The 72,089-nt window shown below is 42.5% G+C and overlaps 1 protein-coding gene across 3 annotated transcripts; it reads right to left on the bottom strand.

Annotated features, from left to right (window-relative positions):
* Positions 1-15,162: 15,162 nt before the first annotated feature.
* Positions 15,163-56,256, bottom strand: Slc35f5 (solute carrier family 35 member F5). Of its 3 annotated transcripts, none has more exons than XR_012912030.1 (16): positions 56,072-56,256; positions 54,974-55,064; positions 54,704-54,845; positions 49,865-50,008; positions 48,672-48,734; positions 46,223-46,304; positions 44,795-44,985; positions 42,819-42,900; positions 41,538-41,625; positions 38,719-38,783; positions 35,499-35,603; positions 34,759-34,918; positions 32,185-32,275; positions 28,567-28,693; positions 27,289-27,385; positions 15,163-16,082 (listed from the first exon to the last, which is right to left on the bottom strand). XR_012912030.1 is itself a non-coding variant. In XM_075987764.1 (16 exons), the coding sequence occupies exons 1-15, from the start codon at positions 56,109-56,111 to the stop codon at positions 27,310-27,312; spliced, it is 1,575 nt and encodes a 524-aa protein (XP_075843879.1). In that variant the 5' UTR covers positions 56,112-56,256; the 3' UTR covers positions 15,163-16,082; positions 27,289-27,309. The 3 variants fall into 3 exon arrangements, 2 of the variants coding, with proteins under 2 accessions (XP_075843879.1, XP_075843880.1); XM_075987764.1 differs by having other exon boundaries at positions 28,567-28,721; XM_075987765.1 differs by having other exon boundaries at positions 15,944-16,082; positions 28,567-28,721; positions 44,969-44,985.
* Between the last annotated feature and the right edge of the window lie 15,833 nt (positions 56,257-72,089).

The following is a 72,089-nucleotide window of genomic DNA, read 5'->3' as shown; positions in this document are numbered from 1 at the left end:
TTCAGGTAAGTGGGAAACCCTGTGTCAAAAACCAGAAGGAAGCCAGGTGACGGTAGTGCAGGCCTTAATCCCAGCACTCAGGAGGCAGAGGCAGGCAGATGTCTGTGAGTTCAGTTCAAGGCATGGCTGGTCTACAAGTTCCAGGGCAGGCTCCAAAGCTACAGAAAAACCCTGTCAAAAAAAAAAATCCAGTAGGGTGGATGGATTAGTTCTTTCTCTGTCCCTGTGATGACGCCATGAGCAAGGCAGCTTGAAGCCAGAAGGGGTCATTTGGTTTCATGGTTCCAGAGGGAAGGGAACAGGGACAGGGAAGTTTGACAGGGAAGCTTGGCAGCAGGCATGATATGATGTGATGTGACAAGTAGAAGGACAGAGAGCCACTGAGAGCTCAGGTCTCGAACTCCAAGCAGGAAGGAGAGAGAGAGAGAAAAGGAAGTGCAGAGGCTTTTTAAACTGCAAAGCCCATTCCCAGTGATGCCCCATCATCTAATCCTCCCCAGGCATCACCACTGATTGGGAACCAAGTGCTCAAATCCCTGACTCTATTGGAGAAACTTGTTATTCAAACCACATGGCAATTAAGAATGACGCCTCTGGCATCAACACATATCTCTACACACATGAACACATAAACGGATCTATAGTAAATCTGAGATGTTTCCTCCATTAAGACAAACCTTCACAGAAACCATCATGAGGAGGGCCTGGAAAGACTGTTCAGTAATTAAGAGCTTGATATTCAGTCATGAGATCCAGATTTGGTTCCCAGCACCCACACTGGGGGACTCATAACTGCCTGTAACTCTAATTCCAGGGGATGTGATACCTGCTTCTGGCCTCCACAGACATGTGGCATGCACACATACACAGAAATAAAAATAATCTGAACATACAACATCCCATACAAGAACTGGCTAACCTCCAATGCTAATTTAAACATAGAGGTCTGCTTTAGATTGTGATAGGTAAACTATTACCCTAAATTCTATTCTGGCATTTATTTAACTCACTTTTTGCTTTTACCAGATATTTTAAGTTATGCAAATAAAATGAATTAACATTTTAATGTCCTATTTGCATTTGGTATAGCCTCTTTGCTCAGGTTTTAAAAGGGGGATTTTTAAAAGTATTCCTCTCTGTCTCTGTCTCTCTCTCTCTCTCTCTCTCTGAGTGTGTGTGTGTGTGTGTGTGTGTGTGTGTGTGTGTGTGTGAATTACACCTATGCATGCACACAGCGGTCAGAAAGGACACCATGTGCCCACTTCCATCACCTTGCTACCTCCTTGAGCCTGGGCTTGCATCTTGGCTAGGTTGACACCAGCAAGTCCTAGTGATCTTCCTGTCTCTACCCTCCTTGAAGTTGAGATAACAGACATTGACCAAACTCCCAGTTTATTTGTGGCTGATGGGATCTGAACTCTGATCCTCATGATTTACAAAAGCAAGTATTCTTAATAGCTAAGCCATCTTTCCAGCTCAAAAGGAACCATTTCAAGTGCTAGTACAGAAATATTCTCTCACTGTCTTCACTGGTGATCTTTCTGCAGGTACCCAGCACTGGTTAAGGATATAGCTCAGTGGCAGAGTGCTTGCCTAGCATGCACAAGACCCTGGGTTCAATTCCCAGCATCCTCGGTATCCCTAGAAGTCAGTAGATAAGGACACTCTTCTGGATAGACACAAATTCTTAAATCTTGTATGTCTCCAAACTCAATTAATGATTTGCCCACAGTTTCTGTCTTAGGGTGTCTGTTGCTATAATAAACACTATGAGCAGAAATAACTTTGGGAGTAAAGGTTTAGTTTAGCTTTAAGCTCTGCATCACAGTCTCTCAGGAACTCAAGCAGGGCAGAAAGCTGGAGGCTGGAACTGAAGCAGACTCTATGGAGGAGTGCTGCTTACCGGCTTGCTCACCATGGCTTGCTCAGTCTGCTTTCTTAAACACTCAAGGACCACCTGCCCAGGGGTGGCACCACTCGTAGTAGTTTGGACTCTCCCACATCAATCATTGATCAAGAAAATGCCCCACAGGCTTGCCCACAAGTCAGTCTGTTAGGGCATTTTTCAATTGAGAAAGAATGATCCAGGACATGTTCCATCACAGATGCTCTCACCCGTGTTAACAATGTTGTGGGTCTAGCGCAGGGCAAAAGGAGCCAATTGTGATTCCTTTTCCCTTTTAGCAAATTAAAAAACGAGAACATCTGACAGCGTTTTAGCCTGATTTTTTGTTTATTTTATTTTGTTTTGTTTTGAGCAGCTATTATTTTTCAGGCTATAAATTCAAAATCGTGACAGTTAAAATAATAGCAGGATCTGGACATGACAGGCTGGTTTCTCTCAACAACTGCAGCACTTTGTCTACCTGCACAGATCTAGCCAATCAGTGTTCTAGCACCAACTGAGGAGGCCTCCTTGGCCCTCCCCTCTAGCTGCTGGCAATTGATGGGGAAGAGGTGTCACTTCCTTCATTGGTGTAGCCACTGGTAAGTTGCCCCTGCTCAGGTAAAGAACCCCCCCCCCCCCACGCTCATGCAAGCAGCTCTAATTAAACTCAGTGGGTTAGTTAAAAAAGAAAAAAAGGAAGTAAAAGAACTAAAAATAAAAAAGAATCCATACAAAAAAAATAAATAAATAAAAACAAAAAAAAAGAAGGAAGGAAAGGAAGGAAGAGAGAGAAAGAAAGAAAACATGAAAATAGGACAAAGATGTGTTGGGAAGAGAATGTTCTAGAAGGAGGTAATGGGGAATGGGGGGTGAATAAAATAAATTAATGTATGAATAAAATTATCAAAGGAAAGTAAAAATTATTTTAAAAGACAACCAATATCCCCCTCTACTCTCAATAAATATACATATATATACATACAAGGCACCCACTCACATATACATCACATACATACCTCCTCTCTCTCTTTCACATACATGCACACACACAATTCATTGGGACACAAATTTTCTGCCTGCCTTGTAAGGACCAACCAAAATCACTGAATCTACTCAAAACTAACTATTGTTACTTCTCATTACTAAAACTAGTTAAGAGGAGCCAGGCAACGGTGGAGCACACCTTTAGTCCCAGCACTCAAGAGGCAGTCAGATAATCTGAGTTCAAGGCCAGCCTGATCTACAGAAGTCCAGGACAGCCAGGGCTACCCAGAGAAACCCTGTTCTGGGTGTGTGTGGGGGGGGGCACTAGTTCCAAGAAAAACCAGTAGAGAAATATCAAACAGCATTCAGGATACAAGGATCTAAGCACAAGTTCATAAAAGTAGCTGACTGTCAGAAAGAAACCACATATGAAATGAAATTAAAAAGTAAAGCTCACAATTTAAAAACTGGTGAAGAATTCAGTGTTTTACTTTTCTAAGCATAAAAGCTTGTGCAGGAGGCTGGCGCTAAAAGTGCTTGTCCCCAAGACTGGCAACCAGAATTTTGGGGTCCAACGTCGACAGGTTTGTATGTTCCAGTGTAGGGGTGTGTGGATTAGAAATGTCAGGTAGACCAAACAAAGATACAAAAGAAATATACAGAGATACAGAATAGTGTCAGGCGGGCAACCCAGTGGATACTGAATTCGCCCGTAGTTATCTTCCATATGCTTATAGACCCCAACCCAAAGGGGAGGGTGAAGAAGGCAAAAGACTGCTTTACCGAGATACAAAAAACAAACAGAGCAATTGCCTCTTCAATATCAAAAACATCAAGTAACTATAATCCAACCTCCGCAAGTTGTCCCCTACCCGCCTCGTGCATGCTCATTGTGTGCTCTAGCATGTGTGTGCTCCCACCCCCAATTAATATGTAAATAAATAAATGTGATTTTTGAAAAAGCATGAAGGAAATGCCTTCTCCGCACTAAATTTTTGTCTCAAAACTCCAATCACATTTAGGTCATAAATTAAATGCTCTCGTTGCCATTTCGCTGACATTATGTTAAATATGTCCACCCAGAGAGTACTCGTTAATGTTCACATCTAGTCTTTCCTTCTGAGATATACCCCAAGGGATCTGGGAACATGTCTCATTGGATAGAAGTGCTAGCTGTGCAAGCCTGGTGGCCTGAGCTCAGTCCCTTGAATCCACATTCAGATCTGGACGTGGTGGCAACATCTATAATCTCCACACTCCCATGGCAAGATGGGAGCAAAGATAGAATAGCCTAGAAGCTTCTGGGCTAGTTAGTCTGGAATATGCAGCACAGCAGGGCTTTCCACCACTGGAAGGCAAGAACAGACTCTGGAAAGTTGTCCTGCGCACTTGTGTCCTTGTGTCCTTGCATTTGCATACCTGCATGCTCAAGTACGCACACATACACACGCACATGCAAACGCATGCACGCATGCAGTGTTTTCAGCTCTTGGTAGTCTGATAACAAATGTCTACTGATCATAGGAACATTTTAAGCATTACTTTTTAATGTGGTAGTGTTAAAATGGTGTTTAACTTTGAAGGTATATAAACCACAAGTTTTTAGATGATAAAAAAAATCAGAATAAAAACAAGGTAAGCAACTATGAATTTTGGTAAAATTACTCTAATCATTAGGCAATCTTTGTCTCCACCAGTGAAACAGAAGCTTCCAATTAAAATAACAGAAAGTTCCTAGGGTCATTGTTTGCTTCAAATTTATAATGAGCCCTTAAATATACTTGAGATTTAAAGGACATTTTCCCGTGTCTGTACAGTAGTCTCGTGGAGCATGATACTATTAATTCTTACTCAGGGAAATAGAGCTGATGCTCTTAAAGAGAAATATGGAATCAAAAGCTTTCGGAAATGGACCTTTGACCTGGGGGGCTAGGGTCAGCCTTTGTGATAATATACAGTGAGCAATGGAGACTCTATCTCAAAGAAGGTTTAAGGGACGGACGGACACCCAAAATTGTCTCTTGTTTCCACATACACACTATGGCATGTGCAAACCTACACTCATATACACAACACAACACAAATGAGAGAGAGAGAGAGAGAGAGAGAGAGAGAGAGAGAGAGAGAGAGAGAGAGAATATGGGCTGTAACTACCTAGATGGAATTCTGAGGATACCAAGACATCTATTACTACTATAGAATATATAAGCTCTAACTTTAAATCCTATAAACTGCCCCATCACTATTAAAAACACAGCATACAATATTGTACAATATTTCACGGCATAAGTTAAGTCCACAAACATCAGAAAATATTGATCTCTTATGTCTGCAAATTCTGGAAACATTACCTGCTATCAAAGCCTACTTCAAAGGGATAATAGGAAGAAATGACAGTGACCAATAGCGCTTAGAATGATGATGGCCTTCAATTAATTTGCTAATAAGATTATAGAGAATATTGTTTCCTAATTGGCTTCTGTGTCCTTTAGGGAGGCTTTATTTATTTGGCAGGTATGTTAAAGATGGGTGCTATAGATCTGATGAGAAAAGTGGCTTCTAGAAAGTTCCAACCCCAAATTGGCCCTGCATGATTGATATCAAAGTGGACATTAGCATTCTTCCTGAGACAAGGCCGGACACCTCTGAGAACATTTTCACTTAACCTTGTGAGCTCACTTCTACTAAGACAAGGAGTCCTATCCATCAGCTGCCAAACAAAAACCAGTTTAATGTGAAGAATTAATTATACCAGGCTGACAGAAGCCAGTATCTTAATAAACACTTTTAAATTTACTTAAAGAAGAAGCATAGATGCCCAACACATACTGAAGGACCCCCCCCCCCACACACACACACAAGCTCCTAGACACATCCACCCAAGCTCTCCTTGTATCTGTTTTGTTGTCCTTGGAGTTTATCATTAACCAGGCACTTTTCTAGACAACACTTGAGTGTGGTGATACTTGTTTAAGTTTTAACAAATAAAGTTTGCCTCAAGGTCAGAGTGCAGAGCTAAGCCGTGAGGCCAGGCAGCAGTAAGTACACACCTTTATTCCCAGGACTCCGGAGACAGAGGCAAGTGGATCTGTTAGTTCAAGGCCACCCTGAGCTACCTGAAATTGATCCAGTCTCAAAGAGAAACAGAGCTCACACAAAGGTGATCCCAGCACTTGGGACCACACGCCTTTACTCCCAGCACTAGGGAGACAGGGACAGGAGTGATATGGCTGGGCAGAGAGAGGAATAGAAGACAGGAAGAGAGAGGAGTTCACTGTAGTCTGAGGCAGCAGTCTGAAGCAGTCAGTCTGAGGACAGGATCGCCCCTTTGGTCTGAGCATTGGTAGAGGTGAGCACTCTAGAGGCTGGCTGCTCTGCTTCTCTGATCCTTCAGCTTTCACCTCCTGATAGCTGACTCTGAGGTTTTATTATTACAAACAATTAGAATTCGTACTATACTTGAGTATAATTTCTGGGATCTGTGATAGAAAAGCAGAGACTCCCACAGCTTAACCTCTGACCTCCACAGGAGTGCTATGGCAAGCACATACACAGAAAGATAAATGAATAGGTAAAAATTTCAAAACCTAAGGTAGATAGTGACATCTACTGTGAATTCAGGCTTCCATGTGCACACATGTGCAGCTGCCATATGCCAAAAAAAAAGCCCAAACCAAAACACAAACACACTGTCTCCATTGGGACCGTAATTTGAGATACTGTAATAACAGGATTTAAATTCTGTGGGAGAATAAAAGAAGAAGACTGAAAACAGAGTTCAGAGATTCTGTTAAGACTTGGAAAACTAACTACAGGCCAATGCTGGAAAGGTCATTAGCTGCTGTTTGAATGGGACTTGTCCCCAACTTTTTCTAGCACTTTTCTTGGCATTTACTTATTTGTGCGTGCCGTGGTGAACTACGGAGCTCGGAAGACAACTTTAAGAGTCAGTTCTCTTCCTTCACTGCCTGGCAGCAAGTGTCTTTACCTACAACGCCAGTTTGTTGGTCTCCCTGCTGTTTCTAAAGGTCTACAATGCGATCTCTAAGATCACAGGGCCAGCCAGTCTGTCTGCCTTCCTCACTCTCCCCCTCCTTCCCTTATTTATTTATTGTGATAGCTAATCTTACTTGTGAACTTGACACACTTGGGAAGAGGGACCCTCAGCTGAAGAATTGCGTCCATCACTGGTCTGTGGGGCATTTTCTTGACTGCCAATTGATGTTGGGGGGTCCAGCCCACTGAGTGGTACCATCCTTCTATAGGTGCATCTGCACTGTACTAGTCTAGGAACAAACCAGTAAAAGGGACTCTTCTGTGGCGGTTGCCTCCAGGTTCCTGCCTTGAGCTCTTGCCCTAACTTCCCTCCACGATGGACTGTATCTGTACGTAAACTGAAATAAATTCCCTGCCCCCACTCCAAATTGTTTTTGTTAAGAATGCTTTATCAACAAGGAGGGTTCAAAGGGGGACTCTTTCCCTGGGAGGTGGAGATAGAAGCCGACTCCTGGGGAAACTCAGGAATGAGATAGGGGTGGAGGCAGGATGGGAACATGAGAGATCTGGTTGGGCCGACTGGGTGAGGGAGGCAGGTTGAGAGCAGGACAAAGCAGGACAGTAATGAAAAAGACTGCTTGACTGGTGGGTGTGGAGGGGGGAATTTTGGGGTTAGGGAGAAACTGGGTGCCAGGAAAACTCCCAGGAATTCTCATGGATGACCCCAGCTAAGATTCCTAGCAATAGTGGAAAGGGTCCCTGAACTGGGCCATCTACTGAATTCAGATTGATGACTACCCTAATTGTCATCATGGAGCCTTTATCCAGTAACTGGTGGAAGCAGAAGCAGAGCTCCACAGTCAAGCACTGGTCCTGCTGAGGAAAGGGAGGAGGGATTATATGAGCAGGAAGAGGCGGCGGGGGGGGGGGGGGGGGGGGAGTCAATCATGACGGGGGTGGGGGGTAGAGTGGGGAGGGACGGGACCCACAGAGACAGCTGACCTGAGTTCCTGGGAGCTCAGGGACTCTGGACTTAGGGAGCTTGCATGGGACTCACCTAGACCCTGCATGTGTATGATAGTTGTGTAGCTTGATCTGACTGTGAAGTTCCTACCAATGAAAGCAGGACCTGTCCCTGGCACTTAGCTGTTTGGGAACCTGTTCTCCATGCTGGATTACCTTGCACAGCTTTGATACAGGGGGAGGAGCTTGGGTCTGCCTCAACTTGATGCGCCTAGTTTTGTTCACACCGTGGGAGGCCTGCCCCTTTCTGAATGGAGAGGGAGGAGTGGATAGGGAGTGGGTAGATGGGAGCAGGAGAGAGGGAACTGTGGTTGGTGTGTAAAATAAATTTTAAAAATAAAAAAAGAGAATGCTTTATTAAAGTAAATTAGGATATTTGTTTATTTATAATTAACTTTTGAGGTAGAGTCTTGCTACATTAGACTAGCTTCACACTCTAGGCTTCAAAGGCTCCTCCTACTTCTGTGTCTTTAGTAGGTAGTACAGACTATGGTACCCAACTTTCAGCACTCTACTTTTTGAGACAAACCCTAAAATAGAAACCACAGAGGTCAGGCATACATCTGTAGTGCCAGCACTTCAGAGGTTGATGCAGAAAGATTAGGAGTTCTAAGGACAATTAACTAGATGATGAGTCTGGGGCTATCCTGAGAGTATAACCATCTCAAAACAACAAAAAGAACAAGAAGGAGATGAAGGAGGAGGGGAAAGAGGAGACAAAAGAGGAAGGAGGCTCTGAAGAAGGGGGTAGGGAGAAGAGGAAGAGGATCAGAGGATGCTGCAGCATAGACAGTTGCTTAGCCAATGGCTACAGCATTTACACATAAGAATTACCCAGCTAGGGGTTGGAGAGATGATGACTTAGTGTATAAGAGCATAAACTGCTCCTATAGAGAACCCAAGTTCATTTCTCAGCACCCACAATGGCTGACTCACAACTACCCGTAACTCTAGTTCCAGGGGATTCAACACTCTCTTTTTGACCAAAGGTACCACACTCATGTGCATATATCAACACACAGATATACATATAGTGACATAATAAAAAAATGGGCTTCCAGTTGGTGCAGCAGGCAGGAAAAAGCAGGATCTTTAGACCTCTGTTGAGCCTGCAGATGGTGCATATTAGTCCAGAGGTTATGGGCCACCAGGGCTGGAGCAATGAACCCTTCTTGTCAACTTCTGGGCAGGCCACAGCAGGACTGGAACCTAGGAAGGTGTGGGTTCTGTCATATGTCAGCTGACCGCCCTACAGACTGCCCCACATTGGGCGCCATTTGTCAGGGGTCAGCCTTGACAAAAATACACAAGGGCATGAGGATTTAGAAATATAGTAAACAATATGAAGACATGAATGAAAATAATAAAACAGAGAAACATATAGGATAGTATCGGGAGTGAATTCTAGTGAGTACTAAAAATTTACCCGCATTTAATTTCCAATTGCTTAAAATACCCTAGACCCCAAAAGGTAGGAGTGAGACAAAAGACTGTATTAACATGATACAAGGAAATTAACATTCATAGTTAAACATTCTGTTGATAGAACCAAACAAGTCACTAAGTCATGCTCGCACCCTAAACCAAAACATTCCGTAGGCAAACTACTCCCTGGAGGGAATCCCAAGTTATCTCCATAAAGGGAAGTGAAACTTAGTTGGATCCTTAGACTTTTGTTTGAGGTAGGAACAGATCTACTTCTCTATTCCTGGAGCACAAGGTCTGGCTATTAGCCACACCTGTTGACAATACCCTTGAGAGAGCAGAACTCTCTGAACACTAGCTAGGTGGGGCCTTTGATTGAGGTAGAAGCACAACAACCTTGTAAGTTCCAACTCTCTGACCTTTTGTCAACATGGAAATAGGCCTCCACATTCATACACTATTGACCTAACACCCCAGAGTACCTGGAACCTATAGAAATGACCTACCTGAATGTGAGGTCTTTACAGGACACCAGAGTGCAAAGAGTCATTGCTACCAATGTATGTAGGAGCCAGAATAAGTGGCTGGTAGGTAACCCTTGTAGGGTGAGGCTGAGCCAGGGAGGTTTCTTTGTTCACTGTCTAATGTTAGAGGTCAGCAGGTACACTGAATGTACACTGAAAAGTTCATCATGGTCAATGTGCTTACACCCAAAGTAGATGTGAAGATCCTGCCGCTGAAAACTTGATATGCTTTGAGAGAAATCCTGTTGGAACCGAGGTAAAAGTTTCCTCCCTGCTGGCTACCTTCCATAGTACTCCATGTGCTATGCAAGCTCAGAGGGAGAAAAGTCATCAACTGGCTTACTGAACTGTGGACCCTATGTGCTACAAACAGACCTGAAAAGCAATATGCCCACTCAAGTAATAATGGTATGGCCACTAAGGGGGAAACCAGCTACTCTAGTTGCATTTGAGGCTGTCTCCACCAGAGGGAATCTGCTTGTGTGTAAAGCTGTTTAGCCTTGGCTGGAGACCTAGGTGTTATGGTTTTGGTCCCTTTAAGAGACAAGCCACACCTATTCCCCTCCCCATCCGCTGAGGCAGGCTGATCTTCAGCTTCAGGCCTGAACTCACTCTCTTTTCCATCTTCCTCTCAGAGAAGTAGCTTCGCTTCTGCCTCTCTCCCCACTTCTCTGCTTCCCCCCTTCTCTTTCTGCTTTTCCTCTCACACGGGGCTTTTGCCTCTCTCCTCTCTCTCTCTCTCTCTCTCTCTCTCTCTCTCTCTCTCTCTCTCTTTCCCTTTATTTCTTTCTCTCCTTGTTAATAAATTCTTATATGGCTATTTCCTGTGTTTATATGTCTGACCCGCCGCCACCACCGCCGACTGTAGACTGCTGGGACCCGCCGGAGTCCCTCTCCCGTCGGAGGCTCGAGTCGGTTCAGCCAGGTTATAGCACCCCCCCTATGAAATCGGACACTTTTTCATAGGGCCTGGGTGTTCGTGCCATCTGCATCTCACCTTTACGGGGAGCCGGTCTCATTGTAGGCTTGAGGTGCCACGGTTTTTGCGGGTGTTCTCACGGCCTTGACCATGAGAGCCAAGCCATCCAGACCTATCACTCCTGCCTCATGTTTTAATGCCTTACACTTATCAGTCTCTGTCCAAAATGGCCCCAACTACCTTAAAAAAATTTAAATGGCCGGTTTTTTTGGTTCCAGCCTTTTGCCCCTCCCCTCTGCAGCTTTTTGTTATGGCATGGCAGCTCACCAACAGAGCAGACAACATGTGGCAGTCGCCATCTTGGCTGAGGGCCAGATGGGTCAGGTGACTTTTTCCGCCATCTTGGCTGAGAGCCAGATCACATGACCACACTCTCCTGGTTTTACCCTTGCCTCTTCACTCGGTTTTCACTAAACTCCTCATGCTAACTCTGTTAAATGTGTTTTGAGCAATGGCATGTCTCTGATAGGGCCCATCAGAGTCGTCCACATTGCCCAATTCCTGTTCACTCTTTCTGTACATAATAATACATATATTTTAAACTGGTGAGAGGTTTTGCAAGGTGACCTCACCAAACAAATTTCAAACCAAATTTTTCTCTTATGCTACAGTCATTATATGTCTAAAACTTCTGTTTTCACAAAGCCAAGGAGTTCTCATGAGTTCCAGGGAGCCGAATTAAAGAATCCACCTTAAACAGGTCAGATAAATCCCCCTCAATTCCCTGGTCCCTCACAAAACAAATTTCAAACCAAATTTTTCTCTTATGCTACAGTCATTATATGTCTAAAACTTCTGTTTTCACAAAGCCAAGGAGTTCTCGTGAGTTCCAGGGAGCCGAATTAAAGAATCCACCTTAAACAGGTCAGATACATCCCCCTCAATTCCCTGGTCCTAAAAAATTTTTTTTACCTTAATTTAACTTTGTTCTTTGTTCTGCCAATACCTTAAACAGGATAAGAGATACCAGACATTTCCATGCCACAGACATCGGTCAGAAACAAAGAGACCAGCTATGCCAGGATGTGACCAGCACCCAGCCTTCTCTCGCGCCCCCCCCAAGACGACGCCCATAATCAGCCGGAAGCAGTCTTGAGAGTTCGCCGCCCCAGTTCCTTTGGGCTGTGGTGCCTGGTCTCCTGCTTTTTATTATAAGGAAGACCTGGGAATGTTGTGCTTTCCTGTCGCTTTAAGGGACAAGCCACGCCCACTCCCATTACCTATGACCTGCCCGCCGCCATCTTGGGCCCTTCCTTTTCTGCTTCCTTGACATGCATGCTTTTTATTATAAGGAAGACCTGGGAATGTTATGGTTTTGGTCCCTTTAAGAGACAAGCCACACCCATTCCCCTCCCCATCTGCTGAGGCAGGCTGATCTTCAGCTTCTGGCCTGAGCTCACTCTCTTTTCCATCTTCCTCTCTGAGAGGCAGCTTTGCTTCTGCCTCTCTCCCCACTTCTCAGCTTCCCCCCTTCTCTGTCTCTTTCTCCTCCTCCTCCTCCTCCTCCTCCTCCTCCTCCTCCTCCTCCTCCTCCTCCTCCCTCTCCTCCTCCTTCCTCTCTCTCTCTCTCTCTCTCTCTCTCTCTCTCTCTCTCTCTCTCTTGTCCCCCCCTTCACCCTTCCTCCTCCATAACCCCCTGAATAAACATTCAACCTCACCCTGCATGTCCTGTCTATCCATGTTTCTGTCTTCTGCCCGCCCGCCATGTGTCTCCCTGCCTGGAACCAGCCATTGCTTGGGGACCAGCAGCCGTCTCTGCCTGGGGCCCACTGCCTGCTGCCACATGGCCCGCCACCACTGCTCTGAGACCAGCAGCCATCTCCGCCTGGGACTGACTGCTCCCAGGGCCCGCTGTCTGCCGCCACATGGCCCACCGCCACCATTTGGGACCTACAGCATTTCTGCTGCCTACTGCTGCAGGGATCTTGCAGCATTTTTTAAAAAAGAATAACAACCAGTAAGTGACTAGTGAATCCGTAGACAGTGTCACAGTGGCTAGAGAAGCAAAAACAAACAAAACATGATAGAAATGTGGGGACTTGTTGGAAGGATGGGGTAGGAAGGTGGGTTTGTGGGGAAAGGAGGATAAAAGAGGGTGGAGGATGAGGGCGCCAGAATATATTATATACATATATGAAATGATCAACAACTCAATTCATTTAAAAAGTAATAAATCACCCAGAAAAATAAAACTTGAGGGCAAAGTGTGCAGGTAGGAGAGGAAAGTGGTGGTAATTCACCCAATGTTCACTTGTTCAATGGCTCTTCCCCCCAGGATCTGCCACAGATTCATCTCCCAGGTAAACTGAGGCTCACTCATCAGTCCCTACATCCCAAGTGGCAATGACCATTTGTGAGACATGAATGCAGAGCAACCAAAGTACAATAAAACCACCCGCTATGCCCATTGTGTTCAGGCAACCATGAGAAACTTGAGTTGTACTTCCATGGTCTCAATTATTTCACCCTGGAAATTGCTGAAGACTTTTGTAAACTGTGATAGCAAATCCAGAAAACTACAGATACAGATAATAAGCAACCAGAATTAGTCTGAGTAATTGACATGTGTGGTAGTTTGAATGTAATTGGCCGCCACAATGTCACAGGCAGTGGCACTATTAGGAGGTATGGCTTTGTTGGAGTGGGTACGGCCTTATTAGAGCAAGTATGTCACTGTGGGGGTGGGCTTCGAAGTTTCCCATACTCAGGATACCACCCAGTGTGACAGTCGACTTCCTATTGCCTGCAAGGTGTAGGACTCACAGCTATTTCTCCGAATCTAAGTAAGACAACATGCCGCTTTAGTAAGTTATTTCAGAAATCCACATTGTACGTGTGTACACGTGCACATGTATTCATGTCTGCAGGGTGTGTAGGGATATGATGTGGAGAATGTGTGTAGGTCATTTTCAGTTGCCATTTCTCTGGTACTGCCCCCCTTGATTTTTAAAAGTGTTATTGTGTGTTCGTGTATACGGTCACACACAAGCGAGAGTGTGTTGGTGACCAGGAACAACCCTCAGAAGTTCTTTCCCACCTTAACATAGTTTCCCTTGTTTCTAATGCTGCACTGCATACTTTACTCTAGTGGGCCAGCCAGCTTCCCGGCAAGTCTGTCTTCACCTCCCATATCACCAGAGGAGAGCAGGGATTAGAGAGGCAAATCACCACAACCAGCTCTTTTACAGAGATTCTTGGTCCAAGTCAGTTCACCAGGCTTGTGCAGCAAGCTGAATCACCTCCCTGGCCCCATGACTTGTTTTTTGAGGTAGGGTCTTCTACTGACCTGGACCTTACCAAGTGGGCCAGCAGTCCCCAAGGGTTCTCCTTTCTCCATCACCACCATGCCTGCTATTTTTACATCAATTCTGGAGTCTCACCCAGACCCACATGCTAGGCAAGGCACACACTTCCCTGACTAAGACATCTTCCCATCTTTGTACATCTTTTATCCTGCCAACCAGTATTGGTTTTGGCATAAGAATTACTTGTGCCCCCAAATGAAACACACGATTGTCTGCTATTTAAATTAATATAATACAGTGGACTCAGGACTAAGCAGAAAGACAGCTAACCTTCATTTTAGATTCAGGTTAACACCTGATCAATTTAAAGTATGTGAACAGTATAAAGTGGAACTCTATAAAGGGAATTTTTAAAAATGAGATTCATTAAATGATTTGGAGAATGGTTTTTTATATAAATTTATTTATTTATTAAAGCTTTCTGTCTCTTCCCTTCCACCGCCTCCCATCCCCCCTCCCCCAATCAAGTCCCCCTCCCTAGTCAGCCCAAAGAGCAATCAGGGCTCCCTGCCCTGTGGGAAGTCCAAGGAACCCCCACCTCCATCCAGGTCCAGTAAGGTCAGCATCCAAACTGCCTAGGCTCCCACAAAGCCAGTACGTGCAGTAGGATCAAACAAAGCCCAGTGCCATTGTTCTTGTTGTCCACTATGTTCAGCAAGTCCGGTTTTATCCCAGGCTTTTTCAGACCCAGGCCAGCTGGCCTTGGTGAGTTCCCGATAGAACATCCCCATTGTCTCAGTGTGGGTGCACCCCCCGCGGTCCTGAGTTTCCAGGAATATTTTATATGATTTTGAGATAGGCCTCACTATCCAAGGCTGGCCTTAAATTCACTATGTAGCCATGCATGACTCTGAAATCATGATCCTCCTGCCTCCACCCTGCGTGCTAGGATTACAGGTGTGCACCACTTCGCTTGGTTTATGCAGGCTGGGGATGGAACCCAGGGTTTCATGTGTGCTAGGCAAGCACTCTGCCCTGAGGTTAACTCTCAGCCCCGTGATTTAATAATGACAGACAAAAGAATCAAATGTCATCTTTTCATCAGAGTATCTCCTTGTCTTTTTTTTTTTATTTTAACCATTTACATTTACTTAGGAAAGTAAGATTATTTAAGGAAGCAGCACCCAGTTTTAGAGTAATTTATATGTGGAAAAAATACAAAATTACTTGATACATCTTTAATACACAAATACATATACAAACATTTTATTCTAATAATATTCTTTATCACTTCAATTTAAACCATTCCATTATGAAAATTTCTTAATTGAAGAGAGAATATTTCTTTAAAACTCTAAATTAAACAGAGCTTTCTCAACTAATTTATAGCCACACAGCCTTTAGAAATATGTGATTTTCCAGTCTGCAGTTTTTCCCCTTTAAAACCGTTAGGGCTTGTCACATTTTTTAAGATACAAGGCACCAAACACCAGGGAGGGAATCACACAGTGAGTGCACTCGGACCAGATCTCTGCTCAAACATCTGTGCTCTAAAGCACCACCAGCTTTGTATGAACATACATGTGACATTAACTAGCATTTCTTCTGTGTGGTTATTCTGCAATCTACGAAACTCAAACTATAATCTGCACCTCTGCAGGTGATGCCGGTTAGCGTCTGCCTGTGAGGATGCTCACCTACTCGGGTGATTTCTCAGAAAGAGTACTACGCAGTTTGAATGAGGAGTTTAAGTCCCCAGAAAGATTGTGTTCCTTGATTTGCTCCAGTGATTTCATGAACTGAACTGATGATACGTAAGGCAGGTTGGTCCTTTAGAGCAACTGGACTGCACACAACCTACATGGAACATCCTTCATTTTGAAAAAGAAGAAAGCAACATGAGGAAAATGTATTTAGAGTTTCAAAGAACTGAAACTGGTATTGTTCAGACTAGGCACTGAAACACTTCTACAAAGAACTTGCCAGATTGTCTCTTCGCTGTAGAATGTTCCATTACACTAAAAACAAAAGGATACAAAAAATGGTTATTTATCATTTACGGCATCCCACTTTTCTGTAGCACAGAGTCTGAGAAGCAAATTATCTTAATGCTGAAACACCCATTATACACAATGCTTATATTTAGTAACTAGATACTTGATCTTGAGTTAAGAATTCAGGACAGGGCTGGTAAGATAGTTTAGGGTGAAAATGTGCTTGCCACTGAGTCTGATGACCGGAGTTCAGTTTTTGGAACTCACATATAGAAGGAAATCCAAGTCCCTCAAGTTAGACTCTGAGCATCAAGTAAATAAACATTGAGCTAAAAACAAGTTTCATAGCAACAGCAGGTCTGACACCAACACTAGTTGGGTACTGCGTACTAGCATTCACGTTTTATTTCTGGCATATTCTACCGTTACCCCTGTAGCAACAAAGCCCCCATTCAGCCTGTTCTAATCTTTGCTACTTGATGGTTCTTCACCTTTTCTAGTCTTCATTATCTCAGCTTTCTCTGGCTTTTCCAGCACTGAACACATTCTGGTGGGGCGGCAGCTGAATGTGACTCTGAGAGTGATGAGGAGCACTCCACAGAAAGATAACCCATGAACAATCTGATGACATAGGACACTCTAAATAACCACCTTCACAGTTATTTATAAGCTAAAGATTTTATTTCTATTTGTGTTTGTGTGTCTGTGTACACAAGAATGCAGTGCCCGAGGAGGCCAAAAAGGTCATGGGATCTCCTGCAGTTGTGAGCTGTTAGGGAATATTACTTTCAGGTGTGTGACTTTTGTTTACACTACATTTGTTTAACTCTGTGAAGCTGTGCTACTGTGTCAGTCTAAAATACCTGATGGTCTAATAAAGAGATGAATGGCCAATAGCAAGGCAGGAGCAAGGATGGACGGGGCCAGAAGGCAGAGAGGATAAATAGAAGGAGAAAACGAGGAAGAGGAGGAGCAAGAGAATGAGAAGAGGAGGACACTGGGGGCCAGCCACCCAGATACACAGCAAGCCATGGAGAAAGCAGCAAAGAAAAGTATACAGAAATAGAGAAAGATAACTGTTACGGGAGGTCCTCCCACTCCTCCAGCCTATTGCCGCTGAGATACCAGCCCCTTGGGGCGTGGTCTCTCTCCCTTTAAAAAAGCGGCCACTTCCCTCTCCTCTCTCTCTTCACTTCCTGCTCCGCCGGTGACTTGACTTCCTTCCTGGTTACGCAGAGGGCTGACAGTGATCTGTAAGTTTTTTCCCCTTTAAATAAATACCACCCTATTAATCATAATTCCAAACTGGTGTGGCATTGTTTGTGACTTACGCCTTCATTTGGCGCCCAACGTTTGGTTTTAGAACCTCTCCCGGCTCGCAGCCGCGAGTTCGGCTTGGCGGCCGGAAGTTCGGCTTGGCGGCCGCAAGTTCGGCTTGGCGGGCGCTTGTTCAGCTTGGCGGGAGCCCTTGCTTCCTCAGCCGCTGCCTGTGGATTTAAACTCCACAGGCCCGCGTAGTCTCTGCCCGCCTGGTTTGCTCTTTTCTGAGTCGTTTTTAAATCTCCCTTGCAAGCACAGCTCTTAAGTGACGCGAACCAGAGCACGCGGTTGCTGAAAGCTGCAACCCCTCAGGGTGACTCTGTCACGTGGAGGCATAAGCGGCTTCCAGGTTGCTCTTCTCTACCCCTGGATTCTGGTTTCTGGTTCCATCTCTGGAATTGATTTAATTACATTTACTTTGTTGAGCAACTTACATTTTCCAGTTTTTAACAAATACTAGGCGGACTCTGAAACAGGACTGTGTTTTCGTCGAGACTTGGCAACAGCGCCACCTGCTGGATAATAGGTAATATGGCAGTTCCCGTTTCCAACGCGAATTTTACTGTTCTGGTTACCAATACAATGGGTTATATCATGCAAGGTTTATATGACTATGGGGATAACTTAATTTACTGGTTACTAGGTTTTAGTATTCTTTTGCATATTCTATCATTTAGGAAGATCATGGCACTCCTAAGAACCATACAATCTTTACTAGAAACTCATGCAGGTCAGGAGATTAAGGATTCAAAAGAGACAATAATAAAAAGACTTGAAATGATAGAAGAAATGATTGGAGCTGGTGAACAGAGTAATAAGGCACAAGGACAGGATACAATGCCAACACCAGCTATTAGAACTGGCTTACCAAAGGTTTTAGCAGCATACCCTATACTTAATTCTGACAAAGCGTCAACTTCTAAAGGCTCAAAGGGAGTCAGAGAAGCTAGATGGACGCCAATAGCAATGAATGATCTAAAAGAAATTAAGCAAGCTATTGTTAATTTTGGCTTGCACTCTGCATACGTAAAGGAAATGATAAGGACTTGGGCTTCTAATGCTAGAGCTACCCCCCATGATTTCCATCAGTTAGTGTCTGCAGTTTTAGATAATGGACCTTCCTTGATGTTTGGAATTTATTTCAGAGAAGAATCCAAACATATGGAACAGCAAGGAAGAGCAAAAGGTATTGAGGTTTCCCAAGACCAAATTCTTGGTGCAGGAGAATATGCTGATCCACAGGTCCAAGCTCTTTATGATGATGAAGTACTGTGTCTATGTCACCAAGCAGCTTTAAATGCTTGGAATAGGATACAAGATCCAGCAAAAAGGGTTGAATCATATACCAGAATTAGGCAGGGACAGAGAGAACCCTTTATTGACTTTTTGCAAAGATTAATTAAGGCTCTGGACATAGGGGTAACAGACCCAGAAGCTAGACGAATACTTCTTGAATCTCTAGCTTTTGAGAATGCAAACATAGAATGCAAAAAGATAATTGGGCCTTTAAAGTCTAGATCAGCACCTATGGATGAATGGATTCAGCATACGATGAATGTTGAGACGTTTAGCTATAACGATGAATCTTGGGTAGGAGAAGCGATTTCCACAGCAATGAGGAGACATCAAACTGCCAGGTGTTTTAATTGTGGTAAATTAGGACATCTGAAAAGGGATTGCAGGCACAGAATTTCTAGGAATATTATCTCCTCTGGGAATGACAAAGATAGGAGACCTAGGCCTTCAGGTATATGTAGGAGATGCGGTAAAGGCCGACATTGGTCCAATGAATGCAGGTCAACAACAGACAAACAAGGCAACCCGATACCGTCGGGAAACTCCTTGAGGGGCCTCTCGCAGGCCCCCAAGCCAACAGTGGCCCAGTCATTCCCAGTCACAGTGGAGAACGTGCCTCACCAAGAAAATTAAAAGCTCCAATTTCTGCTGTAAAAAGTAATACTGGTCTAAATGATGAAATCCATGTGGAGGATGAGTCAAAAAACCCAGTTGGACAGAGTAAACGTATATTTTGGCAGACTTCTATTAATGATCAAAGACCAAAGCTAAGAGTCTGTATAAATGGCACTTTTATTGAAGGCTTATTAGACACAGGTGCGGATGTAAGTATCATTACCCCAGAATCTTGGCATCCGAATTGGCCTCTTAAAGAGGTAGATGTTCAGTTCCTGGGAATTGGAACCCTATCTCGTGTAAAACAAAGCACAAGATGGGTTGAATGCATAGGGCCCGAAGGGCAAATAGGAAGACTAAGGCCATATATAGCCAATATTGCCATAAATTTATGGGGCCGTGACCTGCTACAGCAATGGAATACCCAGATTAACATTCCTGTAGTTCCAGGAACTCATAATTCTGGGAAGTATATGATGAGGTATTATGGAAAAAGGTCACTAGCCATTCAGGCTGTACAAGAACATACAGCAAATACCAAACCTTTAGAGGTACCAACAGCCCTACCTTTAAAATGGCTAACTGAGAAGCCAATATGGATCAAACAGTGGCCTCTAGCTGAAGATAAACTACAGGCATTGGAACAGCTGGTGCAGGAGCAACTAGATGCTCACCACATTGAAGAATCAACCAGCCCTTGGAATTCTCCTGTGTTTGTTGTAAAAAAGAAATCTGGTAAATGGAGAATGGTGACAGATCTAAGAGCTGTCAACAAAGTAATTCAACCTATGGGCTCACTACAATCTGGAATTCCTTTGCCTTCTCTGTTACCAAAAGGATGGCCTCTTATAGTTATTGATTTGAAAGATTGTTTTTTCACTATACCGTTACAAGAAAAGGATAGAGAAAAATTTGCCTTCACAGTGCCTACTTATAATAATTCTCAGCCCAATAGGAGATATCAATGGACTGTCCTCCCACAGGGTATGCTCAATAGTCCTACACTGTGCCAATATTTTGTAAGTAAGCCATTGGAAATAATTCGTAAACAATTCCCCAAGTCCATTATTTATCATTACATGGATGACATCTTGTTATCTGATTCAAATAAAGATACTTTAGAAAGGATGTTTGAAGAAGTAAAGAAAGTCTTGCCTAGGTGGGGATTACAAATTGCCCCTGAAAAGATTCAAAGAGGAAATTCTATTAATTACCTAGGTTACAGAATAGGGTTAGAGAAAATTAAAACGCAAAAGGCACAAATTAGGAGAGACCGGTTAAAGACTCTTAATGACTTCCAAAGATTGTTAGGAGACATTTCCAGTCTACGACCAGCTGTTGGGATAACACCTGATCTAATAGTTCATTTAAACAAAACCTTAGATGGTGATAAAGATTTGAATAGTCCAAGAAAACTGACAGCTGAAGCAGAAAAGGAACTGACAATGATTGAGGAAAAATTACAGGAGGCACATGTGGATAGGGTGAACCCAAATCTTAGCTGCATCCTAGTCATATTGCCTTCCAGAATTTCTCCTACAGGGATTCTAATGCAGAGGGAAGATATTATTTTAGAGTGGATATTTATACCTAATAAACCAAGTAAAAAATTAAAAACTTATGTGGAAAAAGTCTCTGAATTAATTATAAAAGGTAAGCTGAGACTTCGTCAACTAGCAGGTATAGACCCAGCAGAAATTATAGTGCCTTTTACTACTGAAGAAATAAGAAAGTTATGGGAAGACAATGAACCGTGGCAAAGAGCTTGTGCTAATTTTTTGGGAGAAATTAATAGCAACTATCCCAAAAGTGGTAGACTTAACCTCATAAAAAGAACTTCTTGGATTCTTCCTAGAATTGTACGTGATGCTCCAATAACTGGAGCCCGTACATTCTATACTGATGCAAATAAATCAGGGAAAGCAGGTTACAAGTCAGATGAATTGAGTAAGGTGGAACAAAGCCCTTATAATTCTGTCCAGAAGGCAGAATTATATGCCATTCTTATGGTGCTAAGGGATTTTAAAGAACCTCTTAATATAGTTACAGATTCACAATATGCAGAAAGAGTTATCTTGCATATTGAAACCGCTGAATTTATACCAGATGACACAGAGTTGACTTCATTGTTTATCCAGGTACAAGACATAATCAGGAACAGGCTTTGTCCGATGTACATAACACACATCCGGTCCCATACAGGTCTGCCTGGTCCTCTAGCCCAAGGCAACGCTGAGATTGATCAATTATTGATTGGAAGTGTGTTGCAGGCCTCAGAATTTCATAAGAAGCATCATGTCAATAGTAAAGGCCTAAAGAAAGAATTTTCCATTACTTGGCAACAAGCTAAGGACATTATAAAGAGATGTCCTACTTGTTCTTTCTATAATCAAACACCGTTGCCTGCAGGGAGTAACCCAAAGGGCACTAAGAGAAATGAAATCTGGCAGATGGATGTGTTCCACTTTATAGAATTTGGTAAATTAAAATATGTACACCACACCATAGACACGTATTCAGGTTTTCAATGGGCTACTGCCCTGAGCTCAGAAAAGGCTGATTCAGTAATCACACATTTATTGGAAGTTATGGCCATCATGGGTATACCTGCGCAAATAAAGACAGATAATGGTCCAGCATATGTATCTAAGAAAATGAAACGCTTTTTTGATTATTATAATATAAAACACATTACAGGTATACCAAATAATCCTACAGGTCAGGCAGTTATAGAAAGATCAAATCGTACTATAAAGGATATGCTGAACAAACAGAAAGGGACCGAAAATACCCCCAGAAATAGATTACATAATGCTTTATTAACCTTGAATTTTCTTAACGCTAATGAGAAAGGAACGACAGCAGCAGAGAGACATTGGATAATGGAAAAGTCTGCTGAACTAAATCAACCGATTTATTTCAAAGATGTGCTGACCTCTCAGTGGAAGCCAGGAGATGTGCTACGTTGGGGAAGGGGTTTTGCTCTTGTTTCCACAGGAGAAGAAAAATTGTGGATACCATCAAAATTAATAAAGTTTCGATTTGAAGAAGAGAAACCTCTTGGAAAGGAGAAATGACAACTCATCCATAATGATGATATTCATACAGGTGGTAAGAAAAACATATAGAATGGGGGCAGGGTTCTGTTCTTATCTCCACAGGAAAACACTCATCTTTGAGAAATTCAAGGGACCCTGGATGTTTGGATACTGACAGATGGAAAAATACCTGCCCGATAGGAAATATCAAGAAAACTGAATGGGTTGTGTAAGTAATATTAAACCATATTTCTAAATTTATAAAGCTGGTTTTGAAGTTGGACTCTGGCTCAGTCCCTCTCCAATTCCAAGCCTGTTAGTAAGAGAAAAACCCAGAGTTTCTGGAGTTTCTGTCTCATGTCAAGAGCCATGATGTGGGACAGAAAGAAATATGAGTTTAGAAAACATCTTTGCTTTTCTTCATATCTATCATACTTTTCATTGAATATATCTATCATGTCTTTCATTGAATATATATATATATGTCTATATGATTAATGCTTAAGTTTCTCATAATGAACAATGAGTTTTTCCTGAAGTGACATTTGAAGTTTCCAGGAAGAAGATGGGGCCCCACAACAACAACACCACCTGGTTGATATGACGTCATGATACTGATAGCGCTACAACAAGACCTGCTTTGGGTATCAGCTGCACAAGACAGTTCCAACTTGGTTAGCTGAAATGGTGCACATCTTATACAACATTTTGGCCAGACCTGCACAAAATACTCAGAGACTATTGGCAATTTTAAAAGACATTGATCTTGAAATTTAACCATCATTTTACTTTCACAGGATCCCCCAGAAAGAACGTCGCCCCCATGACAGCTGGAAGTAATTCTAGAGGACGACGTCCCCTCTCCCAGTAAAGTTTGCCCTTGGGTTTAGGGACATCATTTAGGGGTTGATTATAATTAGTATACGATTGAGGGTTGGGGGAGGAATTTTATAAGCTCAGGGATCATTTTGAAAAAAAAAAAAAAAGAGGGATGATGGGATAATAGATTTGTAATTGTGAGTTACTGTTTTTAGACAAATATATTGGTATAGATTCTTGTATATTGATACAAAGTTAAATTATATTGACTATTGTATGCATGCATTTTTCTACCTTGTTTAAAACATTTTTATGTATTGACATATATTGTATTGTATATATTTACCATATTGCTGTGTACATTTCTACCTCTGATTAAGATACTTATATAATGTTTGTGTATTGATATATATTTACCTACTGCAATGTATATTTGTACATTGTTTATATTTGGAGGTCATTGTCCTCATTTGTTTCACAGTTGTTTATTGTCTTAATCTTTAAGTTAGATAGATATTGAGAATTATATAGACTAATAGTCATCTAAGTTTGTCATTTATAATTAGACTAATCAGGTTCTTTAGATATATAGAGATTATACTCAGTATAGATAGATAATCTTCAACTTCTTCAAAGAGCTGTAGAAAATGGCCTTTAATCTAACTCAGAGTTTTGTGGTAGTGAGACACAATTGCTCCTGGCAACACCACTCTATTCCCGAGAGAATGTTGAGCACCAAAGACACTCCACCTGGAGCCTTTCCTTTTGGCAGAACTGGCCTTGGGGCAAAGAAATGCCCATACCTCAACCACTGACAAAGATACAGAGCGTGCATCAATGGATAAAACAGGGCTGTCTTATCCTGCCAAGACAGGGTAAGATAGTTTTGAAAAGTTGCTTGCCTTTGAAAATGGTGTGTCAGTTATGTTAGGCCTTAGCCAAAGTTGGTTGCTTCAACGCTGCTAATGTGACTTTGGGTGATTGCCTAGGTAGCTAGTTGTCTCTGTGATTTGTTGCATGTTTTGGAAGTTGTTTTATTGAACTTCCTAATTAACCAAGTAACATTATTTCCCTTCTCAGATCTTTGATGGGGTTGAAGACTATATAGATGTAGTTACCTTTCTCTCATGACTTGGCCAAGTTATTTATTATACAAGACCTAAGCTAGTTAGAATAGGATATTTGTACTTATTGTATATAATTTCATAGTAGGTTTAGAACTCTCTTATTTAAACAAAAGGGGGAGGTGTTACGGGAGGTCCTCCCACTCCTCCAGCCTATTGCCGCTGAGATACCAGCCCCTTGGGGCGTGGTCTCTCTCCCTTTAAAAAAGCGGCCACTTCCCTCTCCTCTCTCTCTTCACTTCCTGCTCCGCCGGTGACTTGACTTCCTTCCTGGTTACGCAGAGGGCTGACAGTGATCTGTAAGTTTTTTCCCCTTTAAATAAATACCACCCTATTAATCATAATTCCAAACTGGTGTGGCATTGTTTGTGACTTACGCCTTCAGATAACTCAGAGGCAAAAGGTGGTCGGGTTAAATTAAGTTAAGAAAAGTTAGCAAGAAACAAGCCAAGCTAAAGCTGGGCACCCATACTAAGAATAAGCCTCTGTGTGTGATTTATTTGGAGGTGGGTGGTGGGCCCCTCAAAAAGTCAAAAGAGTAAAGCATCACACAATAGTGAGATGCCTGAGATGTGTGTTAGGAACCAAGCTCAGGTTCTCTGCAAGAGCCCCAAGCACTCCTAGCACTGAGTCATCTCTCCAGCCCTATCATTTTTAGTTTAAAGATGGCACACCTGTTCCACAAGCCTCACTTAAAAGACAACAGATAATAAAAGGCAATTCCTTAAAAGGAATGAACTACATAAACAAAGAGAACAAAGAATGGCAATCAACCCTTGGGTAGCCGTGAAGAAATACAGCCAAGCCAGAAAGGGTGAGGCGGTAATAGATAGCAGGAATCGGGTACATATCGCACAGAATGTCAGCTATGCAGCCAGGCTTCCCTGTGCTTATACAAAAGAAAAACTTCAAAGTTCATTCTCTAAACACAGTAGCAAGAAAAGCACTAGAGAAAATATCAGGAAGAATTTTAATTCTTATTTAGTCATAAAAACATAAGCACGTTATATTGAGCTATCCCAAAGTATGCAGCAACTATCCAGAAGTAGTGGGACGTTTCTGTTTGTTCTATTGTTTCTTGTTTGCTTTTGTTTTCTGAGACATGGTCTCATGTGTCCAGGTTGGCCTCAAACTCACTGTGTAGTGGAAGATGACCTTCATCTCTTCCTGCATCTACTTCCCAAAAGCTGGGTTTACATCATGTGTCACCATGCCCACCAGAAGATGGAGAGGCCAGAATGACTTGGAATCAGGATGCAAATGTGGTGTGGGAGTAGAGATCCTCATCTATCTCAATGAAAATGTTTGCCAACTGGAGATGGAAAGCTAGACAGATAAGCAACAGAGACGATAGCACAATCTGCAAAGAGATAGGCAAGTCCAAGGGAATCAGCTACAACGTGGGTTTCTAGGCAGTTAACATTTGGCTCCACCCCTACTGAAGGAACTATGGGAAGTTAGTGTCTGCTGAAGAAAAAGACATTTCTTCAGTGCTGTAGCCACTGGCAGTTGCTCATGCTCTTAAAAATAACCCCTCACCATGTTTCCATAAGGAAACTGAAGTTCTCTGTCTCTCTCTCACACACACTTTTTCTCACTCTGTCTCTCTCACATACACATACATACACACGACATGCACACACATAAAGTGGGAAGGGGGAAGAGACTGATTCATTCTAAAATATTTTATGTTTTCTTTGTTGTATAGTAAGAGAAAATATTTTTCTAAAGTTTATCATTAGATAAAATGATTTAGCATAAAGAAAAATGGAATAAGAGGTTGGACAGATGACTCAGTCTGTAAAGTATTTGCTACATATGTGTGAGGACCTGAGTTTAGATCCCGAACCCACATAAACAGCCAGGCACAGCAGCACATGCCTGTAATCCCAGCGCTGGGAGGTGGAGACAGGAGGATTCCTGTGATTTCCTAGCCAGACAATCTAGCTGAACCAGTGAAGTTCAGGTTCAGTAAGAGACTGTTGAGAATAATAAAGGGGAGAACAGATGTCAACCTCTGGCCAGAAGATACATGAACACATGAATGCACATGGACATACACAGAGTTAAAATTCACTGGTATCTAATTGGGAAAGGCACTATTGTTGCACTTTGAACTCAACACCTGTAAGATCGTTCTAGCACAGTGCCACTTTCCAATCAAGGAAACAGGCTCAAAGAGGCCAGGAAGCTCCCCAAGTGTCACACTGCCAGCTGTGAAAGAACCTGGAGATCTGGAACCTATGTGTTTTTGGTGCGAGAGAATTATCTGTATTCTACAGACAATGCTGATTAACTAGGCAGGAAGTATAAGTGGGTCAACCAAACAGGAAGTAGAGGTGGGGCAATGAGAACAAAAGAATTCTGGGAAGAGGGAAGCCCATTTCTTCCAGTCCAGCCAAAGAAGCAACATGTGACCTGCCCCGGCTGTGAAAGATAGCAAGCCATGTGGCTAACATAGATAAGAATAATGGGTTAATATAAGCTACAAGAGCTAATAAGAAGACTGAGCTAATGGGCCAATCAGTTTTATAACTTACGGAGACCTCTGTGTGATTTTCTTTAGGCTTGCCTGCTGTGGGGTATTGGGTGGGACAGAAATCCCCACAAGCCTTGGCCCTCAAGTTACATGGTTTGATTCCAGGGGCTGTAGCACTTTGAGCCACTTAAAGCAACTCACTCTAAAAAATCTCCTGCAGGAACAGGATGTTGTTATGCAACTTTAATCCCAACACTCTGGAAGGAAGAGGCAGAGGGATCTCTGTGAGTTTGGGCTACCCTGGTCCACGTAGCAAGCTCCGGCCTATCCAGGGCTACATAGAGAGATCTTGTCTCAAAAAAGAAAGATGGAGGGAGGGAGGGAGGAAAAGAGGGAGGGAAGGAAGGAAGGAAGGAAGGAAGGAAGGAAGGAAGGAAGGAAGGAAGGAAGGAAGGGTGGGTCAACCTGCCACATCTGAATACTTGAATGTTCTCAAGAATATCATGAGGAACTGGTCTGGGGCTGGCTCACATACACACCTGGACTACAGACAACAGCAGCTAAGTAGCTCCATCTTCCTGAGAAACGCTGTGCATAGGGATGAGGCTTTCACACTGTTCGCTGTCTTCTGGAACTCTAATAAAAAGGCAACAGTTAAGAAAGCTTTAGAAAAAAAAGAAACCTTCAGAAATGGCCTACTACCCTGTCTGAAAACGGGAGGTCAAGATACAGTGAACCAGCAATTTCCCTCATGTTTTTGAAATGCAATATAAAAAGCTTTATCTCTTAAAAAGAAACTTAGAAAAGAAAATGTGGGAAGTAGAAAAAGACAAGATCTCCTGAGTAAATTGGGAGCATGGAGACCTTGGAAGAGAGTTGAGGGGGAGGGGAGAGGCAGGGAGAGGAGCAGAGAAAAATGTAGAGCTCAATAAAAATCAATTTAAAAAAAGAAAAGAAAAATGTAAGACAGTGCTAATATATTCTATTATGAACTGCACCCAAATCAAAGTTTTCTATGTTTAAATTACATACCACCTGCATACCAAAACACTTGCTTCCTAAAAATTAGCAGTGAAATTATCTCACCATCCGAAGGATTCAAATGCATCTTTTTCCTTAAACAACAAAAATTATATAATTCATTCTTTCAACAATTCCTGTCAAAATCCCTAAAAGCCAGGCCACTGTGGTGATTCTCAGTTTTCTCAGCCAACCCACCACTGTTGTTTTGTCTATTGAGACAGGGTCTCCCTCTGTAGCCCAAGTGGCCCCAACCTCAGAATGCTACTGGTCCTCCTGAGTTGCTACGATTACAAGAAAACAGCCACACCCAGCTGCAAACATTGTTCTTCTATGTTGTGATCCCAATGCTCAGAGCTGACAGGCATGAGGATCAGGAGTTTAGGGCCAGCAAGGGTTACATGGTAAAACTCTCTCTCAAGAACAAACTAGGGGCTGGGATAAGGCTTGGCTAGCAAAGTGCTTGCCTCACAAGCATAAAGAGATGTAAACTCAATCACCCCTAACCCATATAAGATTTCCAGGCAAGACAGAAACATTGCAGTCACAATGGTGGAGAGAGCAGGGTCCCTGGGTCTCGCTGCTAGCCAGCCTAGTTAAACTGATCCAGGCAACCCCAACTAGCTAACCAGTGAAACACTCAAAAACTAAGGTGGAGCTTAGGGAAAACTTTGACAATTTGACATTGACCTCGGGTCTCTTCTTATGCATGTACACACACGTAGGTGCATGCAGACACGAATGAATGAATGTATACACACAAACTTAAAAAAAAAACTTTGTGGGATAAAACATACCTCTGAATTCGATGTTTTCTGCATATGAAGGCAAAAATTCTTCTGACTCCTACCATCACAGGATCCCAATTATTATAATGGCATAGGAGAGTAACAATAAAAAATGAAAAAAACACAGGGATAGCGCCTGCAAAAAATAACCAAGAAAACTGCACCTAAAACAAAAGATTAAAATAAAACCTCAAAATTATCATTAAGGCAATTTTTACCTTTAATACACATTAAAATATCAAGAAGATAGACAAAATACTGATAATACGTTATGAAGTATTATTATATAAAAGGATTTAGGACTTCAATTTATAATTCTACTTGCCTAAACAACTAGTAAAAATACTTATTGCATTAAAAAATGGGCAAAAAAAACTGCAGCAGAGTTATCCCAGTATTTACTGGGAGCAGTGCCCAGAGTGGAAATGTCCACAAATGGGGTTTTTGACTCCAGCACCATGGTACCAATTTCTTCTGTAATGGTCACTCCTGCTGACAAGAGGAATTTTCTTCCTCAGTTTCCAACACTATCTTCAAAATTTCAGATTTGAAATAAACATTATGTTACAGCTGTGTTAACAGTTACATCACAGTTCTTAGTGTTAAAACCAAGTGAAACCCTTACAGATAACTTTTGTAAGCCTATCAGTAATTTGTTAACAAATTTTAATTATTTCTCATTTGAGTCCTTTTTGGTTTTTTAGACAGAGTAACAGCCCTGGCTGTCCTGGAACTTGCTTTGTAGACCAGGTCAGCTTTGAACTCAGAGATGCACTTGCCTCTGCCTCCTGTGTGCTGGGATTAAACACATGAGTCACCACCGCCCAGTTATTACTCATAATTTTAAAGATCTATTTAGTTATTTGGTCATGTGTATGTGTATCTCTGCTGGTGTCAACAGGACCCAGAAGAGGGCATTTGATCCTCTGAAGCTGGAGTTATAGGATATTGTGAGCCTGCCTGACATGGATGCTGGAATTTGAACTCAAACCCTCTGGAAGAGCAACAAGTGCTCTAAGAGCTCCACAAATTCAAAATATAACAACAAAAACTGGTAATCTCCCCATCAACAGATGAAAACATGTTTAGAATCAGGGCCAGAGAGCTAGCTCAGAAGGTAAAGCAGCCAAGCCTGGCAACATCATTCATGCTGGGGACCCATCCAGTGGACGGAGAGAACTGACTCCTGGGGGTTGTCCTCTGACCTCCACATATATACTCTGGCACAAATGCATGTGAGTGCACACACACAACTGAAAAAAGAAGTTCAGAATTAAATTCTGACCAAGTGAACAAGAGCAGGCGAGGCGCGGCTTCAGCACTAACAAGCCCTCTGATGCAACTTGATCCTCTCTCTTATCCTTCACTGATCAAGGTCCTCAAAAAACTGAAGATAATAAAAAGCTTAAAAGCCTTTGTGTTGATAAGTTACCCTTAGTATCTAGATCAGACTAAAGTATCCAAAACAATTTTCCAAGCAGCCTGTACTGACTGCTGAGGCTGACAAGGGACACAGTGGTGATCTGTTTTACAAAAGGAAGTGGCCATTCCTGTTTGCTTACGGAAAAGCACTTATTTGTTCTCTTCTGAGAGTTACAGAGGAAAATACGGGATAAGAGATGACTCAATGAAGTGCTTGATTTTATAAGCTTGAAAAATTAAATTTGATCCCCAGAATCCTAATAAAAATTCTGGGTGATCCCCAGAACCCTAATAAAAATCTTGGGCAAGGTGGTGCACACTTGAAATCCTAGTACTGGGGATGGAGGCACGAGGATCTCTGAGCCCACTCCCCAGCTAGTCTACTTAGAAAACCTCAGGGTCCAAGGAGATACTCTTGTGTTGCCTCTGCATACACACATGTGCACATATGTACTCACTCAAACACACATGCATAGAAAAGAAAGGAAAAGGGAGTTTTCACAGGCAAAACTCCCAATGCTGGAAAGCACATGGTGGCCCATTTAACACCACCATTAAAAAAGAAAAGTTTCATGAGAAAGATGTATTTGGTGAAGGCTTTCGAGAAAACACAAAATAATCCTCTGACATACAAACCAATTTGCACAGTACACGCACACAGAGGCTCAGTGACCCACACAACACTCAGGGATGAGTCCTCATAAAGAGAAACGGAGAAGCCACAGTTAGCTACCAAAGTTCTGATAAAATGTAACATTTTTTTGGAATGATTACCAGAACATCTACTAATCTACAAATATCAGCACAGAATTATTTTGTAAATATTTATTTATTTAAGTGTATATGTGTGTGCCTGAGTGTATGGATGTGCATCCCATGTGTACAGAGAATAGCAGAGGCCAAAAGAGGGTGTTGAATCACCTGCAGTTGGATTTACAGGTGGTTGTAAGATGCACGATAGGAACGGAACCCAGTCCTCTGTAAGAGCAGTAAGTGCTCATAACCACTGAGCCACCTCCTATCCCTAAAGAACCATTTTAAATAAAGAATATCCACATGACTGAGAGCATTTTGCCTTTATCCATAAGGTATAAATACCAAATTAAAAATAGTACTAAAAATAAGGTTACTAGAAAACACTAGAAGCATGTAGCTTTCAAATATTTCCATTTTCAAACTGTATTAAGCCAGCACACATGTACCCTATGATTACTTATGACTTAAAATATTCAAATTCCACATGCAGAGTTAAGTGGCTGTCTCCCTCCTGCAGCTTTAGGCAAAGGCACACCTCTCTCCTCTGCCACCCTTAGAAGCACTAAAGAAACTTTTCATAGGGTGAGGTAGCACTTATTTCTAATTCCAATACTTGGGAGGCAGAGGCAGATCCTTGTGAGTTCAAGGCCAGCTTGATCAATGTAGTGTGTTCCAGACCAGCCAGGGTAATACAGTGAGACCCAAGCTCAAGAAAAGAAAATAGGGGGGGGGAGAAAAGAAACTTCCCATTTCTCTAGGCTGCAGCCAGAGATGCCCCTGAGTGTTACTTCTGCACCATAATTCATTACCAGAATCCCCATGTCCAGAGCAGAACTTCATTTAAGAGGGCAGGGACACCTCGGCTAAGTGCAACAGAGGTGAGCATTCACCATGACACCACATCCTCCTCCTGGAGTTCACTTCTATGGCAGTGTTAAGCAACCACTGGAGCTAACCTGCATGCCCACATGAAGATAATGGACTAAACCTCTCAAACCCCAATTAAATGTTTTCCTTTATAAGAGTTGTCGTGGTCATGGTGTCTCTTCATAGCAGTAGAAACCCTAAATGATACAGCTGCCTTTCCTTAGGTGACGTTTTCTGAAAGAATTATTTACTGACCTAGAACTCTCCCTGTGGGCTACGCTGACTAGTCAGTGAGCCCTGGGATTCCTCCTGTCTCCACCTCCCCAGCACTGGGGTTACAAGCGCAACACTACTCCTGGCTTTTTTTTTAACATGAATTCTGAGGATCAAGCTCCAGTCCTCAAGTTGGCAGAGCCATTCTATTGGCTGAGTCATTTCCTCAGCCCTACTATTTCTATTTCTATTTCTATGTGCTCGAGTCCCTCTCAGAGGCAGGGAGAAGCATCAAGTATCATCCATACGACCCCCTTATTATCTAGCTGTCACGGGGTCCTAGAGCACCTCAGGAAGAGCCAGGCTTACCTTTCGCATGCACATGTCGGCTATGATGGAGAGAGGTATCGTAAGGCTTAGTGCAAGTGTGCCTATCAACGATGAGGTAAGAAAGCAGCCCCTGAGAAGAAGAAAGGAAACATAACTTCTATATTATAAACATTTTTTTAAATGCACCCAACAAATTAAACTAAGTTCCTATCCTATAATATGTGCCAGAGAGATCACAAGCAGAGGTGAAAGCTGTGTATGGACAGAGATATAAAAAAAATAATAATTACTAAAATGACTCCAAAGTTTGTCCTTGACTATTAAATACAAGTATGGAGTTACAGTGTTCTGGGTGCTGTATACTATTTTTAAGATCTGTTTGCATATATTACTCAATTTTATATATATATATATATATATATATATATATATATATATATATATAATTTCATTAATTTAAAAATTACTGAGCAGAGTTTTTAGATTTTTTTGATGATACCTAACAAAACCACATTACCTTTCTTTAGATTTTAAAAACTATTTTTTCCCTTTGCTGCCTTTTTAATCTTTAAATTTTCTTACAAATACTTCAATGTTTGTTGGTACAGTCTTATTTTTGTTTCATTAATGCTTTTTGTCAGTTTTGTTCAATAAAAATGAAAATAAAAAGCTAATTTTTAAATTATGTATACGAGTGGGTCTGAAAAGATGAATGCAGTTCTTTTAGGGACCAGACAAGGATGTGGGATCCCTCTGAAGCTGGCAGTGGTAAGCTTCCCAATATGGGTGCTGGGAACTGAATTCAGGTCCTGTGCAAGACCAGCATGCACTCTTAAACACAGAAACATCTCTCTAGCCCCCATCAAATGGCATTATTTAAACTGAAATCATACACAAACTTTAAGAAAGTGATAAGCTTATGCCATAAGGCCCAGCTCTTTGAAAACTTCAATCTGACAGAAACAGTACTAAAACTATAATGGACGTCTGACAAACTCCATATGGGATACTGTGTTCAAACTTATGGTCCTTAAATGAGAAAAAGTCTAACATATATAGTATGCTAGCATCCCAACTGATCCATTCATGATTTCCACCTCTGACTCATCCATCTGTAAAGTTCTAAATATAAACAACGCAAAAGAAGCCTGGGAACAACCGAATATTCCCAAGCTCCCTAAGTAAGCAACACCCCTGGAGTTGCACTAAGAATCCATGAACTCTCATATTAAAACATATTGTGTCCACTAGTCCATGGCTACTTTCATTTGTATAACACTATCTTCACGTGTTCATATATACATGTTCATGTGTGTACATGTGCACTCAGGTATATGTACACGTGTGTATGTATAGACCACAGGTCAACATTCAGTGTCTGTTTCACTCTTCACCTTATTTTTGAGACTAGTTCTCTCACTGAACCCAGGTCAATGATTCAGCTAGACTAGCTGGCAAGCGAGTTCCATGGCTCTCCCCATCTCTGTGCTCCCATGTCATTCCACACTGCCTAGACACCCGAACTCAGATCTTCATGTTAGTGCAGCAAGTACTTTATAGCTGAGCTATCATCACAGACCCCAACACTATGCTTTAAAAATGTATCTTTTATTTATTGATTGCTAATTTCATACATGTAAATTAACACCTTGAAAGCATTTTTACAAACTTAAACAATTTATTTTTTTTATTTTTTTTAATATTTATTTATTTATTATGTATACAATATTCTGTTTTGCGTGTATGTCTCCAGGCCAGAAGAGGGCACCAGACCTCATCACAGATGGCTGTGAGCCACCATGTGGTTGCTGGGAATTGAACTCAGGACCTTTGGAAGAGCAGGCGATGCTCTTAACCACTGAGCCATCTCTCCAGCCCCAACTTAAACAATTTATGTTGTCCTATTTAGCTTCAGCTCTCAACACAGCCTAGACCAGTGATTCTCAACCTTGCCAATGCTGCAATGCTTTAATACAGTTTCTCATGCTGTGGAGACCCCCAACCATAACATTATTCCATTGCTACTTCATAACTGTAACTTTACTACTGTCATGAATTGTAAGGTAAATATCTAATATGCAGGATATCTTATATGTGACCCTTTTAAAAAGGTCTTTTGGATCCCCAAAGGAGTTACAACCCAAAGGTTGAGAACCACTGGCCTAGAGTCACCTGAGGAAGTCTTAAGTAAGGGATTGGTTGGCCTGTGTCATGTCTGTTAAGAAATTGTCTTAACTGATGATTAATATAGGCAGGTCTTCCCTGACTTCCCTCAGTGATGGACTGTGACCTGGAAGTGTGAGTTAAGGAAACTCTCTCCTCTCCTAAGTCACTTTTGGTCAGTGTTCATCACAACAGCAGGAAGGAAAGCAGGACAGTATTAGTTTGCATAGTATATTCACACATTTAGGAAACAAACATCTGAGCTTCTTTTTATGTATCCTCTTTGTGATGGGCCCACAAAAGTTAAAAATCAAAGTCCCTGCTCTTATCAGAATAAATATATTCAATTACAAGTACCAATGTGGAAGGGATCTTCAGATCTCAGAAGACACGGAAAGATCCAAAGTCAACAAAGTGAAACAAATGAACTGCAGAAGTAACAGGACCTACCATAACCACAGAAACTCGGAAAGAACTGTTCCAATGAGGCCGTTGATAACGATACACAAAAGTACCACTTTATTGGGAAACTCAAAGTCCTCAAAGCCAGTATAATGAAGTACAAAGAACCCTGGCCATAAGAGCAGCAGATTAAACAGACCTACAAAACCTGAGTATAAAAGAGACACAGGTTAAAATCATGGCTGATTTCAATTTTCCAAACTTGATAACACTATTAGAAATGTGACATCTCAAAAAGGGCTTCAGTGGGTTGCTTAATTGGAGCTTGTGTTGGTTTGAAGATTAGTTCTACAAACAGGTCAATTCCAGCGAAAAACAGCATCAGCACCTGGTGACTGTTGACTGCAGTTTGGCTGGGCAGATAGCTCAGTAAAGTGCTTGCTGCTCAAACATGAGTGCAGTCCTCAGCACCCATGTGGTGCTCACTTGTATTCTCAGCTCTGGGTCATGCAGACATGGCTTTCTAGGACCCACAGGCCAGTTAGTCTCGCTGAATTGTGAGGCCCAGAAGGTTCAGCGAGAGACCTTGGAATTCATAAGATTTCCAAAAAAAGGAAGGAAGGAGGGAGGGAGGGAGGGAGGGAGGGAGGGAGGGAGGGAGGGAGGGAGGAGAGGGAGGGAGGGAGAAGTCATATGGAGGAGGAAAAAAGTCTCCATACTCTCTCAAAAAATAACTTATGAATTTATCATTTCAAGTAAATAATCGAAAAGGTTAAACATATACTTGCCAAAGAACATTGGAATATCCAATTTATCTTCTCTGTCTACCTTTCTCTTGATCATCACAATGTAGACAGCATAGAGCATCGCTCCAGCAAGGGACCAAATGGAACCTGTAAGAACCAATACATTATTTAAACTCCTGTACCCATTCAAGAACTCCTTCAACATATATTACTACATATAGTTAGAGTCTACTAGTACAGTGAATACTAAATGAAGAAATGAGACAGCAAAAATAAAAAAACAAACCTAACTCATTCCATCCAGATCCTCCTGTAGGATAGGAACTGAATGGATAAATAAATAAATATGCAAAAGCATTTGCCTTAGTGACCTAACAGAACACCCACAGAGGTTCTAACAATGAAAGTCGGATAAGTAACATTTTGTCTTTAATTTTGAAACGTGCATGTCTCAATTTTCTCTACATCAGTGATTCTCAATCTTCCTAACGCTGTGTCCACTAATACAGTTCCTCATGTTGTGGTGTCCTTCAACCATAAAATTATTTTTTTTGCTACTTCACAACTATAATTTTGCTACCATTATGAATCATAATTTAAATACCTGTGTTTTCTGATGGTCTTAGGTGACCCCTGTGAAAGGGTCATTGGACGTCCCCAAAGGGGTTACAACCCATAGGTTGAGAACCACTGCTCTACACGAACCAGGCTATTGTACACTGTAACTAATATTTCTCTTCTGCTTGATCTTGTTCTTCCCATCCCTCCATATGGACTTCCAGATACTCTACTACCACATCTATAAGGTCACACCTCTTCCACCAAGAATCCTTCCTACTCTGCTAAATTCCATTGATTTGTCTTCTGTTCTAGGCAATGGAACATTTACTAATGCTAACTATGATACTATGGGTTGAGGAGATGGCCCAGTGAACAAAGCACTTGCCACACAAGTATGAGGACATGTGTGTGAATCCCCATGACACACATCAGGTCACTCATGGAAGTGCATGCATCTGTAATTCCAGCACTCCTGCAATGAGATGGGAGGCAGACAAGAAAATCCCAGGAAGTGTACATGCCAGCAGTCAGACATACACAGTAACAAGTAACAAAAGACCCCATTTCAAACAAGGTGGAAATCAAGAGCCAACACCTGAAGTTGTCCTCTGACCTCTACACAGCATTGTGTCACACATGTGCCTATACTAACACATTCACTTGTATACACATACACACCATATGTCCACACAAGGTAAAAATATTCTCTATTGGCTTCATTTGTAATTCCCGTATCTTCTCTTAAACCAAGAACTGTTTGAAAACTACAAACACATAATGATTGCTTATAATTAGTTGAAAACGTGCAATATGATGTGAGGCTCACAGAGCATGGATAATTAGTTTTAATTAACTCATGTTCAACAACCCTTACGTAAGCCTTTAAAAACGATTAAAGAATGTGCCATTTGACCATTCAATACTTTAATCTGTTTGAAAAAACAGAATATTTATTGGAGGAAGTTAAGGCCTATGAGGCTGAGAGGAGCCAACCTGGAGTCTGCCTGGTGCTGTCGGAGGTCCTGATGGTACCTAGCCAATGAGGAAGGACCATGCAATGTCAATGGATGGGAATGCCTGGGTGCTGGGAGAGTATATAAGATCCCCCTCCCCGTTGTTAAATAAACAAGTCTGTTGTATGCCTTCTACCTGACTCCCCATGTCTGAGATTTTGACACTGCACCTTTTACCCCCTCCTCCGAGGAAGATGTAAGGGCCAAGCAACAATTTATTAAGTTTATTTTCTTTTTATTGCTATTAGAAATTTTTTAAAGCCTGTCAACAAAATCTTATACTCCTAGAACAAGGATATATTGTAGACATTTCTTTGGTTTTTTTTGTTGGTGTTTGGTTGATTGTTTGTCTGTTTGTTGGTTGGTTTTTCAAGACAGTGTTTCTATGCAGTCCTAGCTATCCTGGAACTCGCTCTGTAGACCAGGCTGGCTTCAAACTCATTGATCCGCCTGCCTCTGCCTGCTGAGTGCTGGGATTAAAGGCGTGCACCCCCATGCTGCACTGCATTAAGTTTTATATACACAGAGTGGCTCTGGGTCAGAAAGAGAAGATGTACGTCAAAGCACAGCTAACTGGGCAGTCCAGGAAGAGTTTGGAGAGCACTTCACTCACATATCTAGAGATATTAATTAGGTTGGGCTCTAGTTGCCTTTGTTTTTGCTAAATCCAAGCAGCAGATCAAAATTAAATGTTTACTACAATAGTAACGGCTAAGGCACCAAACCAGACTGGATGAGAAAACTAGTGGGTGAGAGTATGACACCAGGACATTTCTATAACCTCACAGCATTTATCTCCCCATGAGATGCCTGCTGTTTCACCAACTGGTCACCTCACCTGGAGCACCCTGACAGGCATACTTAATACCTACATCACTAGCAAAAGATTAAAGCAATGTCATTGGTCTTCAGAAAAAATGCACCAATGCCAGCCAGATCAGGAACTATTACTACCAATTTGTACAACACCAGTTTAACTAGAAAGAATTCAAGATGAAACCTAACTCCAATGGAGAAACACTGTACAAGATAAATAAGCTGTACCTGTCATACGTGTCAAACCCATAGAAGACAAGTAAGACTGCATTAGGGCTTCTGCTGAAAGGACATTAGAAGAACAAGACAACTAAATGTAAATCAAAAAAAGATCTTAGGCCACTAAAAGAATGCTGTAGGAAGATGGCTATATTAATGGTGGGTCTATAGCCCATACTATCAAAATTAAGTGTTCACTGTAGTAGTAACTGCTTATAAAAGATACAAAAGTGGATGAGAAGATTAGTAGGCAATGTTGATTCCTGATTTTTGTAATTGCTTGTAGTTTATATAAATTAATATATGGAGAATGTGGGTGAATTTATTAGTATCACTTCCAAAGGAAAAGTTAAATTAAAAGACAAAATTTTTAAGACCCTGTTACTGGGCCAGCAAGATGGCTTAGTCAGTAAAAAGGTGCTTGTTTTCCAAACCTGGAAACCTAAATTTAGTTCCTGGAAACCATAATGAAAGGAAAGATTTGATTCTTATCTTCTGACTTTCACTCATAAGATGTGTCACACATACACATAAATAAATGTAATAAAGCCACGTGCCTGTCAGTGACACGCTGTATGTGCATGCATCTGCATGCATTGCAGTAAGCACAAAGCTTGCTTGAATGCCCTAGAAGAGCACACTCATATTCTTACCTATTGTGTCTCTTCCAGCAGACTTTTCCGACCCCGACAGGTTCACCAGCACCACGCCTCCAATACTGTAAAAGTAACACCCATTACTGATGAACAAAATAATAGGCTCCTAACAAACTAATCATCTAGATTAAAAACTAAGAACTCATCTTAACTCTGGGTAAAAGTGACTGAGAATTCAGTACTTAATTGATGAGTGCTCCTCAGCACCGTACAGGATAGTGTCGCACTGACAGTTAACCCTCACAAATGCACACTGATGACTTATAGGGAAGGAATTCATGAAGAGGTGAAGTAACTTGACCAAGACCACATGACAGAGCTGGAACACAGGCAGCCTGTTTCCAAAACCCAACATGCTTACATGCTACTCTTTTAATTATGGAAAGATAACTTGCCATCCCTTTGCCAAGCCTTCTTTCAAAGAGAAATAAGCCAAACCCAATAGAGCTAGCAATGGCACATTTTTGCACGTGAAACCTAACAAACAGAAAGCTCTTTTTTCACATTTGAACAGTCTCATCAACCCCAGGGTTGTAATGGGCAAAAGGAAGACCACTGAAGGCTGTTGCAAAGTCAGAGGACAGAGATTCATCTGACTGTCACTTGTTGAGCATCTAGAATAAGCAAAGCAGTATGTTCCAGTGGGGAACAAGAACATGGTTCTAGTCTTCAAAAAGCTCTCAGGGCCTTTCTATTTCTAGGTAGTTTATTGTGTATATTTTTGTCAAACAAAAAGAAATTTAAAAGATAGTCCCGTTCTCTCGCCTACTGATCAAAGAGACCTGGGCACATTTGAGGAGCAGTATGGAGGAAGAATATTTTTTCTCTTATGGAACAATGTGAGTAGAAGCTAAACAGAACACTCCTTACACTGGATCCTCCTACTCAGAGCGGCAGTGTCAGGTTTCCTGCTATGATCACTGTTTGGATTAGAGTCCGCTGCTGTTTACCAAGTTCCCACAATATAATAGAAACCATTTCATTTCCACTCAGAGGATGATGCCATGATGGTACCTAAAAATACTGAGCACACATTGTTCTTACAAACAGTTTAGAAGCTTGACCTCATCCATCCACATTACTGTCCTAAGAGACAAATTCTACTGTGATCCTCAGTTTATAGAAGAGGAAACAAGCAGAGAGATTCTAAAATGATGTGCAAGATCTCAAAACTAGTAATGGAGGTGGGACTGGATCACAGATAGCAGAATGTGATCCCTGAACTCTCTCAAGTCTGTTGCTATCTCAAATTATATGCATAATCAAAAAGATTCAATCTCATTGTTTAAGGCCAGTTCTAAATAAAGTAAGTATTAGATGGTATTTATTACAGTTTCATAAGAACAAAATAACACAAAAATTAAAATCAATTATCCTAAACTACAGAGATTCTTTTCTAGGGCAGAAAGTAACTATTGGCCATGTGGCTTCTCTTACAACTCTGCTGCCCAGCAACAGTCACGGGTGATAGCAAATGAATGAAAATGACTGTGTTTCAATAAAACTTTTAAAAACTGACAGGCAACCGACCTCTCCTAGTCCTCATTCTTAACCTACTTTAACAAGAATATTCTGTCAAACACTTGCAGGTTCAACATTTTATATCCACTCCCTTCTTTATCAAATCTTTCTTTATTATATGGTACTAAGAAAAGTTAAAAATCAGCATCTATCTCAGGTAAAGTTCAATAAAACATCATTTATGTGGTTTTATAGCCTCAACATAAACGTATTATATTTTCAAAATGCAAAAACATGTTTGGTTAAAACATTAGTCAAGCATAGAAAAGAATATATCCCTGGTAGTTATAAAGAATAAATATAAATTAGGTGGGTCAACCAGAGTGTCACTGAAAGAGCTTGGTCAGCTTTCCCTTGTGTCTAAAAGCTGTAATATAGAACAGAAAAAGAATGACTCATCTACAATGGCCAAGTGCAAGTCCCTTGGATACTTTACAGACATTGCTCCACACTTTACAACACGGACACAAAGCAGGAAAGTTCTAGTAGTCCTCTCAGGTAGAGCAGGGCTTAGGTGAAGCAGACTTCGATTCAGTCTCAGCTACACTAAGAAACAGCCTCATCATTAAATGCTCTGTTACCTTCTTTGCTCTCTCATTTTCCAAAATAGCTGCTTTGTCAAACTAAAGCATCACCTTTGAGTACTGTCTATGGGAAAAGCCCTCTGCTAGGCTCTCAGAATGAAGCCAGGTATTAGTCTTTAAAGGTTTACAGTCCAACAGAGAAGACAAGAAAAACAAGCTCACAGTTATGTATGTAGTTATTGGCAATAAGGCTGCTGTGCCCTGAGATAAAATTGCCAAATGAATTAAACAGAAAGTAAGTAAAAAAATCACTGCAGGCTAAGATAACTGGAGAAGATCCAATTTGACTTCTAGAAGAAAGGGACGAACTGAAGCCAACATAAAACGGGGACTTGTGTCAGGAAAAGGAGATAGACAACTGATGATTATGCTGGCCTTCTTTTACCTCATCTTTTTTTGCTTATGTATTATAACATAAATTAAATTGTTTCAACATCATATTTTAAAGGCTTTATTATTTGTTTATGCCTACAAAGGTGCATAAAAATATGTATGTTTGTGTGAATGCAATGAGCGGCCAGATGAGGATGTTGGATCTGTCAGAGAAAGCGTTATAGGCTTTATGGAACAGCAGGCTTGTTGGATGGGTGTTTAAATCTGATCCCCAGTCTTCATGATTATCCAAGCAAACTCTCTTAACTACTGAGCCAGTTTTCTAGATCTAATATCATATTTCTGAGCAGAGCAAACGAGCACATGCTATATTCTTACCTTAAAATTACAGCTAATAGTTTAGAGAGGGTAAATCTGTCTCCACTGTTACTTGGAAACACAGCTGCAAGAATTAAAGTAAAAAGTCCTACAGGGAAGAAGAAAGGGACAGAAGAAGCTGTTACATTTACTTCTACCAACATTCCTCACCACCACTACTAAGGGCAACATGAGGAAATCACACATTTAACTTTTAAGTTGATTGTTTTGCTCTTTCAAACAACTAATGCTGCATTGAGAAAAAGTCAAATAAAGAAGAGCTTCTAAATTAAGCCACGTTTATTCTAACAGTACAGACAAGGGTAGGCCTACTTATTTTTAAACAGTAAGTACTAAGTTGAGCCTGCGGAGTAATTGTGACCTCATCAGTCATGCCCATGTTCTAACTTATTTCTACAGCTTTAAAAGGACTTCTTTTATCTTCCAGATTTGGAAGGTGAGTCAAATGTTAAAAATAAAACACCTGCTAGAGTGCAAATTTTAGATAGGAAATAAGCAGTGGCATTTAGCCAAAAAGAATCTGGAAAAAGATCTCCGAAAAGGAAATATGCGGGGTAAGACTGCCATAAAGGGAGGACAGGCCTAGGAACCTTCATACACTACAGAATAAAACCACAGAGGGTCGTGTATGGTGGCGCACACCTTTAATCCCAGCATTTTGTAGGCAAAAGTAGGAAATCTCTGAGTTTGAGGCCAGCCTGGTCATACAGGCTGAGTTCCAAAATAGCCATGAATACAGAGAGTAACCCTGTCATAAAAAAAATGGAAAAATAAGCAAACAAAACCCACAGAGGACCAAGGGAGATTATGTGTCTGGTATACACAGACCTAGAAAATGTTCATGCACTGCAGGATAAAAAACAAAGGCCAAGGGTGTATTCGTGGGAGAGCAAGTGCCCAACATGTACAGGCCTGAGTCTGATCCTCAGCAACAGACAAAGACAACAGCCAAACCAAGAACTATACAGTGTCTGAGGGAACAGCAATAGCACAGAGGTCAGGCAGTGCACTCTAACCATGCAAACATGTTGTGCATCCCTGTAATACTGCTTGGAAGACAGGCACAGGTAGGAGATGGCCACAAGTTCAAAGTCAGCCTGGTCTATACAGTAAAATAGCCTCAGCTAAAAAGTAAGGGGGTAAGTAACAACCCCCCTTATGAATTATAATATGCTAATGCACAGCAGAACTAAAATTTAGAATTGTGTCTACATATATACAAATATCACTAGATATGCATACATCAACTCATAATGCAGATTTTGAAGACATGATTCTTACCAGAAGTTGAAGACAAAATATTCACTATGGCAACCTGTGTGTCTGAAAGTGCTTCTTGATATGACAAATTTGCCAAAAACCACTATACAAAAGGGAAAAAAAGTGAAACCTCATTAAAAACATTTATAGCTGCCAGTTCAATTTACAGGCGTCCCTCTCACTTCTAAGCACTATTATTGTATGACATTTGTTTCTGTTTTTAAGATTTAAAAAAAATCCTATGTATATGTGTGTATCTGTGGGGGTATGGGAACTTTCATACAGTGCCAGCAGGGGCCAGAAGAGGGTGTCAGATCCCTTAAACTGTATAACCACAGATGGTTGTGAGCCACCCAGTGTAGGTACTGGGAACTAAACTTTGGTTCTCTGCAAGAGCAATATGTGCTCTGAACCCTGAGCCATCTCTTCAGTCCCCATAAGTGGTTTCAAAAGCTGCTCTATGAGAAAAAAAACAAATCACAGGCCCCCAAATAAGGACAAGCACTAATAATCATAATTGAGATCGTTGATATCTTGCTACTCAATTCCCTGAAGACACTAACCAGGCTAGACACAGCAACACAATCCCAAGTGCTGAGATTAAAGTTGCGACCCCAGCACTCATGGTTGGGAAGATCACAAGTTCAACAAATTGAAGACTAGCCTGTGCTAGTGGGACCTTGTCTCAAAAGATTTAAATTAATTTAAATTAAGTTGCAATTAAAAAATAAACCAGAACTTATTTAGCACGCACAAAACCTGGTTTCAATTCCCAGCACCACAAACAAAAAATAACAAAAGTTGGTTTTAAAAAAACCATTTGCAGAGGACTTGAGTTTGGTTCCCATCACCCACAATACATGTCTCAGAACTTGCTGTAACTCAAGCTCCAGGCAGTCTGACTCCCTCTTCTATGCTCCACAGGCACATGTGCACAGTGCTCTCTCACACACTCACACACACACACACACACACACACATACACACACACACACACACAGATAATTGTAAAAGAAAAATCAGCATTCAGATATTGTATGTTTGTGTAAAGGAGAGAGATTGAATATTAAATCACTTTAACATTTTTTATTCACGTACTGATCATACTTTAAGTTTATATAAGTCAAATCAAGTTTGGGGAAATTCTGTTACATTAAAGCCTACAGGGCCTAGAAAGACGGTTTGGTGAGTGAGAGTACTTGCTGCGCGATCATTTGGATCTGAGTTCAGATCCCATATTCAAGAAAAGAAGCCAAGAACGGCCATGCCTACCCCTGCAATGATAAATTCAATATTCCTCAAATTGTGGGCGAGCACGGGTGCACACGTATACACGTGCTGCATTCTAGGAACTGGCTTCATGTCTTTATTTATGGGTTGGGCTTTGTGTATAAATACATGTGTGGAAGCCAGAGCTGAGCTGTGGCTGTCATTCTTCAGGTCCCTCATTTGTTGAGCTACGGTATCTCACTGGCCTGGAACTCACCAGGTAGCGATCCATGTCCCTGCCTCCCTTACAAGGGTGTAGCATCACACTCAGCTCTTTTACAGGGTCCTGCAATGGAACTCAGCTCCTTGTTCTCACAACACAAGCACTTCACCAGCTGAACTGTCCCTGCAGCTTTAACTTCTAAACTCTCTGAGGCACAATAAGTATTTACTCAGTCTGATATTCTAACATCCCAGTGTGCCAGACAGCAGTTAGCAGAAGAAAATGAAGAACTCTAGGAGACTTACATTTCAATACTGCAGTGTTGGTATGCACACCATCTTAAACATGTAAGGAAGAAAACAGGGCAGATAGCTCAGCAGCTAAAGCATTGCCATGCAAGCCTGATGACCTAAGTTCAATCCACAGGGCACACACAAATGTCGAAGGTCATAAATGACTTCCTCAAGTTGTCCTCTGAACTCCACAGGCATACTGTGGCAATCCCTCCCCTCCACTCACATACCATACATATGCACAACAATAATAAATTAAAAAAAAAACCTACCACAAAGCAAAAGAAAAAGCTGATTTTTGCTACTTGGGTTGCAGTAAGTTTCCCTACAGTCTTCAGTATGGATTCTTGATCCTTCACAGTAGGATAAGACATTCGTGACAACTTGGCCTCTAATGCATGGCTTGATGGAAGCTGTCGAATCTCCATGATATTGCTGAACCTTACCCGGGACTTCTTGGGAGCTAAAATGGAAAACATAATACAAAACATTAACTGTACCTTATATCCTATAAAAATGAAACAGTGTTTAGTGATAAATACTGACTATTCTGATCACTTATGATCAAAATAAGACAATAAAAACACCAGAGTTATATTGTTCCCTGGTGCAGTTCTGCTCAGCCAAAAGAGCTAATGGGAAAAAAATTATTTCATCTGTGAAATGTTTTAAGGAGTTTAAAACAGGGCAGGCAAAATGGTTCAGCGGGTAACACCTACTACCAAGCCTGAGGGTCTGAGTTTGATCCCCAGGGACCACATGATGGAAAGAAAGAACTGACTCTTCTAATTTGTATGCTGATCTCTAAACAGGCATACAAAATAAATTTAAAATGTAATACAATTTTTGAAGAGTTTAAAATGATTAAAATTCCAACAAAAGGTTTATAGTTACATATGTACACAACCACCCGGTTCAGGATTTTACCATGCTTATTATTTTAGCATTTATAGAAAAGCATGATTTTGGTTATTCTTCATGGTTCGCTAATTAAGAAGAACCTTCCCAGCAAGCATTCAGAACACTCCTCTACACTGCAGGTGAACGCTGTGCTTTATACTGTGCTGACACTCTGAAAGAAACTCACAGAGATTTAAAAACTCAAGTACTGTTTGCATTTGGCTCTCTGAGGACATGTTTATGAAAATATTGATCATTTAAATAAATAACTAAATAAATAAAAACATATACATGTATGGTTGGGACTGTGGCTCCATTGATAGAATACATGACTAGCTGGACTACTGGGTTCCATCCACAGCACTGACTAAACCAAGTATGGCAATATATGCCTATAATCCCAGTATTCAGAATGTTCAGATGGGGAACCAGAAATTCAAGGTCATCCTTGGCACATAGTAAGTTTGAGGCCATCTTGAGCTACATAAGAGACTGTTTCAAAGGAAAATAAATAAACTTATTTAATAATCTATATATTAATTATTAATTTATATATTCCTTTATATATAATGATAATGAAACCATAGAGCTTTCTGGTATCTGGAAAATACTTCTAATTGAATTAATACAGAAATTATATTCTATCATATTCACAACCAAGTCAAACTTCCAGAAGAATGAAGGCCACATCAATCCCATAGAGGTCAAGATACACTATATGAACCCTGTGAGCTCACAGCAGCTCAAAAGAAGCTAAATTTCCATTCACTCTCAAGTGTGAAACCCTAAGCTTGACTTACCTTTTTCAGTTCCAATGTTTGTGCTCTCGAGCTTCTCACTTGGAAGATCATGAAACTTCACAGGAACATACAGAGGTTCGCTCTGGAACACAATGCGAACAGAAACAAGCATTAGCAGCAAAATCCAAAGCCAATATATTGGGCAGAGTTTAAGTGCAAGGCACACAGACACAGGAACTGCCACAGCTCAACTGTTCCTCAGACATCCATCTAGTCAGCATCACTTTCCCCAAAGCCTGGGAAAGCAAGCTCAACCAGTTCACACAGGCACAAGGAGACAAAGAATGTCAGTTATGAAAGGGCTCAACTGGCCAAGTGCTTTCTGTGTAAGCCTGACAGCCTGTGTTCAATCCCTAAAATCCACAGTGAAAAGGAAGAGCCAACTCCCCAAAGCTGTCTTCTAACCTCCCATGCATGCACACGACTCTCCACTCCTTCACCTAATAATAACAATAACCAAAATAAAGGTAGAAATGTCAAACAGTATCTTTGGCACTTTCTGGGAACATTAATACCTCAATATCATACAATCAATCCTCTCTCCACCAACAGAAAAATGTTCATATTTTGGAAATACACACATAGCATGCTGTGCTGGAAGAAGTACGTACATGAACTCCCTGTTACCTGGGCAGCTAAGGTGGAAGGATGGTCTGAACCCACCAGTGTGAAGCCAGCAAAACAGCATGAACCCTTGCCTCTCCCCACAAACAAAACAGAACAAAACCACTCTGAGCACTTGCTAAACAAACACTGTTCTAAGTCCTGTCATAAGAGTGAGTAAACGAAGTTTCTTCCCCCATAATCGTGCAGCCCAATGGGGAAGACAGCTAAGAAACAGCTTATAGTATATCTGCATTTGATGAATTTGTTTTACTATATGCATAAGATTCAACAACAAAAATCTTTTGGGGTGGGAAATAAGTAGGGGTATGAGGTGTACGTAGCTGTACAGCTACAGGTGTGGAGGCCAGAATTCTATCTCAATTGTTATTTCTCAGGAGCTGTCCACCTGGTTTTGGAAGCTATCTCACTGGGACTCAGTGCTCACCATTAGACTGGCCGGCCACTGGGTATCTTCACCCCTCTCATTGCTGGGCCTGAAAATTCCTGCCACCATACCTTTCAAGCTTTGTAGGTGTATAGGTGTTGAAGCCTGAGCTCAGGGACTCATGCTTGTGTGGCAAGGGCTATACCAACAGAGCTATCACTCGAACCCCAAACCAACAGTTCTTGAAAACATTTAAATAATTAAAAGATGGGGGAAATGCTACCACTGATTAGTTCTTACTATCATAAGGTTCGAATACAAAAGGCTAAATATATTTCTCACAATAACTTAGAAAATAAGTATTTTAGAGGAACTGTCCTCAAAGCAGAGATACAAAAACAGCTAAGCAGGAGACAAAATTAGACTCCAAGACCCAAATGCCGTGACATTTTTACAAATATTCTTATTTAAAGCATAACTCCTCCAACTAATATGTTTCATTTTTAAAAATCAGACTTCTAGAACTTTCTTTGATTTTTCTTTTAATTCCTGGCATAGAACAATGACAGGACAACATGTTCAGAAAACAAAATATATTCACAAAACTAAGTCCATGAGTTCTAACAACTGACATGGTCTTCTTGACACATATAACTTTTGATTATAGCATTTGGCTTAACCCAATTTGACTTATCAGTCCTAGAGATAAAAGCAAAAGCTATTAGAACACTAGTCAGCACCTTGCATTCTGAGCAGAGCAAATGACATTACATCATCTTGATGCTTAAGATAGCAGAGAATAAACTTCTCCAAGTTTAATAAAGTCCTCACTTTATTAACCTGCTAACTCATCTGACACACAATGTAGTTTAAAAACGAACAAACAATAGCACAATATTTTAAAACCCTGTATTAGAAGGACCAATGAGATGGTTCAGCAAGTAAAGGAAGTCACTTGCCATACAAGCCTGGTACCTAAGTTCCATCCCCGGAACTCAGCTGATGAAAAGATAAATGACTGCAGAAAGTTGTCCTCTGACCTCCGCATGCACGCCGTGGCACACACGCACACACAAACATACAAAATAACAAAGGAATGTTACAGCAAGCAATCAGTGTAGAATAAGTGGACGAACAATTGGCTTATTCTCAGTGTCAAGCACCAATTCTGGTTTCCAGATGGTAATAATAATGAGCATTAAGTTGAAAATTGGTAGAGATACAGGCCTGGCCTGGGCTTTACTATTTTCCTTCTGTAACTAGCTTTCCCCCTTCCTTCTCTCCCCACAGGTAGCTGGTCTGCTTACCCCTAGGCCCTGAGTCTCCCTAAGGAAAAGAAGTGCAAAGCAGTTCTCTCTCAGAAGGCACACACGCGGAGCCATATCTCTCATCCAACCGGGTGACATCACAGCTGTCTGGTTATTCCTGCTATGGCTGAACAAGAAAGGCAGCACTTACCAAAGAACTACTCACACTCGTGTCTGCTGTGCAAGCAGCAAAGTAACCTTCAGGGTCTGCAAACTAAGTACAGAGAACAGGACATCAAATTCACAGAAACTCATGTTATCATGCAGGAATACTCAGCTCAAATGAACACAACAATCCAGAATAAATTTATGCATCTAACTATTGCATCTAACTATTGTCCCTACAACAGTAACTAATGCCAAGGGTGCAGCGATGAAGAATAGATTTTATCTTGTCTCTCCTGATGAAGAAATTGAGGCTGGCTGTTTCGTCAAAGTAGTAGCTACTAGATTAAAATTGCAGTGAGTCATCTAAGACTAAAGCTCAAGCCCTTTCCCTATGCTATTGTAATATTTCAGACTTGTAGAGGAAGAGGGGTTAGTGAAAGAAGACAGCAACCCTTTGGTATTGTCATGAGACTAGACCGAGCTCAGGGACGTGCCCACACTCTGGGAGCCACTTAACACTGTGAAGGTATGATTCCATTTCATAACCCCCGATATTCCAACAACTAAGTACTATTTAAACCCACACAAATTAACAGAAACAAACAGAAAATTAGACCATGGTTACTGGGGACTAGGGCAGGGGAGACAAGGAATGTTTTTTTCTTTCATATGTTCTAATAAATCTTTATTTAAAGAACATTTCAAAGATTGGAGATACTATATATTCTTGTTTATCAGACACAAAGTTTCTATTTGGAACAATAAAAATTCCTAGAGATTGATAGTGCACAGCAAAGCAAATGCACTGAGTGCCACTGAACTGTACAACAACAACAACGGTCTAAGGGATAAATTTGATATTATATATATTTTACAATAATAAAAAGGGGGAAGAAATAGCTAAAATTTAATGTTACATGTCTACCACAATAGTGAAGAAAGAGAAATAATTTTTAAACAATGAAAAGAAATAAAAGTTTTTTTAAAGAATGAATAGAACTCAGCAGTAGTGGTGCTCCCCTTTATTCCCAGCACTCTGGAGGTAGGGGCAGGCGGATCTCTGTGAGTTTGAGACCAGCCTGGTCTACAAAGTGAGTTCCAGGACAGCCAGGGCTGTTACACAGAGAAACCCTGCCTTTAAAAACTAAAAACCAAAAATTTTAAAATAAAACTGACTTTAAGAAAACTGATACACCACTAAACCTCAAAAAATAACACTTAAAATTAAAAACTTACAAAAGCAGCAGGTTTTCCTCGAAATCCTCTTGTACACTGTTGCCTCCAAGGTTTCCAAATAATGAAGCCCAGGAGGTACAGAACAAACATGGATGTTTTTGCAAAGGTGCTGAAGAACGGCTTGTTGTACTGAGTGAAGACATACTGCAGAGGAAAATGTAACATTTTATACAGACAACCGTAAGAGCTTTAAAACCTTTCTGCACGCCTCCATCTTGTCATCTCTTCACAAGTCCATGAGGGGAGAAAAGATCAAAGAGATAAAACACTTTAAGTTCCTCTCTGAATATTGTATGTGTCTTGCATACAAGAGGGAATATTGTCAAATGAAGCAGCAACAACCATAAAAAAAAAAACAAAACAGGTCTTTCAACACATCTATTGAAAACCTGCTATGCAAAAATATCTGCGTTAGGGACTGAAGAAAAATAAAACTGTCCTCCCTGCTCCTGAGGAGACACATATAGGAAGAAATGTGCTAAGTACCATTCAGAAGCTTTAGGGTGCTGTGGAAGTACCCAAGAGAAAGAACAGGTTAGGGTATGAAGTTTTCAAAAAGGCTATCCAAATAGTCTGGGGGGGGGGCATGTGTGTGCTGGTGTCATCTTTCAAAAGCCATCCATCTATTATGAGACATAGCCACTCGTGGGCCTAGAACTCACTGAGTAGACTAGAATGGTCATCGAGTCCCAGGGAGCTGCCTGTCTCGGCTTCCCCAGCACTGCGATTACAAGTGCACACCACCATGACCACACCACCACACCTGGCTTTCAAAGATTCATCAGGCCAAGCAGAAGAAACGGCATGAAGAAAATAAAGCAGATTAGCATATAACAAAAATATGAATGTTAATGTTATTAGGAAGCTATATTTATGTGTAATTTTCTTTTAAATGGTGTGAAAACTTATCATATTTTTATTTTGTCTCCTAGGAAACAACAACAGCAATAAAACCCAGTTACATGCACCTAGAAAGGTGACAAGTCAGAAGGAATAGGAGCTCCAAGACCCAGACAGGATCCTAGACTATATCCCACTGAAGAAACTATAGCTCTCAGTGACAAAGGCTAAATCTGCAGATGGGGACAGATACGTACAAGACAAGCCTGAAGCATCGTGAGCCAGAAAGCAAATGAGATAAAGCTGAGGTCATATGAGAAAGATCCCAGAGCCAACCTGAAACCAACCTCCTACTAATGAAAGTTAGGGCAGTGTAAGGCTTAAAACACAGTAATGACAATGATTAGAGATACATATCAAACATATAAAATATGTAAAAACCCATGAGCTATAATGTTCTAAAAGGGATTTGTTGGCAGTTAGCACTAGAAGTTCCTCATAATTCTTTTCTAAAGTAAAAGGAGGTGAAATAATAAGATTTTTCCCAATATTTTATATATTACCCATGTTTTAGGATGACCCAACAATAGATGTAGAAAGGTTATCACTAAAAAAATTCCATATAAAAAATATAGAAGGAATGGTTCTTAGAAGAATCCCTATTCTGCAAATTCTAAACAAATCTCTCAGAGCAATCATTACACAGAGATATTCAACTATGAGGTTGGTGAGAAGTTTTATTTTTAATTATTTATTTATTTTGTATGGGGGGTGAGTGTGTGTGTATGTGTGTGAGTGTAGTGGTCAGTCAACAGCTTGTAGGAGTTGGTTCTTTCGATTTATTACAGGCACCTCTGAGCTCAAACTCAGGCAGCTGGGCTTAGTGGCAAGCACCTCTATCCAATGAACCATCTCACGAACCATCCCACTGATCAGGTGATGAACTTTATACTACTTAAACTGGCATCACCCAAAACAGCTGTGCAGACATATGCCTCCTGCCCCGATGTCACAGAAAGTACCTAGTACTACCAAGATATTCTTGCCTAAAAATTGAACCTAAATCAAGACTTTATACCTAACTACATTTTATACAAACTGAAAGAACAAGTTAGCTGAAAGGATAAGGAAACAATCAGCAAGACCAAGGAGGTCATATGTCTCACAGGACAAATGACCCAGTTTCTCCAGTACACAAAGGAGAAGAAAGAAAAAGGGGAGTGGCATATGCCTCAAAGGTACAACAAAGCATGGCAATGTGGATCCTTGTTTAGATCCTAGCTGGGTTATGTGACCTTTGATACAGCAAGAAAAATGAACTGGTCATCAGGTGATTTTAATGAATTATAATTAATTTTGTTAGAAATGTTAATAGCAGTAATTATATTTTAAAAATAAAAACAATATGATCTTCAGTGTGAGATAAGTAGGAAAGAACTTACGTGGTGAGAATTTGCATAAAATATTCCAGGAAACACGTTATGAACATGGTTGATGAGATTAGAAATATTGATCACTGTTAAAATGATGAATCATGAGGATTTATTATATCACTGTGGGTCTCTCCTTTTTTCATGTGTATGTGTCTGTAGTGTGTCTGTAGTGTGCCTGTGGTGTGCATGTGTGTACAGGTGTGTGTGCAGATGCCTTAAGTGACATTATCTTTCTCCATTCCTGTCTACTTTATTGAGGCAAGGTCTCTCCCTGAACCTGTAGCTAGTCCTGGGGATCCCGGCCTCTGTCTCCTGAGTGCTGGGATTATGGGAAGCCATCGCACCTGCCTAGGTTTTCATAGGTCCTCAGGATTCAAACTCTGGCTCTCCTGCTTGTAGGCAAACACTGTCTCAAAGTCTGATACATTTACCTGGCTGAAGACATAAACCTCTGCCACATGCTCTAAGATGACAAAGTCATACATTTTTTCACTAAAGCATGTTATGTGTTTAAGAACTGATTTCTTTTCTAGCTCCACTGATGTATAACTGGCAAATGAAAACTACAGCTGTGCACAGTGGTACACACACACAGTAGTACACAAATACTGTGGTTCACACACACACAGTGGTACACACATACAGTGCACAGCACCTAATAGAAGTTAGCTGGGCTACACTGTGAGCTCCAGATCAACCTGGGCTACACAGGGAGAACCTGTTAAAAGAATATACTAAAAACTGAACAAACAAACCACCCTAAAATATATTTACTGTGCACAATATAATGCTTCGATACACACATAGACAGCAAAATAACTGCCAGAAATAACTTTGGAACTTTTTTAACCTTTAGATGTGAATTGCTACATTATGACTTAATCTAATATTTCCTTGTACTAAATCCTTTCTTTTGGGGGTGGGACAGGGGTGGGGGGAGTAAGAGTTTTGCAGTGGGCTGGAACTGACTACTAGACCACGCTGGCCTGAGAACTCACAGAGATCTACCTGCCTCGCCTCCTGAGTGCTGTGATTTAAAGGCATGTGCCACCGTGCCCAGCTTTGTTCTAAAGCTTATTACCTGATAAACAAAACAATTTAATACTGCAAAATTTAAAAGTTATGTTTAGGACAGTGTAAACATTAAGGAGATTCCTCTAAAGGGAAATTATGGGATGTTAATATTACAAAAGGTTACATGGAGTTTTTGAGTGAAATACACGGGGCCTGTGGCGTTCCGCCAGAGCCTAATCCCAGAAGGGCAAAAATTAATTAATTTCCTCACAAGACAGAACCCCAACTCTTTAGTGAGCTGTGACATGAGATCCAGGATATCAAATGGCCTATCCTGACATTTAAGTTCATTGTAAGAACTTGAGGTTCCTCTTGGGTCTATCCTGCAATATCTGAGTCCTCTGTGAGGATTTCTGAAGAGGAAAGTGTGAGATCAGGACGGCCAGCGGGTAACGGCACTGCTGCCAAGCCTGGCAGTATGACTCTAATCCCCTGGACCCACACAGCGGAAGGAGAGAACTAACACGCACAAGCTGTCCACTGATTTTCACATGGGTGTCATGGCACATGCATACACACACACTCTAAATATGTAAGTACATAAGTGAATATAAATATTATTTTAAAAAGTTGTCTTCTTACTAAGATCACTAACCCAATAGAAGTATACAAATACACAGTAAAATTGACTTACAAACTCTAGGTACCACAGTACTACCAAGGAGACAACAATTAACACAAAGCTTAGCTTCAGCCAATCATACATTGGGGAATTTCATAAAAATGCGTGAATCAGCAATAAATGTGGATTCACCAGTGTGAATAACAGTGACTTGTACATGAAACTTGGATGGATAACTCATGTTTACTTTTTCCAATAACACTCTCCTTTTCAAATGTATTCGCGTGTGGCAAGTGCTCTACTGAGTTACACACCCAGACACAAGTATTCCTACTTTCTACTAGATGGTGAAAGACTGTCCCTTCATGTTTGCTCATTAGAAAAATAATATTTATGAAAAAATAAATTCAATTTTGATTTTAAAAAGACATCTTTACACAGTAAGAAAATATATTCTGGGTAATGCTCCCTACAAATGTAAGAAAGCTGCAGACAGGGCTGTAAGAAATGGCTCCATGGTTCAAAGAGTTTACTGTTCCTTCGGAATTTAATCCCCAGCACCCATGTTGTGTGGCCCACAATTGCCTGTAACTTTAGTTCCAGGCATTCAGAAGCCCCTCCAGCATCTATGGGCATGTGAACACACAAGGGCATACATAGAGAAACAAACATGTACACATACAAAGCTTTTGTAACTTTAGGAAATAACCAAGAGCATCATCCCAGTTTTCACTTGAAATGACACTAATATAGTATCAAAGAAAAACAAAACACTCAACAACACCTAAAATACTGATTTTAGATGCATGAGACAATAATGGAGAAATACAACAGGCAGACACTGGTTGTTGTCCTTATGCAACCCTGTCACTAGCGAAATATTACTGGTTAACACTATCACAATGTAACTATTGGTAAAGAAATACATACCGAGGTGAGCTCTGAAGACGCCACCCAAATCACATCAACCAGCAAGAGGATCACTATCCCCAGGGCCATTCGCCTGCGCTGACTGAAGCCACTGTTCTGGGAATTCACACGGTTCATGATAAACACACAAACCATTTGCAGTCTGTTAGTTTAGAAAACAGAAATCTCATTAGAGTCCCTCTTAAAAGAACCACATGAAAATCAGAAATCTGGTACACGGAAACAAGAGACACTTGCTAGCAAATGCTCAGGGCGAAATGTAGAATTTACCTTGTTGCCAGGGCTTCTCTGAGCTCCTCAAACGCAATGCCTGCAAACCTGACAGATCTCAGTCTAAATGGAGGCGCAGAACTCAGACCCCCTGAAACAACACCACAGAAACCATGCTTAGGAAAATTTCCAGTGTAAGATCACATCTTTTTCATTCTTCACCTTCAAAGATGATCAAAATGAGCCACACTCTGGGCATGTAGCTCAGTAGCAGGATGCTGGCCTAGCATGCACGATGGTCTGGTCTGGTTTCCATCCCAACCCCTTCCCAAACTGGACAAAATGGCACAGAACTATAATCCCAGCACTTGGGAAGTGGGGGGAGGGGGCAGGAAAATTAGAAGTTCAAGGTCAGTCAGAATGCCTAGTGAGTTCAAGGCCAAGCAAGGGGGGCGAAAGACCTCTTCACAAAATAACACAAAACAAACAAACAAAAAACCAGGATGGGGTGTAGTTCAGTTGGTAGTACGGGTTGCCTAACAGGCTAAAGCCCTAAGTTCATTCCCAGCACTGCATAAATCAGGTGTGGTGGAGCGTGCAGGTAAGGCAAGAAGATAAGAAATTCAAGGTTACCCTTGGCTACCTTCAAACGTCGCGAGTTTGAAGCCCTTCCCCGCCCACCCCACCCCACCCCCAAAAAAATTACACCCAAAGAGGTCCTGGGTAACAGGCAGGCAAAAAAGCAACGTTCAACATATGGCACTTTTACGAGTGTCATAAACAGATCTTCGAAGTCTGGTAAACAGAACTCCCTCGGTTCTCCCTTCAGGACATTCGCCCGCAGGCAGTCTAGACACGCGTGCGTGCACCAGAAAGTGTCCACAGCCCATCTCCAGTGGATTTGGCTCGCTGACAGGAAGTGATGCGCGAGGTTCCACTCAGCTCACGTGAGGACGATGATCGTCCTGGCTCCCCACCCGCCTGGTCACTACAGCCCGGCTGCAGTCCCAAAGGACGACGGAAAACAGCTGGGACGGGGAAGCCTCCCCTTGGTGAGAAAAAGACGGGGGAAACCAAGCGTGTAGCCAGCTTCGCGAGGGGCGAGAGGACTCTGACCCGTTCACCGTGACCGCAGACGCCCGCCAGCCCGCCGCCTACCTGGCCTTCCTGCCCCTCGCTGGAGTCGTGGCGGCACCATGAGCGGCCCCGGCCCGGCCCGCCACCCAGCGCCGCCGCCTCACACCGCACGCAGAGACCCGGGCATCTCGCCGCGCCGCGGGCCCAACTTCAGAAGCCGCGCTGGCCCTCGGCGCCGGGCAGCGGCTGTCAGTCAGGCCAGCTCTCGGCCGGGACAGAGGGGAGTGACCCAGGCCACCGGACTGCGCGGGCAGCGACAGGCCTGGAGGCCCGGATTGCGGCCGAGGCCCAGGCCCCGCCCCCGGCAGGTCAGCCAGACAGGCCACGCCCATTTCTGGCCAAACAAGCCCTGCCCACTGCTGGCCAAGCAGCAGGCCCCGCCCCCAGGCCGTCAGTCGGCCAGGCCCCACCCCCGAACTGTAGACCCACCCCCAACAATTAGCTCGGCAAGGCTGCAAGAAGATCGACCGGCCCTGGACAGCGAACTTGCCCAACCCCGGCAGAAAGGCCCCCCGCTTGTCCACCAAGGGGGTGACGTCCTCCCCACCACTCAGCGAGTCGACAGACTAAGCCCCGCCCACACGCTCATCTCGGTCCCTCCCCCAGTTGACAATCCCTGCCCTAGGCCTGGGTGGTCAGCCCAGGGCACCGCCCCCAGCAGCAGAGCCAGCCCCGCCCGGCCCAGTCAGCAACTGTGGCCACGCCCCCCTGCACGGGTTACGTCACGCTGGGCGCGACTTCAGACCAGCTAGGGGCACTTCTTCGGGTTGCTGTAATGCTAATGTGGACTCCAGCAGCGAGCAGGCTTCTGGCAGGGAGACGTAACCGTGACGCGAAGGAAGAGAGAAGAGAGAAGAGCGGAGGGAAGCGGGCGGAGGTGTCTAAGGGAAAGTCCAGCCCTGACAAGGCGGCCAGACATCTCCATAGCCACACCCTGAAGCGAAAGTTGGCTGCAGCATTTCCTCCAAAATTTAGGAAGCATACTCCCAGTATTTCTTGCAAACGACAGGCTGAGTGGCTTGGCACGCTTTGAATTCCTGGATCGTTTTGTGCGTAAACTGGATCTTCATTCTCGGAGTTAGAAGTTGTCTAAACCAAGTTACTCATCTCCCTGACCCTCGTTTTCCTCATCCAAAAAGGCAAAGGATGTCAGTGCCTCACTGTGTGTGTGTGTTTACCCTAAATAAATTATCTAATAGAAAGGGTTCGAGTCAACCTTTGACACATAGGAAGAACGTACAAATGCTAGCCTAACTAAAGAATGGGATTTTGTTTTTATTGTTAAGTATTGTAGTAGCATTTCAATAGTATTTTAATAAATAAAGCTTGCCTGGGGATCGGGACAGTAAAACAGTCCTCACTGGTCAGCCTTACAGACCAGGCAGTGGTAACACACACCTTTCATCCCTTTAGCCACACTAGTTACAGTAGAAGCCAGCTGAGCGGCGCGTGCCTTTAATCCCAGCCCTAAAAGGATTATAAAACAGGAGAGACAGCTCTCAGTCACAGTCTCATTCTGAGATTTCTGGAGGAAGGGTTGCTTTTTTTGGACTGGGGTTGAGATAAAAGCTGGCTGCTTTGCTTTTCAGATCTTTAGGTTGAACCCCAATTTCAGTCCCTGAGCTTTTATTAATCATGCTTCAGAGGACCTTGAAGCTCCCATAAGAAAGAAAAGTTTGCCAGCATCCTGATTTGTATTTAGAAAACAAACACGGGACTTTAGGCTTTCATAACCAGAATTGCATTATTAACATTTTTTTCAAATGAGGCAAAGAAATAAAATTTTCTTGCTCATGTAGTCATAAAGTAGTTCATCCCTCCTCTTTAAACTTTTTTTAATACACTTCCATTTATTTTTTCTTTTTTTTCTTTTTTTAAATTAATTTATTTATTAAGGATTTCTGCCTCCTCCCCGCAACCGCCTCCCATTTCCCTCCCCCTCCCCCGATCAAGTCACCCTCCCTCATCTGCTCGAAGAGCAATCTGGGTTCCCTGACCTGTGGGAAGCCCAAGGACCGCCCACCTCTATCCAGGTCTCCTAAGGTGAGCATCCAAACTGCCTAGGCTCCCCCAAAGCCAGTACGTGCAGTATTATCAAAAACCCACTGCGACTGTTCTTGAGTTCTCAGTATTCCTCTTTAAACTTTTTGTCTTCATAGTCTAGTGACTAAAATAAGGCGAACATTGTTACCTGCTCAGATTCTCAGAAATGATAGGCAGTAAACACTTCCAGTCATGGAGAAACTCTTTGCTGGAGCAGAGAGAACATTGTGGGTTAAAAAGTCCAAACTCGTTGCTGGAGCAGAGAGAACATTGTGGGTTAAAAAGTCCTTATTGTGCATGAGGTCCTGGGTTCAGATCCCTAGCACCCATGTAAAGAGCTGGGTTTGGTCATGTGCACATTTGTAACCCTAGCACTATGGGAGGCAGACAGGAGGATCACTGCTTGCTGGTTGCCAGACTCTTCGAGTTCAGTAAGAGATCCTTTCTCAGAGCAGTAAGACAGAGAATGATGGTTGTTTGTTTCTTTCTTTCCCTCAAAGACTTAGAGATCAAACTTAGAGTTTGCACCCACTAGGCAAGGTCACTACCATTTCTAACATCTGCCTACTGCTGTTCTCAAATTACTGGGCTCAAGGGGACCTTCCTTCTATAGAGTAACTGGCACCACCATGCATATACCACCATTCCTGACCAGTTCCTCATCTCTTAATTATATGGCAGAGAAGTCGTAGAAACATATGTCATTGCCTTTCCCTTCTCCCCAAATCCCATTGGCATGCGTTCAAATATTAATCCCACAACAGCAAGGATTTTTGTTCTGTTCTCCACCGTGTACAAACTAGCACCAATCAATGAGCTGATAATATTTCCTTAAATGAACTTGAGCGTCCTACTGCTTCTTGATCATTTCAGTAAATAATTCCTTTCCTGTCTCCATTTCTATCTGCTTGTAGCTCTTTTTCTAGTTTCACAGATTTGATCTTTCTATTAATTTACTTTTCACTCCTCAGAGCTGATCTCTCTAAAAGGCCCTATGAAATCGATTATAGTTGATTAAGATCCGTCAGATATTGACTGTGACACCTTTGAAAACATCCCCAAAAGTGCAGTCTAGTGAATGCAATCCCCCCAAAGTATTTGTGCCATAAAAAAATGAAATTCATGTGTGTCCAGCCTAGTCCCTCCCTGATTCTCAAGTACGTCCGTCTCTCTCAAAAGCTATAATTTAAGTTTGAGGCCTAGGAAATTACAGATAATTCTACTCTTAGACATTGGAAATAAGTGAACACCTAAATGTAAAGAAGCAGAGATATTGACCGTCCTTGTATCTCTAGGTTATATGATTTAACTAGCCACAGATAGAAATGATCAGAAAACGGGCACCTGTATTGAACATGTGAAGAACATTCTTGTCATTTTCACTTAAGCAGTGTGATATGGAAACTGTTTATATTGCTAGAAAGATAAGTTAGTGGGCAAAACTACCTGGCATGTATGCAAGCGCGAGGACCCAAGTTCTATCTCCCAGAACCCACATTTGAAAAAGAAAAGGCTAAGGGTGGGTGGTAGCACACTCATAACCATAGTGCTGGGAAGGCAGAGACAGACAGATCCCTGTGGTTCTCTGGTCAGCCAGCATAACCCATTCAGCATGTTCCAGGCCAGTAAAAGACCCTGTGTCAAAAAACTAAATGGGGAAGCAGAGAGACGGCTTAGTGGAAGCTATTGCTCTCCCAGAAGATCTACGTTCAATTCCCAGCACTCGCATGGCAACTCACAACTGCCGCTCCAATTTCAGGGTATCAAACATTCTCTTCTGGCATGCACTTGGTTCATACAAATTCATACAGGCAGAACATTCATACACATAAAATAAAAGAGTTCCAGCTGGGGAATAAGACCCAAAGTTGTCCTCCAACCTCCATGTAAACACATACACACTCCTGTGAGCACAAGTGACTGTACATTCATGACCTGCACACACAAATACAGAAAAACTACACCGCATTGACTTTGGATTAGGTACTATAAATAATAGAGAAATTATTTAAAGACGGTGAAGGTAACTCTGTGCAAATAATACATGTGTGTGGGACTTAAGTCTTCTCAGAGTTTGGTATATGAGTGGAACCAGACCCCCAGTGTCAAGTTGGGAGCATAGGACCCAGCCCCTCGCATCTATCCCAGCCCCCAGGCCTTGTCTGGACTCCAAATCCCAGCAGGCCAGGTCCTGACCCCTGGACCACTCCCCAGGGTATTTAAGTGATCTCCCGAAAGAGGAACACGTGGTCTCCCTTTCTTCCTGGGGGAGGGGGGGTTTGTGTTTCCGTGGCTTCCCCGTTCCCCTTGGGGGCCACCCTAAAGCGCAGAACTTCCATTAAACCTGGATATTTCTTAATTCTGTTTTGATTTGGCTTGATTGGAAATTTTGCATCAGCAAGGAGTTCGCCTTAGGAAATATTCCTAACACCCAGGAATGCCAAAGGGTCCACTTGTATTTAGGCTTGTTCCAGCCAGTCAACCAGCTAGCATCACCTGTATTTGGCAGTGACTCAAATCAAGCAAGGCAGGGAGAAAGCTTTGGTAGTAGTGGGAAAAGATGCAGGTATGTATGCCGGGCGGTGGTGGCGCACGCCTTTAATCCCAGCACTCAGGAGGCAGAGGCAGGTGGATCTCTGTGAGTTCGAGGCGAGCCTGGTCTACAAGAGCTAGTTCCAGGACAGGAACCAAAAAAAGCTACGGAGAAACCCTGTCTCGAAAATTAAAAAAACAAAACAACAACAAAAGATGCAGGTATGTCCTCTAAGCCAGGGATGCCATTAGTTGGGCGCCAGTTATTAAAAGCAAGCATACAAACAAGTTGGCCAGGGGTGTGTGATTGACCTTCTCTAGTCTAGTCTAAGTGGACATGAAACATCTAGGGAAGCTGGCAGTTATTTGTTGACTCCTGGCCTCCTGGCATTGATTTGTTGCAGATACTGTTACTGTATGTTCTGGTTGGTGCAGAGGTGGTGGGTCAGTCTTGTTTCTGTATGGGTCCTAGCTAGGATCTGTCAGCACATTCAGCCTCTCCCCTGTGTCCACTCTGTGACGCCATACTTTCTGCGGCACCTACCGGGAATGCTGAGCACACGACTGACTAGAGAAGTGCCAGTTTATGTGATTTGCTTCTGAGGTATGATTAAGTGATTAAATGAAAATCACCTATCTTTAGAAAACATGTGCATTGCTTATATGATATTTCTTTTAAAACATGAAGCGTATTGCATTATAAGGGTAAATGACACATTGCAACAGACTCCATGAACTTGGGCTGTTCTTAGACACCTTGAGTATGAATTATAATTGTACGCAATAAAGCCCTCAATTCTGTGAAGGTTTTGGGGGAGCTGGAGAAGTAAGCCTGTGGGTTTTTCAGATCTAGATCTGTGTTTCTCTACTTTGCTCACTTCGCCGGTCCTTACCCTTTCTTGTACCACCTTCCCTACTGGTTTTCTTCCTGCCCCCCACATAGTCTCCCTCTCACATTCACATCTTGCATACAAATATTTTATTTTAACTTCCACAGTAAGAGAAAACATATGACTCTTGTCTTTTTGAGTCCGACTCACTTCATTTCAAATGACGGTCCCCAGACTCATCTGCTTTCCTAAAAATGACATGATTTCATCCTTTATGGCTGGATAAAATGCCACTGTAAGTGTGTGTGTGTGTGTAATGTATATGTGCATGCACACACACAGTGCATAGGTACGTAGACTAGGTATCTCTAATCAGTGCAAGATATGTTTCTGTATATGAACTTGGGGTGTGTGTGTTTCTGGGACTTGAACCAAGGGTCTTAAGCATGCTGCCCAAGCGTTCTACCATTGCTGTATAGAAATTTCCTCCAAGTAGAAATATTCCCAGCAGGAAGTGGGGGAGAGATTCAGGAGACTCAGGAAGTAAACACGACCTCCTGGTCTGGGGAAGACCAAGCCCTCAGGAATCAGGAATGCCCCTCCTCAAGGTTAGAGAAGCAGTAAACAATGGCTGGGGGAGGAGACTGACCAACTGAGCTGCTGAGCTGGGACCTGTTGAGCTGTCTGCAGGTCCAGGGCTGCAGCTTCTGTGAGTGGTCAGCATGTTGAGGTGGGCTTCTTAGTGGGTGTTCTCTAATCCTGTAAGTAACACCTCACTCATATCATATAAATAACCCTAATATCTCATTGTTTCACCAAGTTGGGCTTTTATAGAATCATTACTTTGACCAAGTTTTGGTTCCCTATCTGGCATGAGTAGATATGTTGCTTATGCTGTGTCTCCCCAGGAGAAGGGTTCACACAACAACCACTGAGCAACCTCACCAGCCTTGGCTTGACTTTAACGATGGAGACACAATGTTAGTAAAGGTGAACATGGTTTTTTAAGTCAGTAAAAAATGTATGAGGAAGAAGAAAAGGTGTGGCCAAAGAGTCATAAAACTGGTTTGGCAGAGCAGACTGGGTGTGCAGGGAAGCAAATAAAAATCAGCTTGGTCAGGTGTTCCCTGGGGAGGCCAAAGTGTACTCTAGAAACGCGAAAACAGAGTCTAGAGATGAAATCTGTACGTGATGAGAACCTACAGGCTTTGGAGTAAGAGATGTGCACTTGTAAGCATGCTTCCTACCAGTGAAGTTCCGTGCCCAGCTGGTGAGAAAAGTAAAGCAGACTTTACCAAGTGTCCACTCAAAGTTGAGCAGCATGGTGATGTTGTGGGAGCACCCTTGGACCTGGCCTCAAGGAAATCATGCCAACAAAACTTACTATAAAGTCAGGGTGATATTTGCTGAGCTAGAGACGATAAATAGACATTTTCTCAAGACACATAAATGCCCAACAGATATATGAAAAAGTTCTCAAAGCCACTAACCATTAGGGAAATACAATTAAAAGCAGGTAAGGGCCAGAGCAGTGGCTCAGCACATAAAAGTACTTGCCACAAACGCCGGACAAGCTGAGTTTAATCACAAGAAACCCTGTAAAAAGCCAGATAGGATGGCTAGTGTCTGTAATCCCAGCACAGAGAAGAGAATCACCAGGGAGCTTGGAGGCCAGCTAGCCTGGAGTACTTATCATGGCAGAAATAACAGGCCCTGTCTTGAAAATATTGTGTGAAGTTGTAACTACTACTGGCTCCCAGAAACTGTCTGCTGGTATCTACACATATACTAGAGCATGTGTGTTCCTACCCTGGAAAAAATAAATAAGCAAAATCCCAGTAAGATAGCACTTCATATACATCAAATAGTTAATACAAAAAGACAAAATGGGGTCTCAAGAAGTGTTTCAACAGGTAAGAGCACTAATGCTCTTCCAGAGGACCCAGGTTTGGTTCCCAGCACCCACATGGCAGCTCACAGCCATCTGTAACTCCAGTTCTAGGGGATCTGATACCCTCTTGGCCTCCATGGGCACTGTAAGCATGTGATACACTTTCATACATGGCAGGAAAAAGCCCTCATCATATACATCAAATGAATTTCTTCTTTTTTTAAAAAATTTATTTATTTATTTATTTATTAAAGATTTCTGCCTCCTCCCCGCCACCGCCTCCCATTTCCCTCCCCCTCTCCCGATCAAGTCCCCCTCCCTCATCAGCTCAAAGAGCAATCAGGGTTCCCTGCCCTGTGGGAAGTCCAAGGACCACTCACCTCCATCCAGGTCTAGTAAGGTGAGCATCTAAACTGCCTAGGCTCCCCCAAAGTCAGTACGTGCAGTAGGATCAGAAACCCATTGCCATTGTTCTTGAGTTCTCAGTAGTCCTCATTGTCCACTATGTTCAGCAAGTCCGGTTTCATCCCATGCTTTTTCAGACCCAGGCCAGCTGGCCTTGGTGGGTTCCCGATAGAACATCCCCATTGTCTCAGTGTGTGGTTGCACCCCTCGTGGTCCTGAGTTCCTTGCTCGTGCTCTCTCTCCTTCTGCTCCTGATTTGGACCTTGAGATTTCAGTCCGGTGCTCCAATGGGGGTTTCTGTCTCTGTCTCCTTTCATCACCTGATGAAGGTTAATATTCAGGAGGATGCCTATATGTTTTTCTTTGGGTTCACCTTCTTATTTAGCTTCTCTAGGATCGCGAATTATAGGCTCAATGTCCTTTATTTATGGCTAGAAACCAAATATGAGTGAGTACATCCCATGTTTCTCTTTTTGGGTCTGGCTTACCTCACTCAGGATAGTGTTTTCTATTTCCATCCATCAAATGAATTTTTTTAAAAAGAAGGCAACTTTGGGACTGTACAGAGAAGGAAGCTCTTTTTTTGTTTGTTCTGTTTTGTTTTTCAAGACAGGGTCTCTCTGTAGCTTTGGAGCCTATCCCAGAAACTCTGTAGAGGCAGGCTCACCTCAAACTCACAGAGATCTGCCTGTCTCTGACTCCTGAGATTAAAGGCGTGTGCCGCCACCACCACCCGACAAGAAGGAAGCGCTCTCTCTCTCTCTCTCTCTCTCTCTCTCTCTCTCTCTCTCTCTCTCTCTGTCTCTCTGTCTCTCTTTGTCTCTCTCTCTGTCTCTCTCTCTCTGTCTATCTCTTTCTCTCTCTCTCTCTCACTATATATATATATATATTACAATATTCTGTCTGTATGCCTGCAAGCCAGAAGAGGGCACCAGATCCCATTACAGATGGTTGTGAGCCACCATGTGGTTACTGGGAATTGAACTCAGGACCTTTGGAAGAGCAGGCAATACTCTTAACCTCTGAGCCATCTCTCCAGCCCTGAGAAGGAAACTCTTATACATCATTATTGAGAGTGTAAATAGATGAAAGCCTTATGGAAGATAGAATTTAGGTTCCTCAAAACTTTTAAATTAGAATTATGATATGATCCCGCAGTCAGTCCATTACTGTGTGAAACCTCCAAAAGCAGTGGAAGCATTTTGTTTGCACTCTTGTGTGTCTGTATACAGAGTGGGATAGTAGCCTGTAAAAGGAGGCTTTTCATCCCACCTGGTCCTGCAACTACTTTTAAAATAACCACTCAGAGGCTTAATATTAATTATAAATGTTTGGCCAATGGCTCAGGCTTATTACTAACTAGGTCTTACATTTAAACTAACCCATTTCAATTAATCTGTGTTGTCACATGGTCATGGCATTACCAGTCTGCTGGCATGTTGTTCCTTGAGCAGCTGGATCTTCTCCTGCATCTCTGCTTGGATTTCCCCTCTGGCTCTATCCTGCCTTGCCATAGGCCAATGCAGCATTATTTATCAACCAATGAGAGCAACACACATTCACAGCATAAAGATATCCCACAGCAGTAGCCTTTAAAAACAGCAGTGTTCCTTTAATAGAGAATTTTGTCCTTTATGACATAAATGAAGCTGAAATATTAGGTAATTTAGACATGGACAGACAGGTACTGCATAATTTTACTTCTGTGAGACATCTAAAATAGTTGATTTCATACAGTGGGTGACCTTGAACTGGCTATGTAGCCGAGGAAACCTTCGAACCACTGATCTCCCTGAGTCCAGTGCTGAGATTAGAGGCATATGCTGCCACACGTCATTTCTGAGGTGCTGGGACTTGAACCCAAGGCTTTGTGTGTGCTCTGCAGGCACTCTACCAAATGAACTCCATTCCCAGTTATAGAGAAAGTTGGAAGCCAAGGATGGCCTTGACCTTCTGTATTTCCTGACTCTACTTACTTTTAAAAGCTGAGATCACCGGCATGTGCCACCACCCTTGGCTCTTCTAATGGTGCTTGAGGAAGAGCATTGTTCTCTGGAGTCAGTACCTAGCTCACGCCGGTACCTAGAGGCCTTCAGTAAATACTTGTTCACTGAATAAATAGAATCCTGTCTCTTCATTTACTACTTTCTTTTCCTGGTCATCCATTTAAATTCTTGCTCCCAGAATCTTGCCTTTGGCCAAACTCTTATAGTTCTTTTCCAGCATTAATCACACTCCTGGACTTTTCCCAGAAATAAATACACCAGCTACTGGTTAGCAGCCGAGCCTTTGGCAGCTGAGGTGAAGGACACAGATGCTATTCTGAAATCTAATCTCTGCAGCCTCGGAGTTGACTTGCCAAGAAACTGATCCCAATTCTGTGTTCCCAGCCAGAACCTTCCGTTCCAGGGTGGCTGGCCTTCCCACCAGGTCCCGGGGCATTTCTGTTCCCTTCATTTTAACTCTTCCTGCATTTCTAAGTTTGCATTTAAAATAACACATTCCTTGGAGTTTAGATCAAAGAATAACCCTTATAAAGATCTACTTCTTTTATTATTTTACTTTATTTTGTACTGTGTATGTGGTATATGTGCTTGTATACCAGATCATGTGTGCATGCACAGATCATGTACACCTGGGCATGTGTATCTGAAGAGTCCAGAGGTCTCTTTAATCACTCTCCTTATTAACTAATTTAGATACATGGTCTCTTACTGAACCAAAACTTGCCAATTTACCTAGACTGTCCAGCAGGCTCTGGGGATCTGTGTGTCTCTGTCCCCCAGCTCTGTGTTTATAGGTATACAACACCACATCCAGCTTCATGTGGATTCTAGGACCCAAACTCAGGTGTGCATGCTTTCAAAATACTCCCTATACCAACTGGAACCATCTCCCAAACCCTAATACTTTTAAAGCATATTTTATCCATATTTTTTCTGGTAACAAAATAATTGAATCTCTCAATGTTTAAAAGTAGTATCTCTTCAGATGCACTAAAAATTGATTATTAGATTCTTTGTATACATTATAAAATTAAGTAAATACTGAATGTTTGAATTCAGCTCTGGGATAATCTGTCATACCACAAAAGGGGAAGTTACTAAAGATAACGTTGTCATGGCAGAAAGATTTAGAGACACCTCCACATGATTGATTCTTAGCAAGAGATGGGACTGCTGAAGTAAGAGCAAAGGAATAGATTCAAATATATCAAATATGTCTGAGGTCATTGATTATTTATTATAAGTCACGTGGAACTCATTCATGTATTTTCTTTTTAAAGTTCTAAGGATCCAATGGCTATTTTTAAAAGATAAATTTCTAGCTAATTAAGTAGTCTAGGTGATTAAAAAATAAAGACTAGGGATGGCACTTCTGGCAACCTGAATTTGCTATCTGGAATAGCACACATGATGCAAGGAGAGAACTGACTCCTGCAGGCTGTCCTGTGACCTCCACATGCATAGACACACAAACAAAAACGTTAACAAGGAAAGGAAGGGAAGGGAGGGAGGGAGGGAGGGAGGGAGAGAGGGAGGGAGGAAGGGAGGGATCCATGAATGGAGGCATCTACATGGACATGACAATGTGACGGCCCTAAAGAGGTGTGGACTCTTCCATGACTTCTGCAGAGCTCACATCTCACTGGAGCCTCTCTGTAGAGGCCTGCAGGACAATCTGGCCATGGCCTATGATCTGGCCTGAAAAACCACATTGAAGTTTCAAGCCTCGTAAGACCTACTTCTGGAAGTGCCAGAATAAGATTTGTGCTATGTCCCACCCCTCAAATAAGTCCCTACAGCTGAGGTCCAGGGTGAGGAGCATTAGACTCCAGTCCTCAATGACAGAAGGGAAAAACAAGGGGCCATCTCTAATCTACTGATGTGGCTGACTTTCTGTATTTGTACATGTGTGTATGTGTTCATGTGTGGCATATGTGTGTACTCTGAGGTTCAAGAGTATGGCATCTGGAGGACAGCCTCTGGTATTGGCTTTCACAGTTCACCTTGTTTGTTTGTTTGTTTATTTATTTTGGATTCTTGAGACAGAGTTTCTCTGTAACTTTTGGAGCCTGTCCTGAAACTTGCCTTGAACACCAGGCTGGCCTTGAGCTCACAGAAATCTGCCTGCCTCTGCCCCCCCAAGTGCTGAGATTAAAGGCATGTGCCACCACTGCCTGGAAAGGTAGGGATTTTTTTAAACATAATTTCTTTACTGAGTCTTTAGGCATTTCATATCATGCACCCTGTATTAGTCAGGGTTCTTTAGAGTCACAGAACTTATGGAATGAATCTCTCTCTCTCTCTCTCTCTCTCTCTCTCTCTCTCTCTCTCTCTCTCCTCCCTCCCTCCCTCCTTCCTTCCTTCCCTCCCTCCCTCCATATGTATATTGGAATGACTTACATGTTTCAGTCCAACAATGGCTAGTTGTGAATGAAAAGTCTGAGAACCTAGTAGCTGCTCAGTCCCACCAGGCTGGGTGTCCCAGCTACAAGGGAAGCAGATAAAGAATGAACCCTTCCTCCTTCCATTGTCCTTATATGGACTTCCAGGAGAAGGTGTGGCCCAGATTTAAGGTGTACCTTCCCACCTCAATATCTGGATTAAATACCTGTGTCATGCTGCCTCAAGATCCGGATCAAAAGAGTGTGTCTTCCAGTCTCAAGGTCTGGTTCAAAGGCTTGTTACCTTCTTGCCTCAAGATCCAGATCACAAGTGTTCCCTCCATTTCTGGATTGTAGTTCATTCCAAATATGGTCAAATTGACAACCAAGATTAGCCATCATACACCCTAATTCTGCTCATCTCCCAGTCCCGCCATATCTGTCCCCCACTGTTGCAACATCCCCCCAAAAGAAAATAAAAAATATTAAAAACAAAACAAAGAACAACAAACTTCTTTGCTGCTTTGTCTTTCCCACCTCTCCAACACCCCTTCATTCATATTAGTGGCATTGGGAGCTGCGTGTGTCATACAGTATACCCTTATGTCCAATCAGCTTACTTGCAAATGTTCATTACGATGAGTCATTGGTTCAAGGTCTCTGGTTTCTGGCCCACCATCATCACTGGACCCTCACCGATACTTCTTTCAGCTATCTGGTAGCCATCTCGAGTCATGGAGATCCTGCGGGTATCATTCCACAGGGCCATTCTCTTCACAGGCTCCAGCAGGTCCTAGATGGGGTAGATGTCAGGGTGGGCCAACCCAAAGCTCTGGATGTGGGTCTGAGTGACAGCTAAGCTGGTCCCTGGGGCTGCTCCCCTCAGGCAAAGGGTGGAGCCAGATGTTCTAAACCTGTGCCATCAGGGCCAGTTCTCCCAGGCCGGTGATGAGGGATAGGGCCATCTCTCCAGAGCAGGGCAGGGTAGCTCTCTCGTGAGTGTCAAGGCCAGCGTCTTGTTGCAGTGTGAGGCAGGGTCTCTTATTTGCAGATGTGTATGCTCAGCTAGCTAGTCCATGAGCTTCTGGGAATTTTCCTGCCTCTAAAGCCATTTCACCATATAAAACTGAAGTTATAGTTATGTGCCACTGTGTCTGGCTTTTGGTGGGATCTGGGGATTTGGATTAGGGTCCTCATGATTGAGCAGCAAAGGCCTGACCCACTGAGCTATTTCCTAAGGACAGTTGCACTTTTCACAACCATAAACTTTGAGGGCAACAGTATCAGATCACAGCATCAAAAGGCTGGACACACCTGCATGAAGTATGTAGTAACTAAAGTATTTAACAAATGTAAAAAACGCAGTGTGTGGACTTCAAAATATTTAGTGTAAGAAAGAGACCGGGACAAATAGATATAAATAGAACACATGACCAGGCAAGAATCTATCACACCTGGGATTAGATGACAGGTACCTGGGATATCATTACATCAGTCAACTTTTATGTATTTCTGACATTTTCCTTAAGAAGAAAGTCACCAATAAATAAAATTTAAGTTTCTGTGCTGGTCAGATTCAACTGTCAATTTGACATAAATAACTAGGACTTACTTTAATCATACACAAACAATCACATATACACTCTAATAGGTCTTGTGTTATTTTGTTTTGCTTTTAGTGTGGAAATTGAACTTAGGGCCTCCCTCATGCTAGACAAATATTTTACTAAAATCTCCAAAGCCTTTTTGCTGTTGTTGCTGCAGCTTTTAAGTTTTAGGACAGAGCATGTCTTAGGATGTCGATAGCTGTGATGAACACCATAACCAAAAGCAAGTTCAGGAGGACCTTACACTTCCACCTCCCAGCGCATCATCCAAGGAAACTGGAGCAGGAGCGGAAACAGCAGCCACGGAGGAGTGCTGCTCACTGGCTTGCTCCTCACGGCTTGCTCACCTGCTGTCTTGTAGCATCCAGGACCCACAGTGAACTGAGACTTCCCAGATCAATCATTCATGAAGAAAATGCCCTACAGACTTGTCAATCTGATGCAGGCGTTTTTTAAAATTAGGATTCCCTCTTCTCAGATATGCCTATGTCCGTGTCAAGTTGACAGAAATCCAACCTGCACAGACCTCAAAAAGTTGGTCATGGACTCACTGTGCAGCCGAGGCTGGCAGTGGACTCACAGTGACGCCCAGGCTGGCCGTGGACTCACAGTGACGCCCAGGCTGGCAGTGGACTCACAGTGACACCTAGGCTGGCAGTGGACTCACCATGCAGCCCAGGCTGGCCGTGGACTCATAGTGATGCCCAGGCTGGCCGTGGACTCACCATGCAGCCCAGGCTGGCCGTGGACTCACAGTGACGCCCAGGCTGGCCGTGGACTCATAGTGATGCCCAGGCTGGCCGTGGACTCACCATGCAGCCCAGGCTGGCCGTGGACTCATAGTGATGCCCAGGCTGGCCGTGGACTCACCATGCAGCCCAGGCTGGCCGTGGACTCACAGTGACGCCCAGGCTGGCCGTGGACTCATAGTGATGCCCAGGCTGGCCGTGGACTCACCATGCAGCCCAGGCTGGCCGTGGACTCATAGTGATGCCCAGGCTGGCCGTGGACTCACCATGCAGCCCAGACTGGCTGTGGACTCATAGTGATGCCCAGGCTGGCAGTGGACTCACCGTGCAGCCCAGGCTGGCCGTGGACTCACAGTGACACCCAGGCTGGCCGTGGACTCATAGTGATGCCCAGGCTGGCAGTGGACTCACCATGCAGCCCAGGCTGGCCGTGGACTCATAGTGATGCCCAGGCTGGCCGTGGACTCACCATGCAGCCCAGGCTGGCCGTGGACTCACAGTGACGCCCAGGCTGGCCGTGGACTCATAGTGATGCCCAGGCTGGCCGTGGACTCACCATGCAGCCCAGGCTGGCCGTGGACTCATAGTGATGCCCAGGCTGGCCGTGGACTCACCATGCAGCCCAGACTGGCTGTGGACTCATAGTGATGCCCAGGCTGGCAGTGGACTCACCGTGCAGCCCAGGCTGGCCGTGGACTCACAGTGACACCCAGGCTGGCCGTGGACTCATAGTGATGCCCAGGCTGGCAGTGGACTCACTGTGCAGACCAGGATAGCCTTGGACTAATGATCCTCCTGCTTCAGCCTATGGCAGCCTGGATTATAGGCCTATATGGGCAGGCTTGACTTAGAAAGTTTTAAACACTGTTATATGCCAGGTCTTTTCTGGGAAGCAGTCAACTATTCTTCAGGTAAACATTAACTTGCCTTAATAGCAAGGCTTTCCCTGAAGGCCAAACACCATACTTCTTTTCCTTCCAGGTGGACTCACAGCTCACAAAGTCTCTAGTCCAGGCACAATAAAAATGAGTAAGCGAATAGAAAACACAGCAGTGTACAACCCCTGAATGTGAAAATCCACGGTGCTTCTGCCACCCCAACTGCACACTGTGTCTCAGACTCTCTCAGTTACTCCAGCTGCCCATGACCTGTTCTACCTGCTTTTCTGTTGCTGTGGTAAAATAGCCCAACAACAGGAGGGAAGGGTTTATTTTCGTTCGAGTTCTAGGTCAGTCCAGGGAAGTCAAGGCAGCTGGCCACATTGCTCAGAAGATGGCAGGGAGTGCAGGGTACAGCTCAGCCCACTTTCTCCTTCCTCCACTGTCTGGGATCCCAGACCAGGGAATGATTCTACCCTTGGTTAGGATGGGATTACCAACATTAATTAGCATAATCAAGATAATCCCTGAAAGAATTATTAATTCTGCATAATCCTTCAGAGTGTGTCCAGAGGCTTGTCTCCTAGGCAATTCCAGACTCTGTCCAAATTGACAATTACGCTAGTCACCATGTTCTGCACAGTTATTTATTTTCATATTCCCAGTCTACTGTCGAACAATCTGCAATTGTAAATAACCTGACCCTTGTTGCCCTCT

The sequence above is a fragment of the Microtus pennsylvanicus genome, chromosome 10 (assembly GCF_037038515.1).
Source record: "Microtus pennsylvanicus isolate mMicPen1 chromosome 10, mMicPen1.hap1, whole genome shotgun sequence".
Taxonomy (NCBI): domain Eukaryota; kingdom Metazoa; phylum Chordata; class Mammalia; order Rodentia; family Cricetidae; genus Microtus; species Microtus pennsylvanicus.
Note: the sequence above shows the minus strand (reverse complement) of the source record. Positions and strands in the feature narration are given on the sequence as shown.

Excerpts from the sequence above, each read along its gene's own strand:
- Slc35f5 (XM_075987764.1), bottom strand. The coding sequence starts at position 56,111 with ATGGTGCCGCCACGACTCCAGCGAGGGGCAGGAAGGCCAG. Across the intron at positions 28,722-32,184 it reads CCGACATGTGCATGCGAAAG|GTGCAGTTTTCTTGGTTATT; the intron begins GTAAGCCTGGCT and ends CTTTTGTTTTAG. Across the intron at positions 27,386-28,566 it reads AGAAAACATCGAATTCAGAG|AGTTCCAGAAGACAGCGAAC; the intron begins GTATGTTTTATC and ends CCTTTTTATTAG.